The sequence below is a fragment of the Eschrichtius robustus genome, chromosome 6 (genome assembly GCF_028021215.1).
Source record: "Eschrichtius robustus isolate mEscRob2 chromosome 6, mEscRob2.pri, whole genome shotgun sequence".
In the NCBI taxonomy this organism is placed as follows: domain Eukaryota; kingdom Metazoa; phylum Chordata; class Mammalia; order Artiodactyla; family Eschrichtiidae; genus Eschrichtius; species Eschrichtius robustus.
Genome location: NC_090829.1, coordinates 83,591,376 through 83,663,464, shown reverse-complemented (window position 1 = coordinate 83,663,464; position 72,089 = coordinate 83,591,376).

Here is a 72,089-nt window from a genome sequence, read left to right as displayed (position 1 = left end):
TGACCAGCCCAAGGGCAGTGTCCTTAAAGAAGTAGACAAAAAAACCTGACTGGAATCATTCAAGGGAGATACTATGTTGTTTATGAAAACTATATGGATAAAGCTGGAAATAATTAAAAAGGTAAGGAAAGATATACACAAAATTTAAGACAGTGGTAAATTTTCCCTAGGGAAAATAATGAAAAGGGAACTAAAGGAACACAGGGGCATATAAAACAGAATTGGTAGTGTTATAATTCTTAAATTGGGTTATTCTGCTTCATAATGTAAAATGTGTTATATACAGTCTTCTGAATGAACCAAACATAACACTATTGAAACTTAATATGAAGAAAGGGGATGGGTAGAATTGGAATCAGTGGCCATAGACTATTCTTCCAAAAAGTTTGTAGGGAAATGGGCTAGTGGTTGAAGGTGCTATAAAATTAAAGTCTTTTTGCCTTGGTTTTAAGAAGAACTTTATTAAATTATGTCTATACTGCTGGGAGTGTAGAAGGGGGAAACTGATGAAGCAAGACAGAGAAAACTGGTGGAATCAGGGCTTCAAGTACCAGAATCCTGATCCTGTGCTGTCAAGAGTCACACTGCCTGTCTTTTATTACTGCTTGTTTCTGTTGGGCTTTATGCTATAGTAAAAGGCTTTCTCCAAGATGGTAACTGTCAGCAACAGATTCACATCTTCCCAATTTAGCACACCTAGTAGAAAGAGAAATTTCTTCTCTTAACTTTTGTATATCAAGTCCAGAAAGAAATTTGACTCTTCCTACTTGAATAGTAGTCATTGATGGCTAAACCTAAGTTGCATGTCTACACCTGTTGCTAGGCAATGGTATCTATTAACAGAATATACCGTGTGCTGGGCAGACAAATATAATAAATTATCCCAGTCTGCTACATCATTGAATAATTTCTAAAACAAACAAAAAACCACAACTTATGAAAATATTATGTTGTAATAACAGACGTAGCTGGGAAAACTGAGAAAGGAATTAGGGTCTGTTCTTGATGGTTACAGGTATCTTCTACTTTCCAAAGTAGGTGTTCTTTTTGTTTTGTTTTGTTTTCCTCACTAAGAGCAATGGGGTTGACGTGGAGATTCTTGTTTCATTGGCAACTCTGTTTAATATAAGAATATGTCACAGATGAAGGTATGGTTTTCATAGAACTGTAGGGCAATGGGAGAGTTATTTTGGAATGTGACTATCTGAAGAGAATAGCACAGAGTCTTTGAGAAAATCCAGACTGTTTTATTGGAGCCAAGAAGAGAAGGGCAATGTGATTTCAATGGCTATGTGTGGCAGTATCTTAGAAAGATACCTTTACAAAGAAAGGAAAAGATGTACATATATATATATATATATATATATATATATATATATATTTACACACACACACATAAGAAATGAGGAAAAAGTTTCATCTGGAGCATTATTTTTGATTTAGGTTCTTTTTAATGTCATTTGATTTCCCACCGATTACTGGCACAAGAACAGAAAAGATTTTCTTTTTGAAGCAGTTCAGATCTAAGCATCTTCAGAAGTTCTCTCAGAGCCAAATAGTATCTTTTATCTCAGACCAACACAGCTAAAAATTAAGGTAGATTTATGAACTTGACAAGGAAATGCAACTGATTCTCTAGTGTCTACTTCCCAAATGCTAGTAAAACCTTATTTAAATTGTTTGCATATTCACAGGAAAATCCACCATAGCTACTTCCTGTCTTTGCCATTTGCCAGCTTTGCAACAGCTAGAGACCTACCCCAGGATATCTTCTAGCACCTCCTCTTTTCTTCCTCCTTCCGCCCTCTCTCCTGGCACCCACCGCTGCTCACCCTGTTCTCTCCCACCCCTTTCCCCCAACTGCACTCCCTCCATTAGTTTGTTGTAACACTATCATGTCAAAACTTTAGAAAGTTGAAACCTGCAGCAAAGGACACTAATAGTGTGAGTGGAAATATGGCTGCAGTAACTGAAGGGAAACAATGGAAGCCCAACCACCCATGGAAATGGATTAGTAAACTGAAACTATAATCGAGTTTGGGCTGCAAAGAATGTGATATTCCTCATGTATCATAATTTTGAATTGCAAATACAAGTCTTCAGGTTAACTCCAAGATCTATGAATTGGACAAACAATGTTAGTGGAATAAAAAGAAAATGGATACAAGTATAAGATAAAACAGTCAAGGGCTTCACGATCCCAAAAGCTTTTACAGCCTGGTATACACACACTGTAGGTACTCTCCAAAAGTAGGCTGATGGCCCTGCAGCTTGAACTGTAAAAAACTATTACGGAATCTTCTTTCAGTTTTCCTCCACCCTTCATGAGGTTCTCTCTGTGAATACCTTCATTAAATGCCAAAGGCTTTAAGCTAATATATCTTGTTCCCATCCATTGCAAAATGTTTCTGTTTATTTTTCCAATAATGCTGCTTTTGTAATAACACCAGACTATGAAATGTTGGGGGTGAGGGAGGAGAAATGAAACAAGAAAGAGAAAGGTCACACATTTTTTTAAGCCATATGGGATTTACGTTTGAAGTGTGTTTAGCGCAGAGACAAATTGTACATTTACCGCAAGTCACCGGGACTTAATGAGCTCCTAATGTGTCCCATAGTTCAAGGTTTTTCAGAACAGGCCAGTAACTTAGCAACCACAGCTAAACCTTGACAGGAATAATCATTATTTGTGTTGCAGCTTCAGGCTTCCCCACGATAGGTTTCTTTTTTCCTTCCTGTTGTTTTTTTTTTTTAAAGGACCCCAGAACCAGGCAGAAAAGCTAAGGCTAGGAAGGGAGAATTTCCCTCCTGCTGCTTTAGGTCATAAATGGCATGATGGGAACATGAGCCTGGAGTTAAGAATTACTTCCCAGGAGACACTAAGGAAGGTAACGGGAAAAAGACTAAATATGGTCATTTCAGATGAGTGCCAGATATGTTTGCTACCTCAATATTTATGAATTCAACATCTGCAGTTTTGGCAATTCACAAATCAACATAAAATTCTCTGATGTATATAGAAAACAAACTCACGGTTACCAAAGGGGAAAGGAGGTGGGGGAGGGATAAATTAGGAGTTTGAGATTAGCAGATATAAACTACTATATATAAAATAGATGAACAACAAGGTCCTACTGTATAGCACAGGGAACTATATTCAGTAGCTTATAATAAATGATAATGGGAAAGAATATGAAAAAGAATGTGTATATATACATAAAATATATATATTATATATACCTATATAACTGAATCACTTTGCTGTACACTAGAAACTAATACAACTCTGTAAATCAACTATACTTCAATAAATAATAAAAAAAATTTTAAAATTCTCTAATGTATAAAATGTTTTAATATTACTGAAGTACATATTTGTGACATAAACTCCTTAACAAGCAAGTTGCATGGTCATCAAGTGAACCTAGCTGAACGCCCAGCCTCTTGGCTGCAGTCTATGTTAGTTGCTCTATGCTGAATTATTAAAAAAGAAACCACTTCATTATAAATGTCTACCACTCCCCATTCCCTTTAAAACAATGACAATAACAACAACAAAAATTTCTCATGGAGATGATGGAAGAAAAGGAGAGCATATCCAAGCTAGCAGTAGTGTCCAACCAGAAAATAAACGTTTTATAAGATAAACCCTGACACATATGGGGATTCAGACAGAATTCTCCAGGTGTTGCTCATAACTTTCAAAGGTCTATCAGAGTTATCACGGTTTCTGCAGAACTGAAGAAGTTATATTGCTGGTAGGACACTTTAATAGATTATTATTATCAGGGAGATTGCAGCAATGGTGAGAAGGCTTACTAAGCAGACCTGTTTCTGATTCTACAGGTTGATCCATGGTCCACATAAAAAGTGCCAGTTGATGACGCCTCCAAAACAGAAGAGAAAATGTGTTATTAATTTAACATAGGTCTCTGTTGAGATTTTTTTCAGGTTGAGAAAATAAAAGGGACATTTCTTAGTTTACCTCTATTTTGAAAAGTTAAATAATACAATGTTATGGGTATTCAGAATCTCTTAGCTCAAGACCTCATTCTGTGATTAACTAGCCAGGTGAGTATGGATTACTGTTAACCACTCTGGACCTAGAACCTCTTTTAAATTGTTGTAGGCCAGGGTAGTTCCTTTAGTCTGAATATACAATCTTTTGGAAAAGGCATAGTGATAGGGCAGGATATTGCCTAACACTGTGAATAGCTCTGAATGAACCACAGCAAAGATGAATGCTAGTTATTTCTTTCCTTTTTTTTTCTACAAAGAGAATAATTATAATTGTTTTCAGTACAAGCAGGTGCTTGTGGGACCTTACTAATGCATTCTAAGGTCTCTATTAATAATTTAAAGGATAGAGACCTTGTAAGTCTGATTAATAAAAATTGTTCCCGCAGACTCTCATGAAAAATAAGCTTTGGTGAATGCTAGTGTCTGATTTTCTTATGTATATATATATATTGGGGGTAATCAGTTTGCTGTCATGTAATTATTTATATGAGCAAAGGTTAATAGTTAGCTAAACTATTAATAGTTATTAACTATTAATAAACAAGAGAGACCTTTGTCTCTTTCTGGACATAACATATAGGTCTCTGTGGTGGGAATAACGGATGGTAGGTGAACGCAGATCGCCCAGTACGAGGTAGAGGACTGTTAGAGAATGGGGAGGAATCTAGAAGAAGCTTAGGACTAGCTGCAAGGGGGTATAGCCCTTGAATGAAACAAGACAGAGAAGTTGGATGCCATGAGAAAATGTAGACTTTCCAGATGCTTGGCAAGAAGGACTTGGAAGTTAGACATAGGTATATAGACTGAGGGATCATGGTCAGAACTGTCTTATAATCTTTTTTTTTTTTTTTTTTTTCTGTCTTATAATCTTAACAAAGCTTTACTGATTTATGTCTATATCCCATTTAATTGCCTGAGGCCATATTGTTTATACCGTTGCAAAGATGTCCTTTTGCACAACTTCTGGGAGTCTATGTAAATGGCTGTGTACTGCACAACTCCAAGGGTTTGCAGTTCGCATAGACCATGCTGTGACTGGTGACACCTGGCATGTGCAGTACGGAGAACAATAGACTCATTCTCTCTAGTCGAATATTTCTGTCTCTGCACATAAATGGACGGAAGCCCCTATTTACTATGAGAAAGGGTTGGAGAATTGGGTGTATATATATGATGGTGGAGAGTGAGTGGGGAGAGAGTTATTCCTAAATCCATGAACAATGGAAAGAGCTACTAGCTCTCTGTGAATGACAGCTGGTATGAGGCTGTATCGCCACAAAGTAGTGAAAAAAACAGCTCATGGGGTAGAGGAGAGTCTGGAGGAAGGTAGAAGACACTGGTAACCTACAGTAGAGTCATGTAATGAACCTGGCATGACTGTTTTTCAGGATTATCTACACTCCAAACTGTAATTTGAGGACAGAATTCATAGTAATATATGGGTGCTCTCTTAGGGGGAAGAAAAGGGGGGAGAGAGAGAAAGGGAGAGGGTCAGGGAGAGAGGGAGGGAGGGAAAGGGAGAGATGGAGAGAGAAGAAAGAGAAGGAGGAGGATGAAGAGGTGGAGGAGGAGGAGGGGGAAAGTCCATTTTAGATCAGAGCTTATTCTAATATACCCGTTTTAGTCCACAGAAAAACTATTTTGAGTTCCATAGCTAAGATAACTAATGTGCTATGATTCGGGAAACTGTGGTCTGTCTGGTGGGCTAGGAGAACATAAAGGGTACAAAATAAACTTTCATCTTTCTTTTCCTTGGTCAGGGCAAGTTTTGTGAAAACAGAAATATAACCTCCTCTCTCTTGTGAATTTATTGAGAAATACAAAAAGAATGCTGAGAAGAAATTACTATGAATTTTTATGAAGTGAAATAAGCATATATTTTGGGGGAGTTAAAGGAATTTTCTTCAGTTACTACCGCTAAGTTATGGGAAACTGGGGAGAAGGGGAGATTAGTCTCAGATGTGATCAGACAAGGAAAATGCTCAAATCATATTCATTTAAGAAAAAAACAAGAACAAAAACTAAATGTTGCCTACATGTGGTTGGTTTATGGAGTGTCTCCCATTTTATATTAATATTTTTGACAGCCATCAGCTTTAGTGTAGATATGTTTAAGCAAACCAGGCAGTCATCCAAAATAAATTTTAAAATTGTTCTGTGTTTCCACTGACTGCAAGGCAAAATTAAAAGTATATATAGAAAAAAATAACAAAAAGATGAGCAGTAATTCACAAGAAAGGTTTACTATGATGGTTTGATCAGGAATTTTCTTTATCTGTACAGTATCTTTGTGGTACTAATATGACAACATACTGCTGTGTTTTGGGAAGCTTGCAATTTCCCTTTCACCATAATCACCTCGGCTGAATCAGTTCAGTTCAATTCAATTTGACAAGTGCTTATTGAGCACTTCAAGGTGAAATGGAAAGAAACTGGACTTGGTTTCAGAATTCCTGGATTTGGTTCTGGCTCTGTTATTTACCTGCTATTGACTTTTACTAAATAAATTTATCTCTTTAAGCCACGGTTTTGCAATGTGTAAAATGAGAGTCTACACAAGTAGTGGGGCCCTTTCAGGTGTAAAGACATGAATGTGAACATAACACTTTGCTGGGATTTGAGAGTAATGCAAAATAGTTACATGATCTGAAACTCTCTGTCACTTAGATGGCAACGTGGACAGCCAGCCCTAAGTCATTTGCTTATTTGCTCTCAGACCTATTACTTGTTGCTTCTCTGTCTTGTTCCACATTTCCTGAGCCTTTGCCTTCTGGTTTCCTGGAGGTTTGGCTAATGACAGGCACTGGTGTAAGACTGAAGAGTGGGAAGAGGAGAAAACCCAGAAAGATTTTTTTTCCTCTCTCTGCTTGGATAGAGCCCAGGGCAGCAGCTCTGGCTCTTGTTAGACAACTTATCCTCCATGGTACCGTCTGCCATTGAGCAGGCAAGGAGTGTTCACCAGGATACTTCTGGGCTCTGGTAATACTACCTACTCTCTTAGATTCTCCAGCTCAAGGGTAGTAGTAGACATGTCTTGCTTGTGGTACTCTCTGGGCTGCTTCATCATCTTCTTTTTGGCCTTTCAGTTCTTTTACTCCCAGTACAATCAATTCCCTTCCATTTGAAATACTAGAGTGGTTTCCATTTTCTGACTGGATCCTGAATATTATGTAATGGAAAGACTATAGATGTGGTATACACACAGACACACACACACACACACACACACACACACACACACAATGGAATACTACTCAGCCATAAAAAAGAATGAAATAATGCCATTTGCAGTAACATGGATGGAACTAGTGACTATCATACTAAGTGAAGTAAGTCAGAAAGACATATACAATATGGTATCACTTACATGTGGAATCTAAAATAAGATAAAAATGAACTTATTCACAAAACAGAAACAGAATCGCAGACATAGAAAACAAACTTATAGTTACCAAAGGGGAAAGGGGGAGGGATAAATTAGGAGTTTAGGCTTAACATATACACACTACTATATGTAAAATAGATAAACAAGGTTAAACTGTACAGCACAGGAAACTATATTCAGTATCTTATAAAATAAAATATAATGGAAAAGAATATTAAAAAAAGATTATGGCTTTGTAGAAAAAAAATTATGGGTTTGAATCCCAAATCTGCCTATTAACTAGTTAAGTGATAGCAGGGGAAAGTTATTTCATCTCTTTAACTATAATTATTGGAATAATAATAATTAAGTTACAAGAGGTTTCTAAGGATTAAATGAGAAAATACATGTGAAATGGTGCCTGGCACAAGTTAAGTGTCTAATAAATGTTAATTTCATTCCTTTTATTCCCATTCCTACTCAGGAAGAAAAAAAAATAAGGTGCTCTTAAGATAATTATAAAATAACACAAAACTATAAACCATATACAAGGATACCAGGAAGTGCTAATAGAACATAACTCACCTACTTTAAGTACCCCACAATTCTAACCCAACCCACAGACTCTTCCCTCTGCTTTGGAACCTCCTGTATTAGTCTGTTTGTGTTGCCATAATAAAATGTCACAGACTTGGTGGCTTAAACCAAGAAACTTATTTCCTCACAGTTCTGGAGGCTAGAAGTTCAGGATCAAGGTGCCAGCCAATTCAGTTTCTCACAAGAACTCTCTTCTTTCCTTGTAGATGGCCATCTTCTTGCTTTGTCCTCATATGGCCTTTTCCAGGTGTGTGTGTGCAGAGAAGGGGAGAGAGAGAACAAGCTCTCTGGTGTCTCTTCTTATAAGGACACTAATCCTATTGGATCAGGGACCCAAGCTTATGACCTCATTTATCCTTAATAAATTCCTTAGAGGCACCATCTCCAAATACAGCCACACTGGGGTTAGGGCTTCAGCATGTGAATTCTGGTATGACACAAACATTCAGTCCATAACACTTCCTATATACACTTTTAAGGTGTTAGTAATTGAGGCATCCTTCCCTATCTAAAACAACCAATAGGTCTCATCTGCAAATATAATTTTGCCAATATTCTTCAATCTAACTTTTTCATATAGTTTTATTTTCAAGTTCCATAGAACCTAGGTGATTTTATAAATCTGAAAGTTCAAGTCTATATCTAATAATGTACCTTCTCTCTAGTCTCTAAACTCATTTTTATATTAGTGCTGCATTTAAATTTGAAAAGGAAGAGTTGTTTTGACTTTTGCGGCAAGATTAACATCCTGCTTTGCAATAACATAAAGACGACTTAAAGAAACTAAGCCATCTTCCCATTTAAAAGGGTTTCTTAGGTTCAAAGAACATTGTATTTCCCTTTGGACATAAAATATAATTTAGCTAGTCACATATAGTAATAAAATGGAGAAGATTCTGAGGCAAATAAGTAGGTTTGAAAATCAGCCACAGAAACCAAATGCTAAGGTGTGACAGAACTTGGTGCACTTAGGGCAAGGGCTTCATCGTGGAAATCTCAGTTCCACATACTTGCAAAAGGAGGGATACAAAGCAATCAAACTTTTTACGGACATTGTATTATTATTAAATTTGTAAAACACTTTGAAAATCTATTGTCTTTATAATAAAATATTTTTAAATGACATTAGCATGAACCTAATTCATTATTTCATTTCTAACCTGTAAAATAGTCAGTATAACTTTATCTCATTGTAAATGCTAACATCATATATGATATTTTCCGTAGCTGAAGCTCCTTATAATGGTCAAAAAGAATTTTGAGCAGTATCGACACAAATTACTTTCTATATTTACCCAGAAGCTGTGAAATTCTTGGTCAGATTTCAAGCGGATGCCTGAAGAAAGAGTATCAGTAATTACTGTATCCAACAATCTATGAGAAGTTACAATGTCAGTGGTTAGTCAGGAATAATAGGTTTCTCAGATGTTTGTTTAAAGTTTTGTATTGGATTTCCCCAGGTAATCTTTCCTGGCAAGAGCAAGAAGAGCCTGGTCATTGAATCTCACTGGAGAGAGACAGTGGGAGATAACTTTCTTATGCTAAGTAACATCTAAAAGGCATCACAGGACCCTTGAACCTAGCCTGCTGTTTTTACTAGACTCATTGCCACTATCCCATTTCCAGCAGAAAAAAGACAAAAAATGTGCTCATAAAGTGCATCCTACAAAACTTATTAAGAGCCGGAGAAAGTGTCAACTTTGGTGAAGTAAATCCATATCTAGGAATCCAACCAAAGTATCCACTGATTAAGATCCATATATAAAGATGTTCATTATCCCCATGACTTTTAGTGGTGAAAAATTAGAAGAACTTAAATGTCCTCTTGAAAAAGAATTGCTTAATTTTGGTATATTTGTTTAATGGAATATCGTAAGGTAATTCAAATGATATTTAGCAAAAATAATAGAAGAACAGATGTTATCTTTCGGTAAGGAGCATGTACTTTTCTTTCACTTTCTCTAAATTTATTCACATTTCAACTATAGCTAAAAGATTATACAGATGTTTACAAAATCCATAGTTAACTTACTGGAATCATGAAATCCAGATTTCAAAGTATTTTACAAATGTATTGAATAATAATAATATCCCTAAAATATGAAATCCCATTTGCCACATGATAATTGTATGTCTCATAAGAAAATGGGTATGAATAGCCCTCCCTGGGCGCTTCCAGTCTGTCTGTCCTCTAATCCACCCACCTTTCTTCACAAAGGCTGATGTGGTGCCTACACTTCTAGACTGAAGTGATGTTAAAGATCTTTGCTTAATTTAAGCTCCTTGTTCTCTCAATTTTAAGGTACCAGAAAATGCCTTCTCCAACTTAGCCCATAGCATTGGAAGGCAGGGTATGAAGTGGTCAAGTCCATGAACTCCAGATTTAGACAGCAAGGTTCAGCCACCTGTGACCTCAGTTCTGTCACCTACTTACTCAGAAAGATGTTTAACCTCTCTCTGCTCAGTTTACTCTTCTGTCAACCAGGTTTACTCTGAAGGTTACATGAATATGTTCGTCACTCAAAGCACTGCTTGGCACATAACAGTCAATAAATGTTAGCTGCTATCATTATTCTTATTATTATTAGGAGGAGTGTCAGACCCTCTATGTACCTTCTTTATTGTCATTGAGTAATATTCTGGTATTATTTTGTATATTGAGGAATAATCATTGCATTTTTCAAAAGCAGGATGATAATGATTATGAATCAAGGAACATATTTCATGAGTAGAGGAGAATTTAGAAAATGTTTAGCACAACGATTTTTTAAAAGGCGTTCGGAGATTTCAACTACAGCAAGTTACACGTTCAGTTTTTGGCCAACTGGAAATAACAACCAGGAATCCTGGTATCATGACTCGCTCTTCCACCAGGAGACACTGGAGCCTCATGATGACAATGTGCAGCCCGGGGAAAAGGTGCAAATTACACTGGAAGGGAGAGTGGGAAAGCATCATGTGTCTTAATAGCAGATGAAGCAAGCAAGACTGGGAGAAGACTCTCAACATGTTATTATAAAATCTGAGGTAAATGAGACAATCTCCCCTTTCATTTAAAACTGTTGTCAGATTCAACAAACGAAGCTGTTAGCTTAAGTACGATGGACACCTGTTCCTCATTGAGAAAATATTTTAAACATCAGATGTAAATTAAAATGTTTCACATATTTCAAATAGAGTGTAATTCATAAAAACTGTTTACATGTTGCAATAAAGTAAAATATGAGCTTGGCAGTTTTGATCTGTTATTTAACAAACATCTCTGCATCAGTTAGGTTTGGAGGTACAGCTCTACACATATTCCCTAATTATCAAGTGGTTCTGGCTCCCAACTGCTGGCTTCACACTGGAATGACACTGAGTTTTGCTTTTGGTCTGGTCATCAGAACTCCTTCTAGCTGTGTGTAAATAACAATTTATACTGTATCCGAGTCTGATGTTTTAGCACAAAATGAAAATTCTAAACCTTAAATCATGAGGACACTATGGGTTTGATCATTCTCTTTTTTTTTTTTTTTAAACATCTTTATTGAAGTATAATTGCCTTACAATGGTGTGTTAGCTTCTGCTTTATAACAAAGTGAATCAGTTATACATATACAATATGTTCCCATTTCTCTTCCCTCTTGCATCTCCCTCCCTCCCACCCTCCCCATCCCACCCCTCTAGGTGGTCACAAAGCACCGAGCTGATCTCCCTGTGCTATGCGGCTGCTTCCCACTAGTTATCTATTTTACATTTGGTAGTGTATATATGTCCATGACACTCTCTTACCCTGTCACATCTCACCCCACCCCCTCGCCATATCCTCAAGTCCATTCTCTACTAGGTCTGTGTCTTTATTCCCGTCTTGCCACTAGGTTCTTCATGGCCTTTTTTTTTTTTCCTTAGATTCCGTATATATGTGTTAGCATACTGTATTTGTTTTTCTCTTTCTGACTTACTTCACTCTGTATGACAGACTCTAACTCCATCCACCTCATTACAAATACCTCCATTTCATTTCTTTTTATGGCTGAGTAATATTCCATTGTATATATGTGCCACATCTTCTTTATCCATTCATCTGTCGATGGACATTTAGGTTGCTTCCATGTCCTGGCTATTGTAAATAGAGCTGCAATGAACATTTTGGTACATGACTCTTTTTGACCTATGGCTTTCTCAGGGTATATGCCCAGTATTGGGATTGCTGGGTCGTATGGTAGTTCTATTTGTAGTTTTTTAAGGAACCTCCATACTGTTCTCCATAGTGGCTGTATCAATTTACATTCCCACCAACAGTGCAAGAGTGTTCCCTTTCCTCCACACCCTCTCCAGCATTTATTGTTTCTAGATTTTTTGATGATGGCCATTCTGACCGGTGTGAGATGATATCTCATTGTAGTTTTGATTTGCATTTCTCTAATGATTAATGATGTTGAGCATTCTTTCATGTGTCTGTAGGCCATCTGTATATCTTCTTTGGAGAAATGTCTATTTAGGTCTTCTGCCCATTTTTGGATTGGGTTGTTGGTTTTTTTGTTATTGAGCTGCATGAGCTGCTTGTAAATCTTGGAGATTAATCCTTTGTCAGTTGCTTCATTTGCAAATATTTTCTCCCATTCTGAGGGTTGTCTTTTGATCTTGTTTATGGTTTCCTCTGCTGTGAACAAGCTTTTAAGTTTCATTAGGTCCCATTTGTTTATTTGTGTTCTTATTTCCGTTTCTCTGGGAGCTGGGTCAAAAAGAATCTTGCTGTGATGTATGTCATAGAGTGTTCTGCCTATGTTTTCCTCTAAGAGTTTGACAGTGTCTGGCTTTACACTTAGGTCTTTAATCCATTTTGAGTTTATTTTTGTGCATGGTGTCAGGGAGTGTTCTAATTTCATACTTTTACATGTACCTGTCCAATTTTCGCAGCACCACTTATTGAAGAGGCTGTCTTTTCTCCACTGTATATTCTTGCCTCCTTTATCAAAGATAAGGTGACCATATGTGTGTGGGTTTATCTCTGGGCTTTCTATCCTGTTCCATTGATCTATATTTCTGTTTTTGTGCCAGTACCAAACTGTCTTGATTACTGAAGCTTTGTAATATAGTCTGAAGTCAGGGAGCCTGATTCCCCCAGCTCCATTTTTCGTTCTCAAGATTGCTTTGGCTATTCGGGGTCTTTTGTGTTTCCGTACAAATTGTGAAATGTTTTGTTCTAGTTCTGTGAAAAATGCCAGTGGTAGTTTGATAGGGATTGCATTGAATCTGTAGATTGCTTTGGGTAGTAGAGTCATTTTCACAATGTTGATTCTTCCAATCCAGGAACATGGTATATCTCTCCATCTATTTGTATCATCTTTAATTTCTTTCATCAGTGTCTTATAATTTTCTGCATACAGGTCTTTTGTCTCCTTAGGCAGGTTTATTCCTAGATATTTTATTCTTTTTGTTGCAATGGTAAACGGGAGTGTTTTCTTAATTTCACTTTCAGATTTTTCGTCATTAGTGTATAGAAATGCAAGAGATTTCTGTGCATTTATTTTGTATCCTGCTACTTTACCAAATTCATTGATTAGCTCTAGGAGTTTTCTGGTAGCATCTTTAGGATTCTCTATGTATAGTATCATGTCATCTGCAAACAGTGACAGCTTTACTTCTTCTTTTCCGATTTGGATTCCTTTTATTTCTTTGTCTTCTCTGATTGCTGTGGCTAACACTTCCAAAACTATGTTGAATAATAGTGGTGAGAGCGGGCAACCTTGTCTTGTTCCTGATCTTAGCGGAAATGGTTTCAGTTTTTCACCATTGAGGACAATGTTGGCTGTGGGTTTGTCATATATGGCCTTTATTATGTTGAGGAAAGTTCCCTCTATGCCTACTTTCTGCAGGGCTTTTATCATAAATGGGTGTTGAATTTTGTCGAAAGGTTTCTCTGCATCTATTGAGATGATCATATGGTTTTTCTCCTTCAATTTGTTAATATGGTGTATCACATTGATTGATTTGCGTATATTGAAGAATCCTTGCATTCCTGGGATAAACCCCACTTGATCATGGTGTATGATCCTTTTAATGTGCTGTTGGATTCTGTTTGCTAGTATTTTGTTGAGGATTTTTGCATCTATGTTCATCAGTGATATTGGCCTGTAGTTTTCTTTCTTTGTGACATCTTTGTCTGGTTTTGGTATCAGGGTGATGGTGGCCTCGTAGAATGAGTTGGGGAGTGTTCCTCCCTCTGCAATATTTTGGAAGAGTTTGAGAAGGATAGGTGTTAGCTCGTCTCTAAATGTTTGATAGAATTCACCTGTGAAGCCATCTGGTCCTGGGCTTTTGTTTGTTGGAAGGTTTTTAATCACAGTTTCAATTTCAGTGCTTGTGATTGGTCTGTTCATATTTTCTATTTCTTCCTGGTTCAGTCTCGGCAGTTTGTGCATTTCTAAGAATCTGTCCATTTCTTCCAGGTTGTCCATTTTATTGGCATAGAGTTGCTTGTAGTAATCTCTCATGATCTTTTGTATTTCTGCAGTGTCAGTGGTTACTTCTCCTTTTTCATTTCTAATTCTATTGATCTGAGTCTTCTCCCTTTTTCTCTTGATGAGTCTGGCTAATGGTTTATCAATTTTGTTTATCTTCTCAAAGAACCAGCTTTTAGTTTCATTGATTTTTGCTATTGTTTCCTTCATTTCTTTTTCATTTATTTCTGACCTGATCTTTATAATTTCTTTCCTTCTGCTGGCTTTGGGGTTTTTTTGTTCTTCTTTCTCTAATTGCTTCAGGTGCAAGGTTAGGTTGTTTATTCGAGATGTTTCCTGTTTCTTGAGGTAGGCTTGTATTGCTATAAACTTCCCTCTTAGCACTGCTGTTGCTGCCTCCCATAGGTTTTGGGTCGTCGTATCTCCATTGTCATTTGTTTCTAGGTATTTTTTGATTTCCCCTTTGATTTCTTCAGTAATCACTTCGTTATTAAGTAGTGTATTGTGTAGCCTCCATGTGTTTGTATTTTTTACAGATCTTTTCCTGTAATTGATATCTAGTCTCATAGCGTTGTGGTCGGAAAAGATACTTGATACGATTTCAATTTTCTTAAATTTACCAAGGCTTGATTTGTGACCCAAGATATGATCTATCCTGGAGAATGTTCCATGAGCACTTGAGAAAAATGTGTATTCTGTTGTTTTTGGGTGGAATGTCCTATAAATATCAATTAAGTCCATCTTGTTTAATGTATCATTTAAAGCTTGTGTTTCCTTATTTATTTTCATTTTGGATGATCTGTCCATTGGTGAAAGTGGGGTGTTAAAGTCCCCTACTATGATTGTGTTGCTGTCGATTTCCCCTTTTATGGCTGTTAGTATTTGCCTTATGTATTGAGGTGCTCCTATGTTGGGTGCATAAATATTTACACTTGTTATAGCTTCCTCTTGGATCGATCCCTTGATCATTATATAGTGTCCTTCTTTGTCTCTTGTAATAGTCTTTATTTTAAAGTCTATTTTGTCTGATATGAGAATTGCTACTCCAGCTTTCTTTTGATTTCCATTTGCATGGAATATCTTTTTCCATCCCCTCACTTTCAGTCTGTATGTGTCTCTAGGTCTGAAGTGGGTCTCTTGTAGACAGCATATATATGGGTCTTGTTTTTGTATCCATTCAGCCAGCCTGTGTCTTCTGGTGGGAGCATTTAATCCATTTACATTCAAGGTAATTATCGATATGTATGTTCCTATTCCCATTTTCTTAAATGTTTTGGGTTTGTTATTGTAGGTGTTTTCCTTCTCTTGTGTTTCTTGCCTAGAGAAGTTCCTTTAGCATTTGTTGTAAAGCTGGTTTGGTGGTGCTGAACTCTCTCAGCTTTTGCTTGTCTGTAAAGGTTTTAATTTCTCCATCGAATCTGAATGAGATCCTTGCTGGGTAGAGTAATCTTGGTTGTAGGTTTTTCTCCTTCATCACTTTAAGTATATCCTGCCACTCCCTTCTGGCTTGCAGAGTTTCTGCTGAAAGATCAGATGTTAACCTTATGGGGATTCCCTTGTGTGTTATTTGTTTTTTTTCCCTTGCTGCCTTTAATATGTTTTCCTTATATTTAATTTTTGACAGTTTGATTAATCTGTGTCTTGGCGTGTTTCTCCTTGGGTTTATCCTGTATGGGACTCTCTGTGCTTCCAGGACTTGATTAACTATTTCCTTTCCCATATTAGGGAAGTTTTCAACTATAATCTCTTCAAATATTTTCTCAGTCCCTTTCTTTTTCTCTTCTTCTTCTGGGACCCCTATAATTCGAATGTTGGTGCGTTTAATGTTGTCCCAGAGGTCTCTGAGACTGTCCTCAGTTCTTTTCATTCTTTTTTCTTTATCCTGCTCTGTAGTAGTTATTTCCACCATTTTATCTTCCAGGACACTTATCCTTTCTTCTGCCTCAGTTATTCTGCTATTGATCCCATCTAGAGTATTTTTAATTTCATTTATTGTGTTTTTCATCATTGCTTGGTTCCTCTTTAGTTCTTCTACGTCCTTGTTAAATGTTTCTTGCATTTTGTCTATTCTATTTCCAAGATTTTGGATCATCCTTACTATCATTATTCTGAATTCTTTTTCAGGTAGACTACCTATTTCCTCTTCATTTGTTAAGTCTAGTGTGCTTTGACCCTGCCCCTTCATCTGCTGTGTGTTTTTCTGTCGTCTCATTTTGCTTATCTTACTGTGTTTGGGGTCTCCTTTTCACAGACTGCAGGTTTGTAGTTCCCGTTGTTTTTGGTATCTGTCCCCAGTGGCTAAGGTTGGTTCAGTGGGTTGTGTAGGCTTCCTGGTGGAGGGAACTAGTGCCTGAGCTCTGGTGGATGAGGCTGGATCTTGTCTTTCTGGTGGGCACATCCACGTCTGGTGGTGTATTTTGGGGTGTCTGTGGCCTTATTATGATTTTAGGCAGCCTCTCTGCTAATGGATGGGGCTGTGTTCCTGTCTTGCTAGTTGTTTGGCATAGGGTGTCCAGCACTGTAGCTTGCTGGTCATTGAGTGATGCTGGGTCTTGATGTTGAGATGGAGATCTCTGAGAGATTTTTGCCGTTTGGTATTACGTGGAGCTGGGAGGTCTCTTGTGGACCAGTGTCCTGAAGTTGGCTCTCCCACCTCAGAGGCACGGCCCTGATGCCTGGCTGGAGCACCAAGAGCCTTTCGTCCACACGGCTCAGAGTAAAAGGGAGAAAAAATAGAAAGAAAGAAAGAGGCTATAATATAGTGAAGTAAAATAAAGCTATTGTAAAGCAAAGCTATACAGACAAAATCTCACCCAGAAGCATATACATATACACTCACAAAAAAAAAAAGGAAAAGGGGAAAAATTAATATATCCTGCTCCCAAAGTCCACCTCCTGATTTGGGATGATTCGTTGTCTATTCAGGTATTCAACAGATGCAGGCACATCAAGTTGTTTGTGCAGTTTTAATCGGCTGCTTCTGAGGCTGCTGGGAGAGATTTCCCCTTCTCTTCCCTGTTCACACAGCTCCTGGGGTTCAGCTTTGGATTTGGACCCGCCTCTGCGTGTAGGTCGCCTGAGGGCGTCTATTCCCCGCCCAGACAGAACGGGGTTAAAGGAGCAGCTGCTTCGGGGGCGCTGGCTCACTCAGGCCGCGGGGAGGGAGGGGTACGGAGGAGGCGGGGCGAGCCTGCGGCAGCAGAGGCCGGCGTGACGTTGCACCAGCCTGAGGCGCGCAGTGCGTTCTCCCGGGGAATTTGTCTGGGGATCACGGGACCCTGGCAGTGGCGGGCTGCACCGGCTCCCGGGAGGGGCGGTGTGGAGAGTGACCTGTGCTCACATACAGGCTTTTTGGAGGCGGCAGCAGCAGCCCCAGCGTCTCACGCCCGTCTCTGGGGTCCGCGCTGATCGCCGCGGCTCGCGCCCTTCTCTGGAGTTCGTTTAGGCGGTGCTCTGAATCACCTCTCCTTGCGTGCAGCGAAACAAAGAGGTAAGAAAAAGTCTCTTGCCTCTTCGGCAGCTGCAGACCTTTTCCCAGTCTCCCTCCCAGCCAGCTGTGGTGCGCTAACCCCTTCAGGCTGTGTTCACGCCGCCAGCCCCAGTCCTCTCCCTGCGATCCGACCGAAGCCGAGCCTCAGCTCCCAGCCCCGCCTGCCCCGGCGGGGGAGCAGACAAGCCTCTCGGGCTGGTGAGCGCTGCTCGGCGCCGAGCCTCTGTGCGGGAGTCTCTCCGCTTTTTCCTCTGCGCCCCTGTTGCTGTGGGATCCGCGCTGTTAGCTGCGGCTCGCGCCCGTCTCTGAAGTTCGTTTAGGCGGCGCTCTGAATCCCCTCTCCTCGCGCACCAGGAAACAAAGAGGGAAGAAAAAGTCTCTTGCCTCTTCGGCAGCTGCAGACTTTTTCTCGGACTCCCTCCCGGCTAGCTGTGGTGCGCTAACCCCTTCAGGCTGTGTTCACGCCGCCAATCCCAGTCCTCTCCCTGCGATCTGACCAAAGCCCGAGCCTCAGCTCCCAGCCCCCGCCCGCCCCGGCGGGGGAGCAGACAAGCCTCTCGGGCTGGTGAGTGCTGGTCGGCACCGCTCCTCCGTGCGGGAGCCTCTCCGCTTTGCCCTCCGCACCCCTGTGGCTGCGCTCTCCTCCATGGCTCCGAAGCTTCCCCCCTCTGCCACCCGCAGTCTCTGCCCGCGAAGGGGCTTCCTAGTGCGTGGAAATCTTTCCTCCTTCACAGCTCCCTCCCACTGGTGCAGGTGCCGTCCCTATTTTGTCTCTGTTATTTCTTTTTTCTTTTGCCCTACCCAAGTACGGGGGGAGTTTCTTGCCTCTTTGGAGGTCGGACGTTTTCTGCCAGCGTTCAGTGGGTGTTCTGTAGGAGCAGTTCCACGTGTAGATGTATTTCTACTGTATCTGTGGGAAGGAAGGTGATCTCCGCGTCTTACTCTTCCGCCATCTTCTCTCCTCCCCTGATCATTCTTAATGTGTGTGAAGCCTTGAAATAGTTTAGGGAATTTTATTATGCATTTCAAACTGCATATTTAATATTTCCAACCATGAAATGGTAATAGAGTTTATTCCCAAACTTGCAAATGAAACCCGGATAGTTCAGGGAGGGCAGTACTCTGGAGGATGGTATTTGAATTCAAAATGACATTGTTAAATTGGAGAAGTAATCAGAAATCAACAAAATGAAGCTTAACAGGGACCAGTGGAAATCATGATAAAAAAAAAAAAAAAAAGAGTATGTGGCACGTTGGAGATATGGAAATTCTCCAGGAAAATGCCCTGTACTCAACACAACAGATCACAATCTTAGAATAAATTAGGCCAAGAACTAATTAAGCCTAGTTTCCCCCCCCCCTTTTTTCTTTTGTTTTCTTCCTTAAATATAGTACTAGAATGCATGAATCCTTGCCTACCAGGCTAACCTCGTCTGCTCCCTCTTTTACTCCTTATATTCCTTACTTTGGTCATCCTCGCCTTCTTCAACTTTCTTCAGGTTTTATGCTGCCTACATCAGTCACCTGGATAGTCCAAACACTAATAGCAAAAGTGGTAAATAAAGAAAGAACAAGAGTCATCCCAAACTACAGCTAAAAATGACCTGGGAGTCAGTCTATATCACGGGTTAAGAAACTTCTACGCTCCCAGAGGCTCAATGAGGTAGAAACTGAGCATATTTTGGCATAGTTCTCCCAGGTGGATACTAATGTCCCCCACGCCCCAGTCTTAACAAAGGCCCCTGAATTGTGTGAAGAGATACATTAGTTAGCCCCTGGTGCCAAAAGATATAACCAGGTTTACCTGTGGCTCTAAACAGTGTCAAGACCCTGGGCTGCCTCTCTTACCAATAGGAGATAGAAATAAGAATTATAGTTACACTCTAAGATAGAGGTATATTTTACTTTCTAAGAAACAGCCAAATAGTTTTCAAAAATTGTTTGTGCCATTTTACATATTTCCAGCATGTATGAAATTAAAGTTACTCCACATACTCAAGATCATCTTATATTGTCTTATTTTTCTTTAATTTTAGCTATTCCAGCAGGTGTGAAATGGTATCTCATTGGAGTTTCAATTTGCATTCTTCATTGAGTTTTCGATTTGCATTTCCAAGATGACTAATGATGTTAAGCACCTATTAACATGCTTACTGGTCATTCATATATCTTCCTTTGTAAATTGCCTGTTCAACACTTTTGCTCATTTATAATTAGATTGTTTGTCTTTTTATTATTGATTTTTAGGAGTGCTTTCTATATTCTTGATACAATTTATTTGTGAGAAATGCATTTTGAATATTTTCTTCCAGGCTGTGGCTTGCCTATTCATTTTCTTAATGATGTCTTTTGATGAGCAGATGTTTTTAATTTTGATGATCTCAAAATTAACAGGATTTTTATTCCCCGTTATGGCTTATACATTTTGGGTTCTAAGAAATGTTTGACTTCTATAAGGTAAAAACAAAATTCTCATACTCTCTTCAAGATCTTTATGGTTATAGGCTTCATGTTTAAATGTATGATCATTTCAGATTAATTTTGGGGCATGGAATAAGGTAGATATAGAAGTCATTTTTCCCCCTTGTGAGCATCCAGTTATTCCAGAATCATTGGTTAAAATACTTTCTCTCATTTAATTAATATAGTGCTCTTGTCAAAAATCAATTGACCAGACTCAATATTAGTATTAATATGGAAATTCTTCCCAAACTGATTCCCAACTGATGTATGGATTCAACATAATCCCAATCAAAATTCTAGCAGGCTTTATTTTATTTTTAAAATTAAATTAAATTTATTTTTTGGTCTTAAAACATTTTATTATATGTAAAATCTGTAATAAAGAGAATAAAATTTAAAAAGTAATTTTTTAATGTAAGGACAGGTAAAATCATTATATCAGTCATACAAACAACATGTATGACATATAATAATGAAATTGAATGATCTAAACTGCAAAACTCCTAAGTTAAACACATAGAACACAACAATGTATTACTCACTCTGTCAAATACTTTCCCTCATTCCCAGACAGATAATCTAGTCTCAAGCCCTACAACAATCTTTTCATATGTTCATCACAGCATATATGACACAGTGTAATGTTTTATACTATTCTCCTGTGTTTGAAGGGCCATCTTTAAAGGATGGTATATTTATAACGTACAGTTATGTATATTTTTATTTCCAGCGTAAGTCTCTACATATGTCACAGCCACAATTAATGCTGAATGAAAAAAAGAATAAATTAATGCATGGTTACTCATTATCACTAAGTAGTAATGTCCTTATGGAACCATTTTGTGGCAGGCTTTTTTAGTAGAAATTGACAATTTGATTTAAACCTCTGTACAGAAATGCAAAGGATCTAGAATAGGCAAAGGAATTAAAAGAAAGAAGAACAAAGTTAGAAGATTTACTCGACCTGATTTCAAGACTTACCATTAAAACTATAGCAATCAAGATAGTTTGGGGGCTTCCCTGATGGTGCAGTCGTTAAGAATCTGCCTGCCAATGCAGGGGACATGGGTTCGAGCCCTGGTCCAGGAAGATCCCACATGCCGCTGAGTGACTAAGCCCATGCACCACAACTACTGAGCCTGCACTCTAGAGCCCACAAGCCACAACTACTGAACTCACATGCCACAACTACTGAAGCCCACATGCCTAGAGCTCATGCTCCACAACAAGAGAAGCCACTGCAATGAGAAGCCCACTCACCAGAAAGAAGAGTAGCCCCCGCTCACCACAACTAGAGAACGCCTACATGCAGCAACAAAGACCCAATGCAGCCAAAAATAAATAAATAAAATAAAATAAATAAAAACAAGAAAAGATAGTTTGTGTATTTGCAAAAAGATAGGCATAGATCAATGGAACAGAAAAGAGAGTCAAGAAATAGACAAATACATATTTGAATTGATTTTTGACAAAGGTGCCAAGGAAATTCAATGAGAAATGAAAAGACTTTTCAATAAATGAATACCTGTATGGAAAAATAAGAACATCTATCCTTGCCTCATACCATGCACAAAAATTACCTCAAAGTGGACTACAGTTCTAAATGTAAAACCTAAAACTATAAAACTCCTAGGAGAAAATCTTTGTGATTGTGGGGTAAGATTTCTTAGAACATGATAGGACGAGTCATACAAGAAAAAAAAAAAAAAAAAAGATAAATTGAATTTCATCAACATTAAAAACTTCTGATCTTCAAAGATACCATTAATTAAACAAAAGGACAAGCCACAGACTGGTAGAATATACACACACTGATCAGACAAAAGCTTGAATCCAGAATATATGAAGAACTTTTTGAACTTAATTATAAGAAGGCTAACAACTCAATAAGAAAATAGATACAAGATTTGAAAAGACATGAATGGCCAATAGTACATGTAATGATGTTGAGCATCATTAGCCACTGGAGAAACAAAATCAAAAACACAAGGAGATACACCTTATATACCCATTAGATAAGTTAAAATTTAAAAACCACCCCTACTACAAAAAAATATCTGGCCATTTTAAGTCCTAGTGAGGATGTGAAGCAACTGCAACTCATATACTTTGGGTAGAAATGCCATAATCACCTTGGGAAAAGTTATGGAAATGTTTGGATAAAGTTTGGTAGATTCTTAAAAAATTCAATATATTCCTACCATTCAGTCCAGTCATTTTACAACTAGTTATCTCCCTAACAGAAAAGAAAGCAAATGTCCACACAAAGACTTGTATGCAAATATTCATTGCAGTTTTATTTGTAATAGCCAAAAACCATTTAGGAAAATCCAAATATTCATCAACAGTTGAATAGACAAGCAAATGGTGGTATGTCCACACAATGGAATACTGCTCAGCAACAAAAAGGAAAGAATTACTGAAACACACAACAACATGGACTATTCCTCAAAATCATTATGCTGAGTGAAAGAATTATGCCAGGAAAAATACAGCACATATTGTATAATTTCATTTATATGATATTCCAGAAAATGTAAATGAATTTATAGTGTCAGAAAGCAAATCATGGGTTCCTGTGATGGAGTGTTTAGATATAAATGGATTACAGATTGACACAGGATACTTTTGGGAAATGATGGGAATATTTATCTTGATCAAGAGTATATACATATGCTCAAACTGATCAACTTATTTATTTTAAATATGTGCAGTTTGGTATACTTCAATTATACCACAATAAGGGTGAATTATCAATTCGTTGTATATGTGTGGGTCTAGAAGTGTCACTCCTAAGGTTTTATCCAAGAGAAATGAAACATATGTCCACATAATAGATTTGCAAAAACAACTGTTCATAGAAACCTTATTCATTATAGTCAAAAGCTAGAAAGAAGCCTAGTGTCCACCAACTGGAGAATGGGGTATATCTGGTACTAGAAAAGAATGAGCTACTGATACACATGATGACACAAGTGACTCTCCAAGACATTATGTTAAGCAAAAGTAGCCAGATATACCTCCACCTGCACAAGAAAAATTTGAAAGTCCTGTACTATACGATTCATTCATATAAATTCCAAGAAGGGGCAAAACTGATCCATGGAGATAGAAATCAGAAAGTCATTTCTTGAGGGAGAGTTAGAATTGACTGGAAAGCACCAGAAAACTTTTTGTGATGATGTAAATGTTCTGTATCTTGTTTTAGAAGAAAGTTACGTATGTACACGCAACTACTAAAATTTGCCAAAGTGCACACTTTAGAACTGTGAATTTTATTGCATGGAGGGAAAGAAAAGGAGAGGAAGAGTGAGAGGGAGAGAAGAAGGGAAGAAAGATGGAAGGAAGGGAGAGAGGAAGGAAGGTGAAAGAAAGAGAGAGAGAGAGAGGGAGGGAGGGAGAGAGGGGAGAGGAGGAGGGGAAGGAAGGAAGGAAGGAAGGAAGGAAGGAAGGAAGGAAGGAAGGAAGGAAGGAAGGAAGGAAGGAAGGAAGGAAGGAAAGAAAGAAGGAAGGAAGGAAGGAGGGAGGGAAGGAAGGAAGGAAAAAGAAGGGAAGGAAGCCAACTTAAACATCAGCTTCTCTGTAAAGCCTCCCTAAGTTCTTGGCCAGAGGTAGTATCTTAAAACAGATTGATACACAGACCACTATTCTGTATCTACTACACCACTCAGCTGATTTGTTTTACTCCATGAAAGACAGGAGAATATTATAGCACAATTCATGGTAACCAAATAATTGATGAGGAAAATTTCTTCATTGTAGAAGAATTTTAGGTGGAAAACAGAATAATATAATTTGAAATCACTATTTCATAATGCGTTATAGAAATTGTGGCCTAGGCAATGCTCATCAATGGAAACTAAAACTATTAGGTAAAATATTAATGGGAACCTTTATAAATCGATGGGGCTAAACCGACAGCACATGAACCCATTGATTAATCTTAGTGTCACTAAAAGTGTGACCACAGCTATTTGGTGCTTGCCTACATATGTGATACGGATGCACTAAGCATGCCTGTAAAATATTCCTGAAAAAGATCATTGATTCTGAATCTAATCAAGCTCTAACTAGGGACATATGTAGAATAGAGGAACCATTTAAACAACAACATAAAGAAACAATCAAACAAATCTAGATATGGGATATTTCACAAGACAAATAGCCCAATTTCCCAAACAAATAAAAACTTTGGAGGAGGAAGGCCATTATACACTAGAGATTTAAGAGAGATTACAACCAAATTCAACGTGTGGACCTTTTTTGGATCCTGGTTAGAACAAACCAACTACAGAAAGACATTTCTAAGACAATTAGGGAATTTGAATATGGTCTAGTTATTAAATAATATGAACAAATGTCTTTAATGCTGTTAAGCATGATAATGTTACTGTGGTAGTATTTTTTAAAGTATGCCCTCATCTGTTAAAGCATGTTGAAGCATACTAAATTATTTATGAGTGAAAAACTGTCAAACCAATATTTGCTTTGCAGTACTCTGAAAAAATTAAAGGAGTGAGTTAGGTAAAACAACATAGGTGAAACACTGATAAATGTTAAAGTTGATGATGGGTACATAGGGTTCACTACACTATTTTTTTTTCTTTCTGGTATTGTGTATGTTTTAGAATATTCATAATGAAAGACATAAATACCTACTAAAAATCCACATTTCATATTTTCTTTTCTTCCTAATATTTGAGTTACCATTTAATGATGTTTATGAACCCTAACTCCATGTGCTTTTCTGATGTGAAATGCATTTATTTCTACCTCTTACAACATTTTATGACAGCCAAGCATGTGTAAGAACATGTTTTTATCTTCAGAGACATACAAATGTACTCCTAGTCCATTTTCCCATTCTTAACACCCTCTTTTTTCAGGCTCCTCTTCCTTTTACTATGAAAGAAAAAGCACAAAAAGACATGAAAACTCATTCTTTTCTCAGAACACTTCCTGCTTACAAAGCCAGAGAATGTCCACATGTTTACATGCTGTCAGACTGCTGACCACTACCCAGCATACCCAAGAAGTAGACTGGAACAATTGTATTGGAAATACATTCTAAAACTCACGTTTTATTTTAGCTCTTCTTCCTCTTACAGTAATAAAAGAAATACCATCTTTATAAAGGGACAATGGGAAAAAACTCATTACCTTTTTCTTTGTGCATCAAATCCTGGTACAAATATATTATTATCCACTTGCTGTCTGTGTTTCAGCCACAATGAATTTGTTGCTGTTCCTAGAACCTTCCAAACTCATTCTCTTTTAGGACATTTGCGCTGGTTCTGTAGATACCTCCAAGCTCAGCTCGAAAGCCATCTCTTCTGAGAGACCTTTCTGAGCATACAACCTAAAATACCTCATTTCTCCATCACCTTCTTTCACATCTACTTTATTTATCTTCTTCTAAGCATTTACCATTATCTTTTTTTTTTTTCACTTCCTTTTTATCTGTCTTTATGTGCACCATCATCCCCAACTAGAATATAAGTTCAGGGATCTTGACTGTCTGGTTTATTGCTATACCCACAGTGACAAACAGTAATCGACACACAGTAGATATTCAAAACATTACTGTGGTTTGAATAATTTTTTATATTGATAAAAATATGTACTATATCATGACTTTATGCCGTAATACAACAGTAATAGCAATACAAATGATACTATCAATATTATTGGACCATTTTCTAAAAAATTCCATGTTGAGGTGTCTTGATTGAAATTGAAGATGACAGTGTGATAGAAACAGTCAGGACTCCAAAAATGAGTGATAACAGTAATATACACATAAACATTATTTACACTATTAATGAACTATGTTCCTAGGTATATTAATAACCCTAGTTGGATCAATAATAATCAATATTATTAATCTTTATAATAGCCATAGAAACTCTAAGAGGAAGAAGCTACACAAAAGAATTAAATAATTTGGACAAAACCACTTAGCATGTTTATGACAAAACTCAAGCCTTCTAATCAAAAATCAATTATTCATCCATTCATTTGTTCAATAAGCACTTCTTGGGAACCTATAATGCATCAGGTACAATGCTGGACATTGTCATGAGCAAATCAAACAAGAACCCTGTGTTTACAAGGTATTTCCAAAGTCATATTATACTCCTATCTACTGCTACATTTTATGGAAGAGAAAACAAAAACAAAAACAAGGCTCATGAAGCTTTTCAATGCAAAAAAAAAAAAAAAAAAAAAAATTCCTATAGCTAGTCAGGATAATTGCTTAAGGCATCCAAGCCACATTTTTTCAAGCCAACCATTAGACCCTGATATTAGCAATGGTATTATTGATCAAGCACATGCAATTTTCTACACAATGGATATTTACTTACAACTTCTTAATTAAATAACCTATATAGAAATATGATATTCCACTTCTGCTTCATCTGCTGCCCTTCTTGATCTCTCTCTAGAGGAACAGTTTTCAAATTCTTGGCTTAAACTCTCTCAGAGGTGAAAAAGAATAGTTTAAAAAAATTTTTTTAACAAATGTGAGGTCAAAGAAAGCTACAGTTTCAAGTTTTAATTCTCTGAGCTAAGAAGGAAAATGGGCCAACCCTCCTGGGGGATCCTGTCTGTCCTGGTTCTAGTGACCGACTAAGCTGCTGATTTGACATTCCAGGGAATTGGGATGTATTCTTCACTAGAGAAATCCCAAACTGCCTGACAAAACCTAAAGCATTTGACCTTTCCAGGCTTACTGCTTTCATTATTTAAAATGAAAAGAGAAAAAGAAAAATGAGAGAGCAAGCAGAACTATACAAAAATTTGCTTATCAGACTCCATCTTCGGCAGTGCTTTATACCTTTTCGAAATGTGACCACAGAATTGTTAACTTGAGGGTAAAATTGGGCCAAATTGAAATGCCAACTCATATTTCAGAGAGCCATTATTGTTATGGGCCTCCAGTGATAGACCAGAACCCCAAAGCTTATATGTATGTATGTATATATTACTCTTGTGGATGGGAGGGGGGCAAATTTTTACATTTCTATAGCATACTCTGTTCCTAAGGGAAGAAATGAGTTATGCTATTCCTGAAGAAATCTAAAAGACAAAGCAAAATTAATAATATGAAACTTCAAGAAAATAGGATGTAAAATAAAATCTAACGTGTTACATCTGGCTGATTTGGTAATTCTGGGAAGATATGATAATGCTAAGTAGACTAAGTCCAGTTGAAATCCTATCAGTTTGTGTGTGGGTATCTATATATCTATATCTACTACATAAATTTATTTATAATATGTATAAAATATGTATAAATGTCTAATATATAAAACTGAATTTTATTTATTAAAAATTTATATATTATGTATGCATTATATATTGTATATTATTTTATATATTATATATATATATTATATATATATTATATATTATATATATTTATATATTATATATATATTATATATATATTATATATAAAATGTATACCCCATATAATTAGTAATTAATATTTATATTATATTTAATTATATATTATTAAATATAAATATGTTTTATAAATTTTAGATAGTGATGTAGATATGGATATATAGATGTATCGATATGACAGTAAAACAAAAAGTACTACCTGATGAATTATCTAAATTTTCCTCTTTTCCTTGGCCATGGAGACCAAACATCAATTGTCACTTGGAATATTTATGTTTGTTTAGGGACATAATGGGAGGAAGCATCAGATCAGTGTATTTGAAACTCTAATAATTTTCCTTTGTAATATACTAAACTACATTTATGAATCTTGAGTTCTGGCATATTGCCCAAATGGGAAGAAAGGTAATAGATAAGTTATTCTTTGAGGGTGGAGATCATTTTTCCATTAAGCATTCTCTGTACAAGTGACTTTGAGGAATGTATACAACTGACCAATCAATCACATAACACCATTTTTTAAACAATAATAGCAGTACTCAGCCCTGTAATTTAACCTGCCTTTTCTTTTGTTTAGGGAAGTGGGCTGTAAATTCATGAACTCTATCTAGTCTTAAAATTCCAATCACTATTTTCTCATACAACTTATAGTCAAAAGAAGAAGGAGAGGAGGAAGAAGAGGAGAAGGAGGTGGAGGAGGAGGAGAAAGATGGGAGGATTACACAAAACTTATTTCTAAAAACTGTCTACTCCCACTAAATTAACACGTGTCTTCTATTCTCCCACCATCCCTGAAACCTTGCACTTCCCTGCCTTCTTGTCTGGGATTGTGTCATTGCCTACTCAGGTAACTCCATTTTCCATCTGTGCCTGTCAAATAATCTAGCCTACCAGAGATCTGAGTCTCTTCCAGTCCTCTCTACCTTAGCAAAGAGCTTCCATCCCTTCACCCTGGGCTTCCACACCATCTCTATCTACTCTCACTCGATTTTACCACTCTGCTTCAAAGTCACACATTTCACTGTCTTCCTCCAATTACAAGCTCCTATTTTTTACCCCTCCCCTCTGCTGTTCCTTAGGCTCATTAGATCTGCTATTTGAGCTCGCTGAGACTTCTAGTCCTGAGGTACCTCAATTTTCCTTCCATCAGTTTTCTCCTAATTTCAATTCATTCCACCACCAGCCTGGATCCATTACTTTGAGCACTTTATATCACTTGCCCCCACTTTACTTGCCCCTCAGTTTTTATCTCCATGTAAACTCCCACCTATATGCCAATTCTACAGAAACATTTTCTATTTCTACACCAGGGCTGCTAAGTCCTGCTAAAGAAACTCATAGAGCCATATAGATGGGTGCCACCATGGGTTTTGGTTTTTAGTATAAGTTGTAATTCATTGTCAGTTCTGAAAATATAACCCTGGTTGAAACCTTAGTTCATTTACTAATTTTTTTTCATAGTTTTTATTTAGCCCAAATCCAACTCCTACTTTTTTCACTCCCAGAAAATAATCTGCAATACAAAGAAAAATGAGGCAATATCAACTCATCTCATTTTCATGTAGAATTAAGGTGCTGTGGTTTTGAGGGAAATGATTTGGCCCAGAGCTAGGGGAGAGATGAGATGGTCTATGCAGTGACTACCTCTTCTGTTTCTGGGCTCTTTAAGGTATGAATTGAAGCTGCTGTGAGTTACCAATGGAGTCACAAGACACCACTCTCACTCCTTCATCTAATAATACTATGACTAGTATTGCCACTGGTGCTTATGCTGCTGTGTCACAAACTGCTTTCATATCTGCTCTCCCAACTTGTGAAGGAATTGCATATGAAGAACATTTCATTAGCATTGTTATCAAAAGACTTAGAAAAATGCAACGTCAAGAAAAGATGCAAGAACACAAAACAAAATTTCAAACCATAATAGAACCTAGACCATTTGTAAATGCCAGATCTTCCCCAATATATGTAAAGCATTATATTAAAAGTTTGATTTTTACTTTTTCACTACAAAATCCTCTATCTGTTTAATACTATATCTTTCAATACTCATCATCACATTATCAAAGAAATGAGTAAACTGATCAGTTTCAATTGCTGACAAAGGAAAACACATATTTATCCTCACTCGGATTTTAACCAAGAATTTCAATTTATTGGAGAATATGTTTAAAACTGTTCATCTTCTCCATGACACGGATGTCCTGAAAATTTTGCGTCTGATTTCAAGCTTAGTGAAAGGCTCTGGGTGTCTGTAATTGTATTAACTCCAGATGCCTTCTTATATAAAGTGAGGGAAAGGAACTCTCCCACATGGGTTCAGACACCAACTGTAGACAACTTAATTTAAGGGAGAAAATGTGGAAAATAAAGTCAAACAAACAGGATTTGGTAGATTTAGATAATAGTAAGACTAACATGTGCCCATCCATAATGGAACTGTGAAAAAATTCTGAAGGAAATTTTGGAAGCCACAATAGTAATGGTAGTATCTAGAATGAGGGGGTTGATCACCTCACTTTACTCTGCACTGATAACACCAGACCCAGTGTTTTCAGAATGTACAGTGGTTAAAAACTTTGAGCTCTATAGTCCTGTGTCAGAATCCCAGTCCTGCCAATTCCTGGTTATGGAATATTTTATAATCCCTATGCCTCAGTGTCTTCATCTATAAAATGAATACATACCTGGTGTGTAGTTACATAACATCTCTGACTTTCACTTATTTTTAAAATGTGGGTTCCTGTACAGATGAAATGAAATTGAATGTGTAAAGAACCAATGAGTGAAAACTACCAAAGGACATCCACTCCATGGAGATGTTCCTACATGGGCTCGGTGAGCACTGAACACAAATACTGCAGAGGGGATTTGGTCCCTGGCCCAATCAGTGATGTAATGTTCCCCTCAGAAGTATAAGACGTCACTCTAACAAAATAAGTGACCCAACTCTCACTGTTCAGCTCTGCCTAAAGTGCCTATTACAGAGTCTACTTCTTAATAAGTATTTTTAAAAATTATTTTATTTCCCATATAGAGCTCAATAATAAACTCTGAAATCAGGGAAAGATCAAACAAACAAACAAGCTTTTATTCCAGTGGCGTTTCTGAAAGGAAGATGAAGATGAATTATACCATGCACATGAATAAAAGAATCAGTGAAATGCTATTAATAAATCAAGTTTTCGGTCAAAGACAAAATCTAAAATACTGCAGCCATGCCCTCGGGGTCCATGCCTTGTTATAATGAATTCAAGCCTTTTTCAAATAAGATCATTCTTTTAACAAGGTTCTTTTGGTACTTTTTATATGAGATTGAGTCCGTTCAACCTTATAAATAATTTTATTTAGTGATATGCCACTGCATAACAAGTTTCACTCATGGATTTCCTGAAACTAAATTTTATACTCATCTGCATATAACTAAATCTTAAACTCAATGAATCAAAATGCAATACTAGCCCATATAGCTTTAATGATTCCAGTGGCTTTAATTAGCTTAAACATAACTCTTTTAACTGTCAAAAAAATGGAAATTTAAGTGAATTTGAAACACTGTATTGCATTTAATGAAGTATCAATTTTTCTGTCAACTCATGCTGTTGACATGGTTATAGTGAAAATGACACACTAATTCATTGCTATTGGCATTATATATTGGTCAATTCATATATAAAGAAAAGGAAAACTATGCAGCAAAAAGCCACAAGGACTGGTATATCTTTTGATTCAATAATTTCACTCCTAGAATTTATAGTAAGGTAATAATTCAGTATGCATATAAAGATGATCATTGTAGTTTTATCAATAATAATGAAAAAACTAGAAACAATCTGAGTATTTCACACTAATAAAGAGTTTAACAAATCATAGGATGTTAATACAACAAAATGTTGTATAGCTAATAAACTGATCAATATTTAGGTAAATGATAAAATACTTGGTATGTTAAGTGAAACTTACAGAATAGATAGTAATAGTTATCTTCTTGTACATATGCAATACATCTATGTATGAAATGTAGAGGGCAGTTTTTTTAAAGTTAACTAAAAGTTCAGTAAATTTTTAAAACTTAGTTTTAATTAATTGTTGTCTCAACAAAAAATAATAAAAGACCCAAAATTGGCAGAAGATATAAATTAGGTAGATAAAGTTGGTAATCAGGTGAGTTTTCTTTACATTCTCATACAATGGGAAGTTCCAAATTCTTAAAGCCTTGATATCCATAAGCTCACACCAATCCCTTTACCCTGCCAAGTTCTAGCTTCCTTCTGTTTTCTTTTTTTTTAAGAACAAAGTGATAATGACCAAGAAAGTTTTTATTATAAAATTTGAGATTTTAAATTATTTTGAAAATGAAGATATAATCAAATACTGATTAATAAAAATATTAGTGGGAGAAAAACAAGCAAAGATTCCCAGGGAGAAGCAAGATTCTCTCCTTCGTGGAATGTTAGATAATGCCGGTGCCTTAAGAAGGAAGCGCTGTTTTCCCCTGTGACTCCTAAACTAAGTGAGACAAACTCTTTGCTTACTGTAGTTAATTAGAATTACCTGGTATTGAATGTTGATGGATCTTTATTCAGTCTCTTGGTTCTTAACAAATAAAAAATCCATTTCCCTAGGCTGACCCATTAATTGAAGTCATTCTTTTGCTTTGGTTTTGCTTGCTTTTTTTAACATATGCAATTTTGTCACAGTAAATTTTAATTTCCCAAATGGCAAAACATTTCAGACTATCTCCAAGGCGCTTGGAACTCAAGATCAGCCACGGAGGTATTACAAGTGTGGCCACACTTCCCTCTGAAGTCTATCAAGTCTCTTCTAATTAGCCTTTTGCCACATGACATCTCACCAACTTGAAAAGATTTAGGGTTGTTAACCCTCCATCAGCAATTACATTATGAAGGTGATTGAGTTTGCAGACTGTAGATAAGTAAGGTAGACTTTACAAGTCGCTCTTTGGGTTATGTTTAGTGGAGATGAATTTGGACTATTTGGTGGATGATGCCAGAGTTAAAGAGTTGACTTTTTAGATTTTGTTAGTCAACTTTATTGTATTTACTTCTCCCTATATAACTTCTTCATTTTCTCCAGATGCAAGACAGTGCTAGAAACATCTGTCCTAGTCACTTGCTCCTAGGAATATTTGATAGGTAATTCATTGAAGAGGGTGTTCTACCTTGCTGGGCAAGGGCAAAACACAAATACAGGTGAATTTACACATCCCATCATCTATTCTGATTATTTCCCTACATCCTTTGTCTACTATTTAAACTCAGAGATTTGTGATTACTGATACAAATAATTTGCCATTGACGGCCACAATTTGTGAACTATTTATTGTATTTTCTTTATTTGCAATGGCAAATTATACACTAAATACTAATCTCTCATGCACACTTAACTAAAAAATATGACATAATAACAAAGCCTTTGTATGCCCAAAGAACTTAAGAGATAGAAATTGATTATTTTTCTTTCTCACTGGAATACGGCCTTGTCTCACCATGGCACAAATTATTCAGTGTTCTTGCAGTTTCACTGAAACTAAGCCAATGCCTGAACTGGGAACACCTTCGTTCCTATAAAACTTAAAATAAACAAGTTTTCTATGGTCCCTAGAAAATAAGTTACACTGCTCTTATTTTATTCCTTCAAGTAAATCTGAAAGAGCTCTGGCTTTTAAAGATCTCAATATTTATTCCCATTCCTAAAAAATAGAGTAATAAATAAGCCACTTTACTGGGAAAGTAAAATAGTGCATTCATTGCAGATTTATTGAATTGATATTCTATGTATTTCTCATTTATTACTTTAATTTTGTTGTCAGCTCTCCTACTGTAACATATTTCCCTTGGGTTCAGATGAGATTTTACTCTCATTTTTTAGCTACTTTATCGCTAGGTATTGCTTCTTATCAGTTATTTATTTAAAGCTTTCACTCTACTGATTTGATCTGAATAAATTCATTTGGATATGTGCTTTCTATCTATAACAAAGCTCAGCTTTTGATGGTATATTTACATCATATTTTTATATAATGTCGAAAAGATCCATAATTTAGAGAATGATCTTGATTTGCTTTTTTTTTTATCTTTTATAGCTAAAGTGAAAGGTAAAAAGAAGGGCAATTGTGTATAATTTTTCTCTAATAGTTACTATCTTTCTTTAAAGGAATTCTGGAATAAGGATTCTTTAAAAAATAAGGTGTAAGCATACTTCATTATTTTTTTGTTTGTTTGTTTTGTGTTTTATTTATTTTGTTTTTATTTCCATTACTCTAGGAGGTGGATCAAAAAAGACCTTGCTGTTATTTATGTCAAACAGAGTTCCTCCTACGCTTTCGTCTAAGAGTTTTATAGCATTCGGTCTTACATTTAGGTATCTAATGAATTTTGAGTTTATTTTTGTGTATGGTGTTAGGGAGTGTTCTAATTTCATTCTTTTACATGTAGCTGTCCAGTTTTCCCAGCACCACTTATTGAAGAGACTGTCTTTTCTCCATTGTGTATCCTTGCCTCCTTTGTCATAGATTAGTTGACCATAGGTGTGTGGGTTTATCTCTGGGCTTTCTATCCTGTTCCATTGATCTATATGTCTGTTTTTGGGCCAGTACCATATTATCTTGATGAATGTAGCTTTGTAGTATAGTCTGAAGTCAGGGAGCCTGATTCCTCCAGCTCCGTTTCTTTCCCTCAAGACTGCTTTTGCTATTTGGGGTCTTTTGTGTCTCCATACAAATTTAAGATTTTTTGTTCTAGTTCTGTGGAAAGTGCCATTGGTAATTTGATAGGGATTGCATTGAATCTGTAGATTGCTTTGGGTAGTATAGTCATTTTCACAATATCGATTCTTCCAATCCAAGAACACAGTATATCTCTCCATCTGTTTGCATCATCTTTAATTTCTTTCATCATTGTCTTATGGCTTTCTGCATACAGGTCTTTTGTCTCCTTAGGTAGGTTTATTCCTAGGTATTTTATTATTTTTGTTGCAATGGTAAATGGGAGTGTTTCCTTAATTTCTCTTTCAGATTTTTCACCATTAGTGTATAGGAATGCAAGAGATTTCTGTGCATTAATTTTGTATCCTGCGACTTTACCAAATTCAATGATTAGCTCTAGTAGTTTTCTGGTGGCCTCTTTAGGATTCTCTATGTATAGTATCATGTCATCTGCAAACAGTGACAGTTTGACTTCTTCTTTTCCAATTTGTATTCCTTTTATTTCTTTATCTTCTCTGATTGCTGTGGCTAGGACTTCCAAAACTATGTTGAATAATAGTGGTGAGAGTGGACATCCTTGTCTTGCTCCTGATCTTAGAGGAAATGCTTTCAGTTTTTCACCATTGAGAATGATGTTGGCTGTGGGTTTGTCATATATGGCCTTTATTACGTTGAGGTAGGTTCCCTCTATGCCCACTTTCTGGAGAGTTTTTATCATAAATGGCTGTTGAATTTTGTCAAAAGCTTTTTCTGCATCTATTGAGATCATCATATGGTTTTTATTCTTCAATTTGTTAATATGGTGTATCACATTGATTGATTTGCATATATTGAAGAATCCTGGCATCCCTGGGATAAATCCCACTTGATCATGGTGTATGATCCTTTTAATGTGTTGTTGGATTCTGTTTGCTAGTATTTTGTTGAGGATTTTTGCATCTATATTCACCAGTGATATTGGTCTGTAATTTTCATTGTTTGTAGTATCTTTGTCTGGTTTTGGTATCAGGGTGATGCTGGCCTCATAGAATGAGTTTGGGAGTGTTCCTTCTTCTGCAATTTTTTGGAAGAGTTTGAGAAGGATGGATGTTAGCTCTTGTCTAACTGTTTGATAGAATTCACCTGTGAAGCCATCTGGTCCTGGACTTCTGTTTGTTGGAAGATTTTTAATCACAGTTTCACTTTCATTACTTGTGATTGCTCTGTTCATATTTTCTGTTTCTTCCTGGTTCAGTCTTGGAAGGTTATACCTTTCTAAGAATTTGTCCATTTCTTCCAGGTTGTCCATTTAATTGGCATAGAGTTGCTAGTAGTAGTCTCTTAGGATGCTTTGTATTTCTGCGGTGTCTGTTGTAACTTCTCCTTTTTCATTTCTAATTTTATTGATTTGAGTCCTCTCCCTCTTTTTCTTGATGAGTTTGGCTAATGGTTTATCAATTTTGTTTATCTTCTCAAAGAACCACCTTTTAGTTTTATTGATATTTGTTATTGTTTTCTTTATTTCTATTTCATTTATTTCTGCTGTGATCTTTATGATTTCTTTCCTTCTGCTAACTTTGGGTTTTGTTTGTTCTTCTTTCTCTAGTTCCTTTAGGTGTAAGGTCAGATGGTTTATTTGAGAGTTTTCTTGTTTCTTGAGGTAGGCTTGTATTGCTATAAACTTCCCTCTTAGAACTTAAGCATACTTCATTATTAACTTAAAAACTACAATGTGTGAATCACTGGATTTTACCACTTTTTGTGTAATTTGGAGATATGGAAAGCCAGAAGTTCAGCTTACTGTGTTAGGAATCGGAAGAATTTCTAAGTCTGCATTAGAGTCTTTCCTATAGTTACAGCAACTGGCTTTAGTATAGATCAAATTACTGCTCATTCATATTTGGTAACCTACCCTCCAATGCTCCCCTTTTGCAGGAAAATTATACATTCCCATGTTGTTAGAGTAAGAACTGGGCACATGCTTTGGTTTTCCCAACTGATGGCAATATTAAAGATAGGGTTCTAACAGATAGAGGCTACTCCATCAGCTAGAGTATCCTGAGATGAAGACAACATGGAACAGAATCATAGCAAACCCATGATAACATGGTGAGTGAGTTGAAATACTTTATTACTATGACAAATTAGGATTTGGGGGTCATTGTTACTGCAGCATAACCTAGTTTGTCATAACTGATCCAAGTCTTAATGCTGGGATCCTTAGAGAAACCAGGTTAAAAGAGGAGCCATTCCCCAGCTAACAAACAAATAAAGAGTAAGTACCCTACAGAACATGCACAAGAAGTAAGCACCTCAATTCAGTTGACCTAGGTTAGGTATGGAACTAAGGGACTTACCTAAAGACCTATATAGACCTATATCAACTTTATAGTGTTTAAGTCTTGCTAAGGGATCAAAGCAAACTCAAAGGAATTGATGCTTGACTCACAGATATAGAGAACAAACTAGTGGTTACCAGTCCGGGGAGGAGGAGCAATATAGGGCTGGGGTAGTGGGAGGTGCAAACTATGGGGTGTAGGATAGGCTACAGGGATAGACTGTACAACATGGGGAATATAGGCAATGTTTTTTAGTAACTGTAAATGGAGTGTAACCTTTAAAAATTTTATAATTTTTTTTTAAATAAAAAAAGGGAAATGATGCTCATGTGGAGAAATTGAGGCAAAGAGTTCCAGGGGCTGGGCCAGACTCAAATAATTAGTCTCTGAGCTGTGTTTAAGACAGTAACTCTACAAGGAGATTCTAGACAGCATTTAGGGAGGAAAAGAAGTTCAGATCTAAGGAAGCAATGCTGAAGACTGAAGGGTAGGGAGAGGTAACAGGAGAATGAACATTTAACCAAGAGGTAAGGTGACCAAATATATGGAGAGAATTATATTTCACTTGGCTGAGAGTAAGGGGTTCAGTCTAATAGTTCTAAATTTTAAGAGTATTAGAGCCTAGAAGGCGCTATTAGTGCAGTACAGGAAATCTTCTAAGCAATTTGTACTGTTGTGAACAGTGCTCTCTATCTTCTATACCTCAAGAGCTCTGCAGGCCTAGAGCTTACTTAGCTAAAAGTGTCCCCAGATGGGTACCTAGCGACACATCTGGATCCTGAATCACATGTGTACCCCTGGGCTCACAGATCACTCTGCCTTAACTAGGAATGCTATTGATACTTTCAGTATCTGCAAGTTTGTGCTGTGAAATTTCCAATCAAGCATGTGGGAACAGAACATAAGACCATGTGTAACTCTGTGGTTAGAGATCATATCAACAGAAAATCCAGTGAATGAGCCAGATTTGGCTAATTTAGTCCTAACTATCGTATTCCATGCTCATAGCAACCAACCTAAGGAGGTATTATTATTGCGCCCACTTTGCAAATGAGTGAACTGAAGCTCCAAGAGGTAAGGTAGCTTTCTTGAGATTACCTAACCAAAAATGATGGGGGCAAGTTTTTAATCTACATGGTCTAGCTTCAGAGCCTATGATTTTCAACCACTAGCTAAACTGCAGTCCATGTTACTGTCTAAAACTATTTAGTTATGGATTTCTTTGTAATTCAACAAAAATTATGGTCAAAATGAGAAAAAATACTTCAGATATGTCTCATATAGCCCCAACTACCTTAAGGTTTTCTCCTCACACATTTTATTTATGGGAGATGTGGTCTGATTTTTATAATGAAATAATCAAGAGAATCCCTGCCCAGTATCCAAAATAAGCCAAAGTATTATCTTACATTTAATTAAGGGTCTATTGGATTTTAGACTATATTTCCATGAAAGGAGTTAAGATCAGAAAATATCACCTGAATAAGTGGGCAGTGGAAAGGCAGGGTGCTATTCTTCTCTTTCCCCCAATTTATCCAGTTAGCGGACAGCAATTCAGGTGTTGTCCCTGAATCATTTGTGAAAATGTGCCCATTCTTGGCTTTCTGTGGGATGCGACCAGATTCTATTTGGTCTTCACCTCTTTATTCAATGGCAGTGCACTCCTGGGTCAGCAGTCAGCAACAGTGTGTGGAGTAGGGGTGAGTGGCTGGCCCATTACCACTGATAAGCATTTTACCAGAGACAGCTCGCGCTGAGAGGAGAAAACAAGACTCCCACTGGCTACAAAGTGGGTTTCGGATAAAAACTCATTACTCTCCAAAACCTAGCTCAAAGACCAGAGAGTTATCCCGAGGAGGCTACAGTGAAGTTCACCTAATTATCAATTACAATATATCTTCCTTCCTCCTCTGTCTAATTTAATCTCTTAAATTCTTCTTTTGAAATGCTAACGGCTGGAATAGTTTGAATCAGAACCACAATCAACCATAGAATTTTAAGGGAAAGGGGTAAAAGATAAACTGTCCTAGAGAAAGCTTTACTAGGGAAAAGGATCTGTGATGTGTAACCGTAGAGTCTAGAGATTACCGGGAAGGGGAAAATGAAAGGTGTCAGGGCGATGAGGACTGTCCTAAATGCACCTGGCAGGGAGGCTCTGCTATCTCACAAGCCGTACCTGAGGTTCAAAACATGAACCATAGCTTAAAACAAACAAACAAACAAAAAGTAAATATGTGGAAGAGGCCCACTGATGGGGAGAAGGTTTTTGTTTTTTGGTTTTATCTTGTTTTTAATCTTTCTCCAGTTTGATGCTAATCCTTTGTGCCGGGGTGAACAGCTGTGTGTGATTTTCATAACTCAAGAGCAGCTTTATCTTTCTTAGCAGCAGGAAGCCCCTCTCTGCTGCCTTTTAAAGTTTTTTTTTTTGTTTTTTTTTAATAGAAATAGGATTACATAATCCTCCAAATAATTCCTGTTACCCTAACTTTTGGTAAATTTTCATAGCATGTGTTGATTGATATTGCAGTATTGAAAGCAGACTGGTACTCTGGAATTGGGAACAGGATTCAGAATCTTTCTCAGGATTCTGGAGAGACACATTTTTTACCTCTCAGAAACTGTTACTCCCTTTCAGCTACCAAACTATTCAGTCCAGGAGAAAAGGCTGGCCAGACTGCCCCACTAGGTGGTCCTATTCCCAAAATAAAGCCCCACAGCACCCAGCGGGGAGAGAGACCCATGCCAGCCCTCTGCCCTCTGATTAGTTCATGAAAGGAAAAGCTCTCACTGAGCTCTCACCCCAGAGTCTCTGCAGGGCTTCAGAGGCCTTTGGAACTTCCCTGAGCTTCTAGAGGAACTGGAGGCAACTAAAAACAAAACAAAACAATACCAACAAAGAAAAACAACCAGTACATACAGCTAGCTGTTTCTTTACAACTAGAGAAAAATCTCCTCACCCAGATCAGAGAGAATCATGACCTGCCTGTAGCAACTTAGATGACCCCAAAGGAAAGGTTTTCACCATATAGAACCAGAGGCTCTGCTAAAGATCTCTTTGGATACTGCAAGTCAGCACACCCTGCATGTGTATGCAGTAATGCATTCTGCCTGGATTTTGAGAATCCAAGATTAAGGATGCAGCACTGTCACCAATAACTTCGTGGGAACTTTGATGGAATTGGGGGCAAAGACATTCTAGATTTGATTTCTTTTTCAGGCTCTGTGCTAAAGGTAATAGCAATACATACTAGCAGGCTGAAATATGATTTGGACACACAAACCATAAAAGAAACCATAACAGAAAAGAGCCAATGCTTTAATGTATGCGTGCAATATCTTCTATAGCCCTCTTCTAGACATCTCAAATTGCTTCCACTACGTCCCTGGCTACTGAAAAACGAACAAACAAAAAGGAATTAGAAGGAAACCTTTGGGCTGTTTAGATCACATTACCATTGGATAATTCCCAATACGCCACCTCTGAAGAGCATATCTGGGTTTGAAGTATTAAGATTTTTAAGAAAAACCTGAAAAGCAACCACTGCCCTAATCAGAAAGATTTTGTTATACACATCAGCCATGCTAAGATCTGGTCAAAAACAGAGACTTTGAGATGGCTAAGTAACATGGTTGGAAATATTTGTTGAAATAACTTGAAAGATGGCTGACTCCTACTGGTTATTGCTAAAAACGCCAAACCAAGATGAATTCTATTTGGAGTGGCCTCATCTCTAGCTGCCTGACTTTAGCCAGGTCTCTCTTCCCACTGAGACTCACTCTCCTGGATCTTATGTAAGATAGGATAATGATAATATTTGCCCAGCTTATTTCACGGAGTCCACAACTTGGACAAGACATTCTAAAAAGCCTTTACAACCTGTCAAGTGGCATCCACCAGTTAGTGAATATATTTGGTGTTCATCTACATGTGAATATTGTATATTTATCTCCCCTCAGAACGCAATTTCTTAGAGGAGAGATTTGCCATTTTAGGTCATCTGTGAAGAACAGCAACTCAGGAAAGCTGACCAAAGAGAAGGTATCAAGTGGTTTTGTGGCCGTTTGAGTAACTATGTGGCCATTGAAAGAGGTCTTCTACTTCTTTGCATCCTCAGTGACAAACCCAGAGTTTGTCACAAAACACTTACTCAAAATAAAGGCAAGTGCTCCCCAGTGTTCCCATTTGCTTTTCCCTGTGGCTGTTCTCTGTCGAATCACACAATCCATGCATTGTTAGTTGCTCAGTGGTTTCAAATTATTTTACAATGCAGTGGGGGAATAAATGTGGCTATAAAGACCAGATAAATTAGAGGAGCATAACCTCACATGATTAAAGACAACACAATCATGCTTAACTTCTCCTTTTTTCCTGTTGTGTTGAGGCTGTCATAGCTTCCTTAGAGAATTCCAACCATTCTGTGAGTCTCAACTTCAATGCCCCCTCCTCTCTTGAGCCTTTTCTGGTTTCTCCCAAAGAAGAATTGATCTTGCCTTCCTCTGAATTTCCATGTTACTTTGTCTCCAATTCTCTCGTGGCACTAAATTCAATCTAGTATTTTACATTTTCTTTAAGAGCTGAGACTCTGATAAACACTTCTGTCTCTTGCCTGCACTATGCTGCCCTTGGTTTCACACATAGTAGCTGCTCAATAATTATTGATTAATAAATGAGTGATTATGTGAAGAAAATATAAATGCGTGTTTGCTTTGCTTGTACTGTTACACAGAAAACTCAGAATTACTAAGTGTCAGGATATAAGGAAGTGATAAAAAGCCCACCTCAGGCTGCCTCTTGGCTGGGTCATCATGACCAGCTCCCAGTAAAGCATCCAGACCCTGGGGGCATAGATCAAATCTCGGCCACCTCAAACTCCCAAGCTCTGAATACATGTGTACTGAAAAGAAGAGATGATAATTCACATGTAGCATGACTTTCTGCCCCACCTGGCTCTCAGGAGCCTTGAAAAGTCAAGTATTCAGACGTCTGACATTCTCATTCATGGGCAACATGACTTTTATGCTTCTTTCCTCTTCCTTTTTTCTCTTACATTTATCCCTAGCTCCATAAATCTCTCATTTGTGTTCTGCTATGGCTGCTGCCTTCATTAGAATTTTTTGCTTTGATTAATTATTGAGCCCTCACTGCAAATGGTTTTCCACTCTTCACTTCTCATCACTGAGGTCTTGTAGTCTACCTGCTCTACTGGCCCTGATGGGGGCTTGACGAATGTTCTGTATTGAGACAGCTCAGAACCAGCTGTTTTTCCATGTGGGCTCTTTGGGTGAACATGGCAGGGACAGGATTTTGTACACATTTCCTCGTGTGTGTGTGTGTGTGTGTGTATAAAAATATATGTGTGGAGATATATATGTATATATACACACACATGAACTCAGAAGTTCTAGTACACATGTCCAGACTACAGCAGAGCACAGTAGACAGCAAAACCAGAGTTGCAATTTCCCTTAGTAATTTTTCTTCAGTTTTTTTTTTTTTTTCCATTTTAATTCTATATGCCAAACTTCTGACCATTTCACCTTTGGTAGAAAGAGAAGTTATTATTAGCTTATTTTTGCCATATTGCTTATCATCAGTTCTTTGTAACCACTTATATGTTCTTCAGGGTTTCCTTGAGCTGCCAGCTACGGTATGCACCTCCTCCCCCTTCCTGGGATTCTATGAAGGAAAATTCACTTCCATGATTTTAAAATCATCTAACAGGATTCTTAGTCTTATTTACAGCCTTATAACCACTTTCCTCCTCTCCTCTCTCCCCTGACCCTGCAGAAAACCTCTGCACCCCAAGGAAGCTCTATTTCATGGAGGATGGGGAGAATTCGGTGAGGCGATGACAACCATCGCTAGTTCTAATGGACCCTGCGGGGGAACCTTCCCACTTTATCACCCAAGAAGCTGATGGGTTTGGGAACAGTCTTTTCTGTGATATTTCTAAAAACTGGAAAATATCAGGCACTGACCACATGGTTTTATTCCAGTGAATCAGTCACTCGGTTAAATGTTCTCCTTGGTTTTGTTTCTGAACAAACATGAACTTCCTAATCCCTCTTTTTCTGCTTGGATCTTGCCCTGTCTCTCTGGAAACTGAGAACAATTGGGGAATATGAGAAAGGATCACAGGCCTTCCATGTAGGGAAGTGCTCCCAGTGACGTGCTCCCTCCCCAGAACGGATCTGTGCTTCCTTAGGACTTGATCAAACCCATGAACTACTGTGAAATTAAATTGAGGTTTGAGGTTCCACTACCAATGAGTTACACAGGCTGCAGAGACGTCTCTACTTCTCTCAGTATCTATAAAATAAGGATAATTAGTTTCCATTGTCCTCCCTCACAAGGATACTATGGAAATTAATGACCTAATATCTTCAATTGGCCTCACCCCTGGCACAAAGGTATGAACAGGGTACAAAGAATAACTGTGACCATTTTGCTTCTGATGCCTTTTTTTTGTTTGTTTTTTTAATCTCCCCACAATGAAAAACTAGTTAATACAAGTTATTACAAGAAATACAGTACTTCTGTCTGCCATGGTCTGATTCATGCCAGAGACTTTCTCAGTAAGAAGAAATTAACCACGAAATCTTCTCCCTGACTCTCATATTCATCTTCCTTTTATCATGGTTGTTACTGGAAAAACTGGAAGATTGCATCCTGCTCAGCTGTCTAAACATATGTCTTTTTCCTCTGTTCTCAAAACCCATTGCTCCAGAGGGCACAGCCAGGGCAGGTCAGGCAAGTATGTGTGTGTATGTGGTGGGGGGATCAGATCCAGGTAGCAGTCAGAGGGGAGTGACAGCTGGTTAGATCAGGCACATATTCATACAGAAGGACAGAGAGCACACAAAAGAATCATGCGAGCTGGCAGCCAAAAGGGCCAAGGCTTATTCTGAGCAGCAGAGAGCTGTACCGTTTTACAGGTTAGTTGGTGGCCATGCCAGTGACAATGCTTCTAGCGTGTACCTTTTCAGATTCAGGCACTACAATGCTGGAAGATTCTATTCAATGCAAAGGAGCTCACAAAAGGAAAACTGTAACAATGTTAAGAATGGAGTATTTTGTTAATGAGAAAAGGTTAAAGAATTTTTAATATGTGCATCTTAGCTAAGTATTGGTCATGAGGTGGAGATGATTACACTTTACCAGTAATTGAAAGCATAAATAAAAGTGAATGAATTTTTTTTGTCAAGAATGCTAGGAGGGGAGGAGCATAAAAAAAGCAAAGTTGGCAAAAGGTGGGCATTTGGTTATAAATGGTAACAGCCTTCCTGACTGGGAGTATCAGAGAAATGCTCATGGAATGATTTCTTAAATGATAACAAACAGCATTGAATCAGAAAGAAAATTAGAGTTTTTTTTAGAAATTAACTAAATTGTAAATTAACTAAATTAAAGTAGCACATAACTGCTGTTCTCTTTGTTACTGTATCTCATGAATGCCTGTAATTTTGTCTCCTTTGGCTTTTAATGAGTTGCATGGAATCTAAGCTATCACCAACGGGCCTGAGAAATGTCATATGTTTTTTCACAGTTAAATAATTTGACTGAGCACAGGCTTTGTCGGGGAATGAAATGAGACCTCTTTCTAAAAGCTGAGCTGGCAGGCAGATTTTCGGTTTGCAAAAGTAGTGTGTATCAAATGGTTCAGTAGCCCCTAAAATTTGCTCACCACACTTCCATAAATTTGTTTGGTAAGGAAACAATAAGTCCACATTGATTTAGACAGTCTCTTACTCATGGAAGGGTAGGTTCACATCAGTTTCTCTTGCCCCCCAAATTCCATGGGGACCATGTGGAACCATCCCAGGCAGGTGCTGGTCACTTGGGGCTGTGCCAAAACCTGGAAACACTGAGTTTAAGAAACTCCTAGTGTCAGAAGGGGCTGCTGGCACAGCTGCTCATCCTCCCCTCTGGAGATAAATTAGTTTTGGGGATTTTGTTTTTTACCTTAGAAAGTAAGTGCAAACCTTCTCTCTAGGTAGAGGTGGGTGGGAGACTGTACTATTTTTGACGGTCTAACTGGATCTCTATCTTTAGAAAGACAGGAACTCTAGATTCCAAGGTTGTTTGTAAAGCAAATAACCTTCCAGTGGCTCAGAAGACATGCAGAAATGCCAGAATTGTGGAGAATTCTCTCTCAGTGCTTTGGCTTAGTGGAATGCACTTCGGAAGCAGAGATCCGGGTTCGAGTCCTAACTCCAATATTCAGTCCAGGACACTTGGCACATTTACATACACTCTCTCTACACGAAAGCCCCTTACTAGCAAATGCATGAATCGTTTCACTGGCATACAACGACTCTACAAATGCTGCAATAAAGAACTTAGCACAATACCTAGCGTATATTAAATGCTCATTAAGTTTGAATACCTGCCTTCCTCTGTCTCCCAAATTCATTCAGCTTCTGAGATGACTCATCAACTATACACTCTGTATTGCTTTAGGTAACAGAGGGTGAATTACCAATAACACCTCTTTTAAGTGAAAAATAATTCACATGTGCAAGGTGTTTGTCCTAGAAAATAGACAATTATTCATTAGCTTCCTGGGGTTGGGAAAACCATCTGACCTATTTGGGACTCAATTCCTTCATTTTAACATGAAAATTATTCTAAATGATCTCTAATTGCTCTTTTAAATTCTAAGTTCCATTTTCTTATTTCTGTTTTACATATTTCTATAGGTAGAGAGTAATGCTTTTAATTTAGTTTATTTTATGTTTTGTATTTTTCTTGAACTGTGAATTGACTGTTTAAAAATACTGAAGTTTAAAAAATTTTTTTCTTCTGCCAATAACACAGTACAAACATTCTGACAATCAAACAATTTTTTCTTCTGCCTGCACTTGTTTACAAGAACTAATACATGTATGTATTAGGAATGCCTTTCCTCCTTTCCATAAGGTTTCCTTAATGTGCACATATTTATTGCAAAATTGAAGTGGTTTTACAAAAGAACCAACCTTCAAAGATTCACATGAATGGGGCTTCCCTGGTGGCGCAGTGGTTAAGAATCTGCCTGCCAATGCAGGGGACACAGGTTCGAGCCCTGGTCCAGGAAGATCCCACATGCTGCGGAGCAACTAAGACTGTGTGCACCACAACTACTGAGCCCACGAGCCACAACTACTGAGCCCACAAGCCACAGCTACTGAGCCCTCGTGCCACAACTACTGAAGCCCATGTACCTAGAGCCCATGCTCCGCAACAAGAGAAGCCACCGCAATGAGAAGCCCGCACACCTCAACGAATTGTAGCCCCCGCTCGCCACAACTAGAGAAAGCCCACACGCAGCAACAAAGACCCAATGCAGCCAAAAATAAATAAAAATAAAAATAAAAATAAATTTAAAAAAAAGATTCACATGAATGGAAAAACAAAGCGATGAGTATAATCCAAAGTGACACAATTCAAATAACTGATATTTAGCATAGTCTTTGTTTATATATTTGCTTTTGTATACAGGTTCCTTTGTGTCCTGAGATTGCATTTTAAACAAAAAGTGAAGCCACACTGAAAGCTGGCCTAAGAAACAGGATGGTTTTGCTGCCAAACATAGACTGCTTATAGGCCATCTCACTCTTGAGCAAAGACTGTACATCTCACCATGATTTGCTCTGACAAATTCCACCTCTTAATTTCCCCTTAGGATTGTGGTATTGCTTTTATGTACAGATTTAGGATTTATTTTTTATCGTACATTTGCATGCAATTCTTAACACCCTGTATCTAGCACAAAGTTGGATACTATACAAGGGCTGATCAACAGAAAAGAGATAAAAGGTAAAACAAGACTCAAGGCAGATTTATTAGAGAAGGTGAACAAAGAAGTTAAATTGGAATTAAAAGGGGACACACTTCATTTGGCCTGAGGATCTGCCGAGAGTCAGGAGGTATCTGCAAGTCAGATTGCTGGGGGAGGAGCCTCAGCATAGGCTGAAAGTAGAAAGTACATAGAACTGGGGAACACACAAACATGTCAAGAAATAGAATAATGATCTGGGCCATAAACAAGTTGTGATCAAGGATTGAGCATATCCCTTTGAGGTAGTTCAGTAAAACATAATTCCACAAAACCTAGTGATATACTATTCTCTGCAAAATACTCTCCCAGCTATGTCTCTCTCAAACTTAGATCAGAGATCTGAGAGAGCCAGGATCTTGGCTCAATTTGGCAGAATTTCTAGCTTATAATGTGCTTTAATGTCATGTATTGAGTCAGACCTGTGAACTGGAAAACACACACACACACACACACACACACACAACCTAAAAGTTGAGTGTTATGTTTTATTCAGGGACCTTACTGAGGACTATAGCCTGGTAAACAGCCTCTCAGATAGCTCTGAGGAACTAACTATTCCAAAGAGGTAAGAGAGGAGCCAGGATATGTAGGAGGCTTACTGATTAAGAAAAGAAAGAAAGAAAGAAAAAAATGTAGTCGAACATCAAAAGATTACTGCTAATCACAAAAACAGACATCTCAAGTTAATGATCTTCATGCTTTTCTATGTACGGGAAGATGCAAGAGTCTGGACTCATTGAAATTATTCCTTTGATATGCATCTTATCTAGGGCCAGTATCCTACTATTTTTCTCCATCCTGAATTCCCCTCAGGACACCCCAACAGGCGGCTGTAGTGGCTTATGGCTTGATGGCAGGCAACACTTTTTGTTTACCAGAATGGCAGGCAACATTCTTTGTCCACAGACCACACACTCTTGTACTTTCCTACCTGTGTCTTCATATGGCATTATTCATAGAAAACAATTTTGCTAGCCATGAACACCAGCTTGAGAATGTGTTAAGGACAAGTGAGATTTTGACAGAAAAAAATGTTTAAATTCTTGATACACATACAAATATTTTAATCAAGATTCTATGAACACTGTTGACTTTTCATAGAGATAGCATTTTCTGAACAAAACTCCATTTACCAATTTCATTCTTTGATCAATATTTCTATGTGATGCTCTTAAACTTTTTCCATTTTTTTTTTTCATTTTCACTTTGTTAAAATTGTCTTTATTATGATCAATGCTTTCTCTGTGTAAACTGTACAAAGAATAATTGAAAGATCAAGGTCTTTTGTTGTACATATTGAATTACATCAATTATAGTGTCTGCATTTTGCATGTAGGGCTTTTGTGTTTGTATGTATGTGTTTATTAATGCTACCAAATCCATTTTTTCAGTAATTTTTGCAGATCGAAATTTTGTCAGGAATATTTTATTTTTCTATTAATTTTTAGCCAATAACAAATGTTATTACATGCAGTTTTAGCTGCTCTCAGTTATATTTTGCTCCATTTGTTTTTCCTATATCTAATTTTTCTTGAGGCAATTTTTGTAGTTCTCAGTGTTCCCATTAGATATTATCCCTGAATCAGTTTTCAACCATCACAAAGTTTACTATGTGTGAGTTTAGTTTACATTATTTCTACAAGTCTAATTTTTCTTGCATCAGTTCTTGTGCTTCTTAAATTTACCAACAAGGGTTCCTTATATAACAAGCAAAGGATCTAGGTACACTGCAGAATTAAATTATCCTCAGGATCAAAGCAATGACATGAACACTTTCTTCTCAGTTGAGGACACAGGTAGTAAATTGGATTAGAACAATCATTTAAAAAATGATCTATTTTACGCCCCAGCCTAGTAATAAGGGATGCATATATTTTTGAGAATAAAGACAATTCCTAGTCCCAGGCCTAGCCCCAGAAATTCTGCTCTTTCGAAGGGCAAGTTAATCAGCAGTTTTTAATTCATCTGCAGCTTCTCAGTGGCTATTCACAGCTGACCAGTGAGGAATTGACTGCATTTTCAAAAACTCATTTAGACCATCTCTCCCTTGGCATCAAAATTCAGGGAGATTCATACTATAGTATAATACCAGGGTCCCCAAATAAAGGTGGAGATTTAAGAGATACAAGCTAAAGAATACACTCCTAATTAAAGATGGCAAGTTTAACACAGATATACCTCTGCTTCTTTCCAAAACTTCACTAACCTGACAAAAGGAATAAAAGGCATAAAGGACAAAAAGAAGAAGCAATTCGTTTAACAAAATTCTGGAAAAGGTAAAGCAAAACAGCTAGTGGTAATTGATGTAAACTGAGCTGAGAAAGTCCAACTCTAACTAAAAGAGCAGAAATCTAAGAGACACTAAATTTGCCTTGTAGAAACAACTCCCCCCTTTAAGGACTCAGGTATTTGTAGTGTCCGGAACCACTGGAAGTGAGATAAAAGCAGAAGTGAAACAGCAGGATGTTTTTGAAATTCTGCTAAATAAGTAGCCAGACCTTCGAATTTCCATCCCGATTATGTTTAGGAAATGCCTGACACTCCCTTACGTACACCCCTCGCAACAAAAAAAAAAAAGAGTGGTTTATTCTCTGGAAAGGATAAAACAGAGAGTCTACATTGGGGAACACTACACTGGCATAAGTCCTTCCTACCTTTCTGTGAGATGTGAGTAGGTGTGTGTGTTAGATTATACTGTGTGCTCTTTGTAAATAATTTCATGAAGATACCAGGCATGGACACATGTAACAGCTGCAGGTACAATCAAGTTTTCTTGCACAGACATGCTGGCACAAAAGCACAGGCTAACAACAGTGAGAACATAGAACAACACATCCTGCCGCATCCATCCTTCCTTCTGAAAGATGCCATTTATTTTAGATATAAATCAACAACCAATCCACACAGACCTGCTGTTGCTGTGATACTAATACTGCAAATTATTTACTGCATTTTAGGGAATTTGTCATAGAAATGAAGTCGGAGAAGACATGTATACAGAAACAAACATTCTCGTATGTTAGGAAGTTACTGTTACACTTTGGACCTTCGTTCTCAAACACAGTCTGCAACAGGTTAAGTAAGAGCTGTACAATGAGGCATGAAAGCAAATACTGAACCCATTTCTAATGCCTACAGTTTTTTATCTGCTCAGCTCAAAGATTTCAGAATACAGTTCATTAATACAGCTCGGGGCACAACTGAGAATCTGCAAGTGTTCTGAATCTACCATCTTCTAGAAACCTGCTGAGCCAGCCACAATTTGTTCACACCTCTTTCCTAGGTTCATTACAACATGTAAAAATGTAATCTAATGGCTTTAACTTTGTCCCCAGACACTTCTATTTATTGTCACTTACTGGTACAATACCTTCGGTCGATACCTGCAACAGTCCACTCTGATTTGGAATCTAGAAAGAACATCCCATCTCTCCCTCCCTCTCCTTTTCTTTGAGAAGCCCTATAAATTACTGGCATTAGAAATAACAGAAATTCTCAATAGCAAAGGTAGATTTGGGTTGCATTGAGAAGCAGATTTAATCTTTGTGTATGAATGCTGTGATTAAGAAACCCAGTCTCCCTGTGTTCCAACACTGGCACTAACACTTAGTGTGTTCAGTTTTTCAGCATGATTCTCTCAGGGGTCTGGCAGGGTCATCACAGTCTCCTCTGTTAACTGATTTCTGGAAGTGTGCTATGGGCATAATATGGCCAACACTTTCTTTTCCAATAGTCATGTCCTGAAAATAAGTGTTAATCTGGTGGTAAAGAGGACGGACAGCATGTGGCCTTGTGAGACATGTGCTTGGTGTCACCTTTAGATCCCAGATCTACCACCTACCAGATAAATCTCAAACAAGTTGTATAACTCCCCCAAATTTCAGTTTCTTCAAGTGGAAAAATGGGAAAGGACAACATTTATCTCATGGAGTTAATGTGAAGGGTAAATGGAGATCACATGGAAATCACGTGGAGATTATGGAGATTTTTATATATACAGTCTCCAAAGAAACTGGTCCACAGACACACAGTAGGTGCCCAAGATTTAATATGTACTTTCACCAGAAAATAGCTTTGCTGTTAGATCCATTTATGTTGAGCTATTATTGCAGAATAACTATGCCTGGCAGGAAGTTTTCAAAATAATAAAGAACTTCAAGTCCTTTCTCCTTTAATTTAGGGGACAAAAAATATAATATATCCAAAGATTCATCCTCCTCCTTTCTAGCTCCTTGGACAGAAAGGTGTGACTCCCTCGGGAGAACGGCTCCCACAGGCCACATTGCTGTGTGAACCATCTTGTCTTGCCAGTTAGAATGGACAGAAATTTCCCCTTTAAATGTGGTCTCTCATCAGAAGCTGTGCCAAGCCAGTGACATCTCCCTGGCAAGAGAGTGTCTCACTAGCTCCGTTTTCATCATTCAGTGTCAAGTCAATATCAAGTTCATTTTAAGAATAAACCTTTGGAGACTCTTCTGGGGGCCACTCGCCATTTCCACTAAAGCCTGCCTTTGTAAAGCATTTTTTAAAAATACTTTTCTTATTTCTTATGAGAATTCGTTTCATGTTTCCCTAGAGATATGGCACCTTTGAGGCTGACCCAAGACAGAGCCAGAGATTCAGTGTGATACAGAACTTCTCGTTGGCTGCTACCCCTCTTGAGCTTTGACAAAAGAAACAGAGAATGAGGACATGAGAAAGATAAAAGGACCTCCCATTAGGGGTCAGGGATTGATTTTTTGTTGTTTCCTGGAAACCCACTATGAAATGTGAGGGTAGAGAGTTTACCAACAACCTTTCATACTGAGATATTGCCCTCAGAACTATATCACTGAGGGCAGCATTGGTAAATTCAGCAGATTATGGATATGGAAGGGGGACATACTTTTATATGTAAACATATGCAAGGATTCAACATTTTGCTGGGAAAAAAAAATGGACACAGAAAAATCAACTATTGGGGGGAAATAAGAGGAAGGCTAAGAAACAAATATTTCTAGGGCTAAATCAGCTAATTGCAGAGCAATCCATCACTGACTAGGCCCTATGTGGATGGTGATTAACAGATAACACAAGAGAACACTCAGACATGGATTTGCTCAGGATACTCAAGACTGAAGTGTCAAAAGTATCAGACAGAGGACATTCATTCACTGGGATTCAAGTTAATGGCCAAAATTAATGACCAGATGGAGTTTCCTGCACTTTTTGTTTTTGTGAAAGCAGGGTCCAAATTAAATTTTGTGGAACATAAAACTTATACATTGGGGGAAGGGGCTCTTTAAGAAAATAAAGTCAATAGTAGGAATACAATATTACCAGTGCCCCTCCCAGGGGCTAGGAAGGGGCTTATGAAAATGAGAAGCTTGTGAATCATTAGTCTGATAATAAATCCACCTCTGGTTAAGAGTTATTTATGATGAACATGCTTTGCCTTTTGAATGCTTCCTCTGGGCACCATCCCTGCCATATCTTGCTGTAACTTCTCTGGTTGAATTGGGGGTTGGCAAAGAACAAAACTGTCAAGTCTGGATTAGTAAATTTGCAATGGCAAGTTTGATATGGGAGGGAAGTTTCATTCTACCTTATTTTGCCATATTAAATGATATTCAAAGATGTAATTTTTAATTATAAAAATAACATAATAAAAAAGTAAATTTGGAGAAATGAAGAGATACAAAGAAAAATCACAAGAATCACACTACTGTATTTCCTTCTAGTCTTTCTCAAAGGTGTGTGGTGGGGCGGGGGATTAACCCAAATCACCCAAATTCTATTCACAGCACAGTCACTCTATCAGATGCTGCCTTAGTCTATTTTTTTTTTAACGTCTTTATTGGAGTAAAATTGCTTTGCAATGTTGTGTTAATTTCTGCTGTATAACAAGGTGAATCAGCTATATGCATACACATATCCCCATATCCCCTCCCTCTTGCGTCTCCCTCCCACCCCTCTAGGTGGCCACAATGCACCGAGCTGATCTCCTTGTGCTATGCAGCTGCTTCCCACTAGCTATCTATTTTACATTTGGTAGTGTATATATGTCCACGCCACACTCTCACTTTGTCCCAGCTTACCCTTCCCCCTCCCCGTGTCCTCAAGTCCATTCTCTATGTCTGCGTCTTCATTCCTGTCCTGCCCCTAGGTTCATCAGAACCTTTTTTTTTTTTTTTTTTTAGATTCCATATATATGTGTTGATGCTGCCTTATTCTTATAGAAGATTGGGTAATTGACTTTTCCTTCTCTTTCTCTCCTTCTCTATTGTTTACATATGCTTTTATTTATTTTTGGTGGCCTGGGAGGCACTTCAATTTATAATCAAGCTCAATGTTGAAGTTTTTCGTTTTAACACAGAAATAAAACAGCTTTAGAATTTTGGACATCAAATCACTGTAGCTTGAAAAACTATATTTAGATATGTATGCTGAAAACCTTGGCAGAAATTAACTCCCTGGAACTGAATAGCTATGGAAGCAAAACTTTCCTTAAGGCCCAGGGAATCCCTGACTAGATGATTGGCTGGCTTCTGGAATGGGGTCCTGATCTGTCATTTTTCATCTCTCATTTAGAGGGAGCAGGGAGTGGGACTGCCTTTTACATTAAAAAAATAGTTTAATGTATCAAACAAATATTCCAGAAACAGTAAAAGCTTTTTTGGGTGACTGCCATACTGCCATTCTCCACATAATATGTTTCAGAGATAATATTGTCATTATTTTTTTTTTTTTTGCATTTTTATGGCAAGAAAAAAAACCTAGACTACAGATTATCTTTGTACAGTACATGAATTCCATTGATTTTTTTCCCCCAATTTCTTTTTGAAAGTCCAAGTATCTCAGAGAGCGACTATTTTGTAGAAGCAGAATGGTGTGGTCAAGAGAGTATGCATTACATGTAAGGAACCTTGGATTTTTGTCCTAATACTCCATTGCTAGGCTCTGCTTTCTCATTTTTAAAAGAGGCAGATTACTCTTAAACAACACTGAACATTCCTTCCAGATTTAACATCCTATGATTCTTTGATAGGTTTATATTGTCACTCTTTTCTTGATGATTTTGAAGTGTTATCTTGGCAACCGTTAGATTATATTGCTTCTCTTTTTTCAGTGTCACAACTCCTGAATTCAGCATCTCTCATTCAGCTCAGCTGATGGTATACTTTCAAGGCAGCAGAGTATACCCATATCCTATATTCTCTCTGCAGCCAGGCCACTGAAACATTTCTGCAGGAGTTCTTCCTGCTCTCCAAAGACCCTAAGCATTTTTGATGGAGATACAGACATGAGTTAAAGTCAATAGTCATTCAGCACCTTTTTTGGGGCACCCACTCTGTGCCAGGAACCATTGTAGGCACTAAGGATAGAATAATGAACAACACATGTAAGTTTTCTCTTCTCATAATTGCTTAGAGTCTAGTGGGGGAATGTAGACATGGATCATGGATCAAATCCTATAAATAAATGTGAAAATACAACAGTGACAAGTGCCACCATGGAAAAGTACATGCTGTTTGAAAACCTATAATGTTATTTGATCTGTTCAGGGATGTCTAAGAGCCTTCCCAAGAAATTAATGATTAACCCAAGATGTAAAGGGTGACTTAGATTAAAGAAAAAAAAGGAGAAGGAAAGGAATCTAGGTAGAGGTCATGTCACACAAAAATGCCCTGTGAAGGCAGAAAGTAACATGCACACATGAGGCTAAAGAAGACTGTGGCTGGAAAGTAAAAGAAGAGCCTGTGGGAGATGAGGTTGGAGGCCTTGCTAGAGGCCAACTACACAGGACCCTTTCGACCCAGTTAAGGAGTTTCATCTCCATCCTAAGAGCAAAGGAAATCAGGCGTGGGACTTCAGGAGCATGATAAGATTTACTTACCAATCCCATTTCACTTGACAAACAGTCATGTAATAGCTTTACTGTTATTCTAAATGCTACTCTGGACTGATAAACCCAACTTTTCTTGAATGTTTCATTTCTGTATAATATATCATGGGTCTAGACAGGACAGTGCCAGGGGGACAATCAGAAGCTCTTATTCTCTGGTTTATTCCTGCATTATTTATGTTATTGAAATGGATTTTGACATCTGAAGGACAGTCATAGGACCCACAGGATTCCCAAAAAGCAGACTCGCAGCTCTGCCAGGTGATAGGAAATAGAGCTGTATGTCCCCCAGGAGCGTTCTTTGATGAGACTGCAAGTGCTTGCCAATACACCCAACAGAGAGGGCTGGAAACTCCCAAGTTATTCCAGTAATTCGTCCTCAGCCCTTGTGATAGTTCTATATTTTCTTCCAGTTCTCAATTAAATGTACAACATCATCTTTATTCCTAGAAACTATATCAATTCCATAAGAGGTTCCCATTCCTGCTAACTAGCATCTCGCCATCACACAGACATCATTCAAAAACCGATGCCTCACCTCATTAAGCACCAGGAAGCCTACAGCCCTCTGGCTTAGAACTTCCATTGTTCTTGTGTAGTGTTAGGGTATCTTAATCAGTAGTCCTATCCCCACCTTCCTCCAACCCTGCCGCTGTGGTGATTCTAGGTCAGTGAAAGGAGGAAAGGCTGAATGACGGGACACAGCTTGATACCTATCTCTTCAGCCTTCTCAGTCCCTGTTTCCTAAGGCCACACCAACAGAACATTTTAGCAGGCAACATTCAACATTATAGTGTTTCAGATAATAAAAGTAATCAGACTTTGAGCCAGTGATGGCTCTAGTTAGTGGACAAAATAGAGGTTTAAGACACCTCAGACTCCCAATGAATATCCAAAAGGAATTCCACTCCCTTTGTTCTATGCCTAAGCCCATTTACTGACCTGACAAGGTTGGGAATGCTGGACTTGACATCAGGGAACAGGCAAAGGGACAAGAGATAAGATTGAGGAAGATAGGGTAGGGGGAGCAGGTAGAATGTTGGCTCCTGATCCTTATAAAGCTGTATAGCCTGGTCAGTGATAAGAGTTTAAGTTAGTTCTTTGTTCCTTTGTGTGCCCCACAAGATCAGAGTACTTCCATTCTACAAAGAATTGTTCCCTGACAAAATTAACTGTCTGGTAATGGAGAAGAACATCAGTCTATTTGCATAGTTTAGAAGGCTGTAGTGATGGTAACCTCCATTAAAACATACCACCAATAACAAGAAAAATAGAGAAAATGCACAAAAACTTGATTACGCTGTGCAGGAATACCCTTTTTTTCCCCACTTTTGGGAAAAGGGGATTAGAATACAGGGGAACATATGAGTACAAATGGAAATGTCTTGCTACTGCTACTAGAGCTTTGTACGTTTTCTTCTGTTGTTCCTCCAAATAAGGTTAAATGGATTTTTTTTTGTTTACAGATGGCCTCAACAGTACATTCATCACCTTTTTTCTTTCCTCTCTTTGCAATTTTTATTAAAATGAAAATAGAATGGTTAGTGGCTGTGATCATTAGCTTGCAGAAGCTGGCTTACAAAACAGATTGTTAGTGCTGTAAACACAGGCCGAGGAACTCTATCACCCAGTCCTTGATGCAGCATGGCAATTCTCAGGGAATGGCTTAGCCTAAGTAGTGTTTGCTGCTATTCATAAATATATAATGACAGTGATCCTTAAGTAAACTTCACCCAAATCACTCAATCCTGCACTAGTAATAATTGTACACCAGTAAAAAGCAGTGAGATGTAGATGTTCTAGGCTGTTTATAATATTAGCTATTATTCAAATACTATGTCATTCACCCTTCATGGCTAAAAGGCTAGTCTCCAGAATTTGGAAGAATTAATTCACTGCTGTGGACTTTCAAAATGTCCAAGGTTAAACGAGAAGAGAAGAGAGAACAATGATATCAGGAAAATGGAATGAGTAATGAAAAGCAAAACACTGTAGATGTTAGATGAAAAACAGTTTTCTCTAAAAATTTATAGAGGTTATAAAGAAAACTAAGAAAGAAATATATTAAAAAGATGCTCTAGTTATACCATGGAATTAAAAATGAATAAGTGGAAATACATACTTTATCTCTGGGTAACATTTCAGTAATAATGATAATGTCAGGTAATGATAGCATTCTCCTCTAAACTAATCTATAAAATCAGCACAGTCTCAACCAAAGTACCAAGATGATCCCAAGTTTTTTTTATGGAAGACAAAAGTACGTAGAAAAGTCAGGATAACTGAAGTATAATAATAAACAGAAACTGGCACTACTAAATATTAAAACATATTAAGTTACAATATTTAAAATAGTTTACACTGGCCCAGATTATCAGAGAACAATGGAAAAGCGAAATCATATATAGAGAGAAATACCTAAAGGGATTTCGTATATGATAAAGGTGAATGTAAAGTAAATTCTGTAGCAAATATTGTTGAGACAACCTACTAGTGTCTAAAAAAAAAAAAAAAATTGTTGGATCACTTTCTTATATCTTACATGAAAATAAATCCTAAATAGATCAAAGAATTATTAAGTAAATAAACAAAAAGAGAAAAAAACAAGGTTATATAAGGACAAAAGGAAAATATATGATTTTTTTCTTAAATATCTGAGGTAGAGAATTAAAACCAAAAATATCATAAAATATTGATAAATTTGTATAAAAATTTAAAACTTCTATCACTCCTAAAATAATCACAAACCAAGTCAAAAGAGAAATGATAATGAGGAAAACTTGCCAGCCCATATGATATTCTAAGAACTAATACTTTTAATATTAAAGCAATTTTATACATAAAATTTTAAAACTATGTATTTGATAGGAAAATGAGAAAATGACTTGAGCAAACAATTCATAGAAACACGAAACACCAGTGCTCAGTTAACATAAAATATTCAAACTCACTCATAATTAAAGAGATTTAGCCTAAATGTTTCACCATCTTTTACAAATCAAAATGGTAAAAATTTTAAACTTTGATATTACCTAATGCTGAAGGGATGTATTGAAACACTAGATATATCTTGGTGGAGGTTTATATTGATGCATTTTGTGCAGCCTTTGGCAGTATCTATAAAAATGTAAAATCCACCTATAGTTTGACCCGATAGACTTCTAGAAATGTATCCTACAGAGATACTCACCAAGTTTGCAAAACACATGTATAAAGAGGTTCATTGCAACATTCTTTGTAACAGCAAAACAAAACAAAATAGAACAAACTATACGATAAAATAAAAACCCTAGAAACAACCTAAATCCATCAAAAGAAACCTACTAAATCACCATGCAGTGACTAAAATGAATGAAGTAAATCTATTCATAATGTATACTTAATGTCCTATCTGCAGTATTGTGTGAAAAAAAAAACAAATTATGTAACAGTATGTATAGTTCAATCCCATTTCTGCTTTTTTCTCTGAAAAATATAAATTATATGTGAGCTTCTAGAGTTAAAGAAAAGCTAAACAATACTTCTTTTAGCTCATACAACATCCCCGATAAGTAATGTTCAGGAGCCTCAAGTTGCCTCCAATTTAAAATCTAAACTTTAAAGCCAACCAGTAATTCCTGCTCCCATCTATCCAAATCTAATTTGTTCAGCCACAAGGACATCCAGCTGAAGTCTCTTAACTCTCCAAGTATTTGCCTTCTTCAGATTCCCAGGGACAAATGAAAACACAAAACAAGCAAGGAGACAGAATGAATTATTTATATCGGAAAACATATGTGGTACAGATCTATGGATGTTATACGGCAAAGATGTCTGAACAGCAGTCTATAAACAACTGCAGTTTTAAGTACCCAGTTATATGGGTAAAATATAAGATCTATCAATATAATCAATATATAAATCCTGCTAAGCCTATGTAACTCAGTTAATTCCTAAAACATTAACCTGTTCAAAAGTGGATGATTGCAAGGCAGTGCATACTTTCAAGCAACATGAGCTGGCATATCTTTCTCCAATGCTACAAGAACAACCAAAAAACATTTTATTTGAACCTGAAGGAATCCTGGGTAAAGCCGTAGGGAAGCCAGTCCATGCTGCTACGCTCTTAGTCAATCGAAATGAGGGAGTGGAATAGAAGGGATCTGAACTGTCCTCTGAAGGATGTTACTTATTCTCTTCTCTGTGCTCTATCTATGCCATTTTCCTACCTGATTTTTATAGGTAGTGGAAATTTGGCATAAACTTGTAGGTTCTAAATACACAGGTTCTGAAATTTGCTGAATTATCGCCTGCTGATTTGGAAAAGTCACTTAAACCCTCGAACTTCAATCCTCTCATTGGCAAGCTATAAAGACTATGGCCTAGATTTTTGAAAAAGATTAAATGATAAGAAAAATATAAAGTGCTTGGCAGGGTGCCCAGCACATATTAAATGCTCCCAAAATGCTATTTTTATATATTCTTTCCAGTCATCTGTTTGAAAAGATTGTCATCTAATGCAGGGTTTGTCTGATGTCTTTCTTTTATTCCTATACCTACCACTCATAGAAACTGTGAAACATGACCATGGGCATGACCTTTGACTCTGTGTCTCTTTCTTTGTGCTGTTGGTCCTACGTATCTCCCACAACATTGTAAGCAATTGTAGTGCACGGGCTGCACACACTCTTCTCTTGCTTTTCTCTTACCGGTGCGTACATGCACACACAGCTAATTCCCAATGACGTGGTTGCCTTAGCTCTCTAACAGCTGGAGAGATGCAGCATGTCTAGGTTACAATATTTACTGCCTGTGTCATACAACTGAGTAACTAGTTAACCAGCCGTCCAAGGAAGAAAATCACAGGTTGATCAGAACTTATGGTAACAGTTCCTGTGGGTCGATTTCAGAATTCACCGTCTCACCCAGCGTTTAGCTCTTTCTCTAAGAGAGACCCTGTGGTTACATGTCATCATTCCCCGTCAGTATGTGGGCTGTTGTACAAATGGATGCAGTAAGTAAGGAAGACACTGCTTACTTCCTCAAGCTTGGTAAACATCTTACCAGGAGTGTCATCTTTACTAAGAGATGCGTAACAATCATGGAATGTTTGCAGGATAAATAAAGGTCTCATTAGTTGGATGCTAAAGCAATTAACCTGTAGAGAGCCAATAGGGCAACAAAAGAAAAACCACTGAATTAGGCCCACATTTAATTTCACTTATAGTCAGTTAATCCCAGCTAATAAAATAGACGAAGTACTACTTTTCCTTATGGAAGAAGTTAAAGCCGATTTTTTAAGGAACTGTGACTCCTCCTAAATGACCATGTCAAGGAAGTAATTGAAATCACAAAACTGGTATTCGAAACCACGGCTACAGTATCCTGTGGCTGTTTTGTTTTGTTTTGCTTTTCCCATTGGTGGCTCCAGAGTGTCTAAACAGGAAGGGATTTCAAGGCCACCTGGTTAGAAGAGAAGGATGAGGACTTGCCGTGCAGTTGTCTGAGTAGAGCAAGCACCCTTCTTGTGCATATGGGGTGATGTGTCAGGGGGTGTTCTGACAGAGAGACCGCTTAGCCACGCTGTGACACCAGCACATCATATTCCCATGCTAGGGGATGGGGGATGGACACAGACTTTCATAAGAAAAACTTGTAACTGTTTTTCTGAACCATCAGAGTAGCAGCAGATAATCCCTGAGCTGCTTTGGGTAGAGTCCAGAGTCCTTTACTATATAACTAAGTTTTCTCATCAATAAAGGAGTTGGACGAAACCAATTCTGGTATCCTGCAATTCACTTATTACTAAAATGTTATTGATGTCTAAAACCTGGTAAGATTTTATGACACTAAATTCTCATTCTGGAAATTCTATTTCCAGCACACACACACACACACAAATCTATAGCAAAGCTTATGCTGAGGGGTTAGACGGTTCCTAGGTCGGCAGGAGAACACAGCGGGGAAGAGCCTGGCTTAGTAGCCATAGTCCGGGTTTCCACACAGTGTCACCACTCCAGGTGTGCCCTCGGGCAAGTCCCTCCACCTCACTAAGCCTCAGTTCTGTTACTGTAAAATGGGGGCAATGGTCACTACCTCATGGGTTGTTGATCTGGTAGGTTGTAAGTACTCAGTGTTGTTTGTTATCATTAGTAAGGAGCCAGTAGAAATACATGCAAAGGCAATTGAAGAAGGGTGAAATTCACATTTTATGGGCCAAAAGACCTCTCTGAATCAGTATCATATTTACAGAGGACATTTCCCCCTCAAGTATAACCAGCTGCACGTTTATATTGCACTCCTAATATTAAGATGCTCATTTACTATTTAGTAATTAGCAGCAAGGTTATTGTAGTAACTTTCCTCTAGAAGGATCCTTCTCTCCTGGATTTCTAAAAATAAATAAATAAATAAACTGTGCATCTGATTAAGGTGCATCTTATCACCTCACACAACAGACACCACTTTGATTTCTCCTTTTAACTGCAGTGAGGTCACCTCCTGGGTTTGTGACATAGCAGTGGTTGCCACGGAGATGATAGCTTTATCAGCAACTCTGCTTTGCAATGACTTCACAGCAAGGTTACCAAGAACCAGATGGGCTATGAAGGAGACAAACCCCTTGTCTAAACACAAATAGCATTGATAATTAATTAGCTGAAGCAGCGGGGGAAATTATGAAAATATGTGAAAGGTAAAAGGATTTCTATTTATTACAGATTTGATAGTTCTATTCCTCTACTGCCAGAGGAAAATCACATCCCTCCTGCCCTGGGGAATGTTGCATGGTACACTGAATAAATGTGGCACTAACTGGTTCAAGTATGCTGGGGTTCACTTTCCAGACCCATTGATTTCTTGGTTAAAGTAGCAAAGATAGTTATCTTTAGCCATTGTACTTTGTTAAGGTCCAAAAAAAGAGACTGTAAAACAAAACGAAACAAAACTACCTCAGATTACTGAGATGATTAAAGGACACAGTGTCAACTTATGTCAACTTCTAAAGGCCCGATTTGAACATACAAAGCCTCCATTTGAAAATGTGTCCTTTGATGATAAAAACCCTTGTATTAATTTTAGGGCTGGGATAACAAAATACCACAGACTGGGTGACTTAAACAAGAGAAAGTTACTTTTTCACAGTTCTGGAGGATAGAAGTCCAAGATCAAGGTATGGTTTCTTCGAGGCCTCTCTCCTCAGCTTACAGACGGCCACCTTCTCGTTGGAACCTTACATGGTATTTCCTCTGTGCACACACATCCCTGATGTTTCCTCCTATGTCCAGATTTCCTTGTCTTATAAGATCACCAGTCAGATTGAATTAGAGCCCACCTTACTGGGCTCATTTAACTTACTCACCTCTTTAAAGGTCCTGTCTCAAAATACAGTCACATTCTGAGGGGCTGGGAGTTAGGGCTTTAACATATGAATTTGAGGGGGACACAATTCAGCCCATAAAAGTCTTACTTTATCATTTGGATAAATGTAAATTACCTAGCACTGTATAGAACATCTTTCCTAACCAGATCTCCACCTCTTTTACGACATTTACCTCCAGGAATATCACCACAAGCAGCATAGAGTGGAAAGCACACCAGATTACTAGAAGTTCTGCAAATACCCCCATGCATCTAAGTGCCCTACCTTTGCCATCTCCCTTCACCTTCCTTGTAAACTTTCGTTCAGCCTCTTTTCAGATAACATTTCTTCGATGGCTTTCCTGACTATTGGCCACCCCTGGTAGAGTTAATAATCCTTTCCTCCTTTGCACATTACTTATTGAAGTGCTTCTCATTGGTCTGATTGTATGTTGAGGCAAGTCTGTTTCTCCTAGGAAATGGTGAGAGCTGAGTGATCAAACTTACATTCTCATTAATGCTTCTATCACCCATGTTTTCCTCAGTACACAGAACTTTGAAATGTTTTCTGTATGCCTGGAGACAAAGCACTTGAACACTGTAAGGAAAAAAAATAAGAAAAGAAGGTGTATATTTTAAAAAAATACCATCCTTTAGAACCTACCAAATGCGTGGGTAGACAGATATATGTGTGAAAGCTTTACTCTCAAATGCAGGTCATTCATATGTCTGGGCTCTTCCAAGAACATATTTTAAGTTCGGTTCACAACTCATGGTCAGTCCTCTTGTGCACTAGCTCTGCTGATGGCTCCACTGTGTGTGGGTTGGGCTGGTATTTTTAAAAGAGTTTTTTAAATTGAGGTATAGTTGATTTACAACATTATGTTAGTCTCAGGTGTAAGACATAGTGATTCACAATTTTTATAGATTATACTCCATTTAAAGTTATTATAAAATATTGGCTATATTCCCTGTGCTATACAATATATCCTTGTTGCTTTTTAATTTTATAAATAATAGTTTGTACCTCTTAATCCCCTATACCTAAATTGCCCCTTCCGAATCCCCTCTCCCCACTGGTACTCACTATTTTGTTTTCTCTATATCTGAGAGTCCGTTTCTGTTTTGTTATATTAATTTGTTTGTTTAATTTTTTAGATCTCATATATGAGTGATAACATAGATTATTTGTCTTTCTCTGCCTGACTTATTTCACTAAGGCTAATACACTCCAGGTCCATCAGTATTGTTGTAAATAGCAAAATTTCATTCTTTCTCATGGTTTAGTATTCCATTGTGTGTGTGTGTGTGTGTGTGTGTGTGTGTGTGTATCACATCTTCTTTATCTATCCATCTATTATTGCATACTTATGTTGCTTCCATATCTTGGTTATAGTAAATAATGCTTTTATGAACATTGGGGTACATGTATCTTTTCAAATTATTGTTCATTTTCTTTGGATATATACCCAGCAGTGGAATTGCTAGATCCTATTGTAGCTCTGTTTTTAGTTTTTTTGAGAAAACTTCATACTGTACTAATTTACATTCCCACTAACAGTGTACAAGGGTTCCCTTTTCTCCACATCCTCATCAACATTTATTATTTATAGTCTTTTTGATGAGAGCCATTCTGACAGGTGTGAGGTAATATCTCATTGTGGTTTTGATTTGCATTTCTCAGATGATTAGTGATGTTGAGTATGTTTTCATGTGCCTGTTGGCCACCTGTATGTCTTCTTTGGAAAATGTCTATTCAGGTCTTCTGCCCATTTTTTAACCAGGTTTTTAATTTTTTTGATATTGTGTTGCATGAGCTGTTTATATATATTGGATATTAACCCCTTATCAGTCATGTCATTTGCAAATATTTTCTCCCATTCAGTAGGTTATCTTTTTGTTTTGTCAATGGTTTCCTTTGCTGTGAAAAAGCTTTTAAGTTTAGTTAGGTCCCATTTGTTTATTTTTTTCTTGTGTTTCCTTTGCCTTAGGACAGATCCAAAAAAAATATTGCTATAATCGATGTCAAAGAGTGTTCTGCCTATGTTTTCCTCCAGGAGTTTTGTACCTTCTGGTCTTACATTTAGGTCTTTAATCCATTTTGCGTTTATTTTTGTATATGGTGTAAGAAAATGTTCTAATTTTCTCATATGTCTAGGCTCTTCCAAGAACATATTTTGAGTTGGTCTCACAACTCATGGTCAGTCTTCTTATGCACTAGGCCTGCTGATGGCTCCACTGTGTATGAGTTGGGGTTTGAAGTTTGACTCTTCCTCCAGTGATAGGTGCCTAGGAGTGCATCTTACAAGAACTGTCCCTAACACCACTGATAGTCAAGAAGTGAACACTTGCTCCACTATTCTATCCACAGCTCCTTGTGTGGTCAGAAGTTAAAAGTTAGGGGTAAACTCCTCTCTGTCAGCTATACTCCCAATGCTTCAGAGCTGCGTTATCTCTAGGATCTTTGGGGTTTTTGAATCAGAGAAGATGGCGGGAGCCAGTTGCACTGTCTTGCCCTATCCACTGGATTGGAGGAACTCTGCTGTACCCTATATGGCCTGGGATACAGAACAGCAAGTGGTGTTTTGAAAAGTAAATGAGGGTCCTTCTTAAAATGTTCTATTTCCATAGATTAGGAAAAGGTCATTGACATAATCCTCCCAAAGTAACAATTTCTACTCTTGCTTATTTATTTATTTATATTTTTGGTGGCATTGGGTCTTTGTTGCTGTGCACGGGCTTTCTCTAGTTGTGTCCAGCATGGGCTGCTTTTTGTTGCAGTGCGCAGGCTTCTCATTGCTGTGGCTTCTCTTGTTGGGGAGCATGGGCTCTAGGTGCATGAGCTTCTGTAGTTGTGGCACGTGGGCTCAGTAGTTGTGGCTCGCAGGCTCTAGAGTGCAGGCTTGGTAGTTGTAGCACATGGGCTTAGTTGCTCCACAGCATGTGGGATCTTCCCAGACCAGGGATCGAATCTGTGTCCCCTGCATTGGCAGGCAGATTCTTAACGACTGCACCACCAGGCAAGTCCACAATTTCTACTCTTAAAACAAATTCCTGATTACTTAATCCATGGGTCTTGAACCTTGGTCAGTTCTCGGGAAATTGGCTCAGTTTGCCATCTCTGGCTCCTCATTTTGTGCTTGTCCTGTTTGTCCTCTGTCACTCAGGTAGACTGCTCTGCTCAATGATCTTTTCCCTCACTTCTTTCTGCCCTAACTCAAGTATTTCATTCATAATATATGTAAATGACTGCACATAGTTGACTGAACAGCAGGTTAAAAATATTGTCTCTCCTATTATTCTTGCATTAACTGTGGTCTAGTTTCTGAAGTTATAAGCTAACTTCCAAGTGTCATCAAGTGATGGGATTTGGGAAGGGAGGATATACAGATAGATATCTTTCAATTGTTCTTGAAATTATACCATGTATCTTTAAGTGGCTCTATCTAGCATTCAAGAATATTCTACCATAGGATCACAGAGCTTTAGTTATAAAAATGACTTTTGTCCTTGCCCAGGGTCTTTGAACACATAGGTCCTTGAGATATTTTTAATACTCAGCTCAGGTTCATGCAAGATGAGACTACATAGTTTAACATGGTTTAGTTAAAATATCACCCTTTTTTACTTGGAATTGGAATATGAACTCAGTGTGGCAACACTCATTATCACACACGTCTGAATCTCTAATGGAAAGTTCTATGTCTTTGAACAGTTAAAAATGGGAGAACAATTTAATTATTACTTGATTCATGTAGTATGTTTGGTATGAAAATATTCCCAAACATAGGGTCGTGATGAAGAATGAAAAATGGATACTTGGTAATAAAAATGTTAGGAGGCTATAATCTAGTTCAAAACTTTATAAAAATGAAATAATAACAATGATGATTAATGTATAAGTGCTCACTATATTCTAGTCACAGAGATAATATTTAGTTTCACCTTACATTAAACAAACAAAAAACAAAACAAACAAACAAAAAAACTCAGAGGAAAGGATTATGATTCTCTTCACACTACAGATGAAAAAAAGCTTAATATTTGGCCTGAGGAGGTTATGTGGTTTTTGTAGATGTCATGTTAATCTAAAGCATTCTAATTTTTCACCTAGTTGACATATATCCCTACTATTTTATGCTTTATGCCACTTTGTTTTAAAACTGTCTTCTTTAGGAAAAATGAGTACGTTATTTATTACTTTATTTCATATACAGTGTCTACTTGCCTGATGAAAGCACTTTTTCCCTTCGTAAGTATAATAGCAGGATATAGCTCTCCTAATATAGCTCTCACCCCCTTCACCACCTCATCTGTAACAGCCTCTTTCTCTGCCTTCTTGGTAGAAGGCACTAAGGGGGGAATGATGTATTATTACCTGTCTGGTGGGGATTTTAATTACATGAATAACTGTCTACCTGCAAGAAAAGGGTAGCAATCCATTCTTTCCTCAGTCGGGAGATGATAAGAATTTTGGGAAGTGAGAAGAACTTTGAGATGGGTTAAAATGAATGACCTAGAGATTGAATGAGTCATGTCCACTATCTGATTTTCTCAGAGAAATGACTAATTTCTCAAGCCTGCAAACAAAAAAAATGAAATAAACAACAAATTTTAAAGATGAAGCGAAAAACACTCCAGAATCAAAAGGATATGTTCAATGTGAGCCAAATGTCACATTTTTAACCTTTCCATCTGTTGGTATATGTTAGAAAAAGGAGGCTACAACTCCAAACTACATCTAGCTTGTTAGCTGGGTAATTTGATTTTCATGTATTTGTGAGCTGGGGAGGCATGCTTGCCTCTCTGTTTGTTTAAACATTGAGGCTGGCAATTACCCATGTTCCCTTAAGTAATCAAAGGTGCTTTCTGGGACCTCACTCAAAGCATTAGCACTATGCTAATGACCTGTGCTGGGCAAGACTCACGTTGAAGTAGGACGGGTGGCAGAAAGATGGGGCTTTTCTGTCTAGAAATATCTTTATTAATATAACTAATTGAACAGATTAGGAAAACAAAGTTGTTGGAGAGGTGATTGAAATGGTTCTCAAGAAGTTTTCTTGGTGTGAGACGCAAAGAGATATGGAAAACCAGAAACTTAGAAAAAGATAATAAACAACATGTAGAATATCACAAAGATTATTTTGGTTATAAAGAAAAGCACCTGCAACTTCTTTCAGATTTAAACCCAAATTTGATGTCTCAGGGGAGATCTGGAATATCTCCACAGAGGCCCCTCCCTCAGTCCCTCTCACAGCTGTCATTCAATTGATAATATCTCTATCACATATTTATGCTGCTGAAATGCATTATATTGTTGTGGCTGAAATCAGATGGGGCTCTGAGGGTCCCAGTGAATACAGATATGCTGTGCTCTGTCAGGTTCCTGATGGTGGTCCCCACTGAGTGATGCCCTTGCTGCACCCTCATGCTTATTTAGGATGGGAAGATGGGTGGGAGAGACAGAGCAAGAATCTTTGCCATCTGGACTGACTTGACTGACAACTCCCACAGTCTTAGTCAGCATTCCAGCATAACAAAGAGTTTTTGAAGGGATACAGAGTAGAAAACTTGAGGTTTTTCTTCTCCTTCGAAAAATGGAGAAGTAGCGGGCCAAAGATCACTGCCTTCCTTGTTATTTCCACAGGAAAATAAGAAGCCTATTCCTCTTCTATTTCCTTGATGGCTGTGATATTAGCACCAGTATTAAAGGAATAAGTATCTGGGTAGTTTTTTCTTTTTTTTTTGGAGGGGGGAGATAAGTAATTTTTATTTTCCCAGTTGGAATTCTCTATACATTTCTCCTGTATATTATCATTGACTTTTTGAAACAGCATTATTGAGGTATAGTTAATATATAAAACAACTGCACATATTTAATGTATATAATTTAATGCGTTTGGAGATTTGCATACATTCATAAAACTATCACTACAATCAAGGTAATAAAATATCCATCACCCCCAAAAGTTTCCTTCCGCCCCTTTGTTTTTTGTTTGTTTGTGTTGTAAGGACATTTAACATGAATACCTCTTTTTCTTTAAGCCACACCTTCTCCAAGTTATCCTAACTTTCCTGCACACCCCTACACTTATCAAAACAACACACTGAGAGATCTTCAAGATGGTGGAGGAGTAAGATGTGGAGATCATATTCCTCCCACAAATACATCAGAAATACATCCACATGTGGAACAACTCATACAGAATACCTCCTTAACGCTGGCAGAAGACCTCAGACTTCCCAAAATCCATATGGCTGACAGGGTCTTCGTGCTCCAGCCAGGAGTCAGGCTTGTGCCTCTGAGGTGGGAGGGCCGAGTTCAAGACACTGGTCCACTAGAGATCTCCCAGCTCCATGTAATATCAAATGGCAAAAGCTCTCCGAGAGATATCCATCTCAACTCTTAAGACCCAGCTCCACTCAATGACCAGCAAGCTACAGTGCTTGACTCCCTATGCCAAACTAGCAAGATAGGAACACAAGCTCAGCCATTAGCATACAGGCTGCCTAAAATCACAATAAGGTCACACACACCCCAAAACACACTACCGGATGTGGTCCTGCCCACAAAAAAGAAAAGATCCAGCCTCATCCACCAGAACACAGACACCAGTCCCCTCCACCAGGAAGCCTACACAACCTACTGAACCAACCTTAGCCACCGGGGGCAGACACCAAAAACAATGTGAACTACAAACCGGCAGCCTGAGAAAAGGACACCCCAAACACAGTACGTTAAGCAAAATGAGAAGACACAGAAACATAGAGCAGATGAAGGAACAAGGCAAAAACCCACCAGACCAAAAAATTGAAGAGGAAATAAGCAGTCTACCTGAACAAGAATTCAGAATAATGATAGTAAAGATGATTCAAAACCTTGGAAATAGGATGGAGAAAATACAAGAAACGTTTAACAAAACCTAGAAGAACTAAAGAGCAAACAAAACGATAAGAAACACAATAAATAAAATTAAAAATTCTCTAGAAGGAATCCATAGCAAAATAAATGAGGCAGAAGAAAAGATCAGTGACCCGGAAGATAACAGAGTGGAAATAACTACCACAGAGCAGAATAAAGAAAAAAGAATGAAAAGAATTGAGGACAAGTCTCAGAGACCTCTTGGACAACATTAAACGCAACAACATTTGAATTATAAGGGTCCCAGAAGAAGAAGAGAAAAAGAAAGTGACTGAGAATATATTTGAAGAGATTATAGTTGAAAACTCCCCAAATATGGGAAAGGATATAGTCAATCAACTCCAGGAAGCACAGAGAGTCCCATACAAGATAAATCCAAGGAGAAACACACAAAGACACATATCAATCAAACTATCAAAAATTAAATACAAAGAAAAAATATTAAAAGCAGCAAGAGAAAAACAACAAATAACATACAAGGGAATCCCCATAAGGATAACAGCTGATCTTTCAGCAGAAACTCTCCAAGCCAGAAGGGAGTGGCAGGACATATTTAAAGTAATGAAGGGGAAAAACCTACAACCAGGATTACTCTACCCAGCAAGGATCTCATTCAGATTTGACGGCGAAATTAAAACCTTTACAGACAAGCAAAAGCTAAGAGAATTCAGCACCACCAAACCAGCTTTACAACAAATGCTAAAGGAACTTCTCTAGGCAGGAAACACAAGAGAAGGAAAAGACCTACAATAACAAACCCAAAACAATTAAGAAAATGGTAATAGGAACATACATATTGATAACTACCTTAAATGTAAATGGATTAAATGCTCCAACCAAAAGACACAGACTGGCTGACTGGATACAAAAACAAGACCTGTACATATGCTATATACAAGAGACCCATTTCAGACCTAGGGACACATACATAATGAAAGTGAGGGGATAGAAAAAGATATTCCATGCAAATGGAAATCAAAAGAAAGCTGGAGTAGCAATTTTCATATCAGACAGAATGGACTTTAAAATAAAGACTATTACAAGAGACAAATAAGGACACTACATAATGATCAAGGGATTATTCCAAGAAGAAGATATAACAATTATAAATAATTATGCACCCAACATAGGAGCACCTCAATACATAAGGCAAATGCTAACAGCCATAAAAGGGGAAATCGACAGTAACATAATCATAGGAGGGGACTTTAACACCTCACTTTCACCAATGGACAGATCATCCAAAATGAAAATAAATAAGGAAACACAAGCTTTAAATGATACATTAAACAAGATGGACTTAATTGATATTTATAGGACTTTCCATCCAAAAACAAGAGAATACACTTCTCAACTGCTCATGGAACATTCTCTAGGATAGACCATATCGTGGGTCACAAATCAAGCCTTGGCAAATATCAGAAAATTGAAATCATATCAAGTATCTTTTCCAACCACAATGCTATGAGACTAGATATCAATTACAGGAAAAAATCTGTAAAAAATACAAACACATGGAGGCTAAACAATACACTACAAAATAACCGAGAGATCACTGAAGAAATCAAAGAGGAAATCAAAAAATATTTAGCAACAAATGACAATGAAAACATGATGACCCAAAACCTATGGGATGCAGCAAAAGCAGTTCTAAGTGGGAATGTTAGAGCAATACAATCCTACCTCAAGAAACAAAAAACATCTCAAATAAACAACCTAACCTTACACCTAAAGCAATTAGAGAAAGAAGAACAAAAAAACTCCAAGGTTAGCAGAAGGAAAGAAATCATAAAGATCAGATCAGAAATAAATGAAAAAAGAAACAAAGGAAACAAGAGTAAAGATCAATAAAACTAAAAGCTGGTTCTTTGAGAAGATAAACAAAATTGATAAACCATTAGCCAGACTCATCAGGAAAAAAAGGGAGAAGACTCAAATCAATAGAATTAGGAATGAAAAAGAAGAAGTAACAACTGACACTGCAGAAATACAAAGGATCATGAGAGATTACTACAAGCAACTGTATGCCAATAAAATGGACAACCTGGAAGAAATAGACAAATTCTTAGAAAAGCACAACCTTCCAATACTGAACCACGAAGAAATAGAAAATATAAACAGACGAATCACAAGCACTGAAATTGAGACTGTGATTAAAAATCTTCCAACAAACAAAAGCCCAGGACAAGATGGTTTCACAGGCGAATTCTATCAAACATTTAGAGAAGAGCTAACACCTATCCTTCTCAACCAAAATATAGCAGAGGGAGGAACACTCCCAAACTCATTCTACGAGGTCACCATCACCCTGATACCAAAACCAGACAAATATATCACAAAGAAAGAAAACTACAGGCCAATATCACTGATGAACATAGATGCAAAAATCCTCAACAAAATACTAGCAAACAGATCCCAGCAGTGCATTAAAAGGATAATACACCATGATTAAGTGGGGTTTATCCCAGGAATGCAAGGATTCTTAAATATACGCATATCAATCAATGTAATACACCATATTAACAAATTCAAGGATAAAAACCATATGATCATCTCAATACATGCAGAGAAAGCTTTCAACAAAATTCAACATCCATTTAAAAAAAAAAAATAAACCCTCCAGAAAGTAGCCATAGAGGGAACTTACCTCAACATAATAAAGGCTATATACGACAAACCCACAGACAACATTGTTCTCAATGGTGAAAAACTGAAACCATTTCCTCTAAGATGAGGAACAAGACAAGGTTGTCCCTCTCACCATTATTATTCAACATAGTTTTGGAAGTGTTAGCCACAGCAATCAGAGAAGAAAAAGAAATAAAAGGAATCCAAATGGAATAGAAGAAGTAAAACTGTCACTGTTTGCAGATGACATGATACTATACATAGAGAATCCTAAAGATGCTACCAGAAAACTACTAGCACTAATCAATGAATTTGGTAGAGTAGCAGGATACAAAATTAATGCACAGAAATCTCTTGCACTCCTATACACTAATGATGAAAAATCCGGAAGAGAAATTAAGGAAACACTCCCATTTACCATTGCAACAAAAAGAATATAATACCTAGGAATAAACTTACCCAAGGAGACAAAAGACCTGTATGCAGAAAACTATAAGACACTGATGAAAGAAATTAAAGATGATACAAACAGATGGAGAGATACACCATGTTCTTGGATTGGAAAAATCAACACTGTGAAAATGACTATACTACCAAAAGCAATCTACAGATTCAATGCAATCCCTATCAAACTACCAATGGCATTTTTTTCACAGAACT